Below are 72,089 nucleotides of genomic sequence, written 5' to 3'. Positions count from 1 at the left end.
TGAAAAAAAACGCGAAGAAAAAAGAGATTTAGAAAAAATCATATTGACGCATGTGAACCTTACTAACAGTGTAGAACAAAGGAAACCAAGTTTTTTCCATTACCCCCCAAAAATGGGACAAATTGTGTCCTGGGAGAGAGTGTCTTCTTCACGGGACAGATGATGAAAAAAGACAACAACTCTGGGAAAAATGGGAGGGGGGACAACACTAATATCCATAAAGGCAAATATGCTAACGTAGTCAGTTCTGGTGTGAGAGCTAGCTACCGGTTCCAGTGCCACTTGACTAGCAACTAACGTCAGTTGCCACCAGATTTGCAATTTTAGCCATTTCGATCTCTCTCTTTTTTAAACTGAAGTACGGAATCGTTGATAGCAAAATGTTATCAAGCCACTGGCCTAGTACTCTCTTGTCAGCAGCCAAATAGCGAAAAAAAACAATAGTTAAGACGTTAACTTAATCCATCTAGCAAGCTTCACAGCATGTTAACGTTACTCACCTTACTTTGTGTATTGTCCTGAGATGTCTGATAAAATTCGACGTGGTGCTCACAGTACCCGTGACTTTAACATTGCAGATTTTGCAGACAGTTCCTCTTTTCTGTTGTGTTGTTGTATAATCTTTGAAAGCAAACTGTACGATTTTCGGGACGAGTTTGGTGCCTTCCATCTCTCTGCCATGCTCTCTCCGTCCGCAGCAGGTGCGTCGCTTGTCGCTTTGTAGAGAGGGGTTGCCAGGTTTGCTGATATGCTACAGGTCACGAGCACTCACGCACAATAAAGCAATGTTCATCATCTAATAATTTATTTGTTGATTTTTAAAAAAAAAAAAATTAACAAGAATTTAATGACTTGGCAAGTCACATGACTCAAGTCTAAGTCAAGTCACAAGTCAGGAGAGGCAAGTCAAAGTCAAGTCAAGTCTTAAGTTCATGTTGATCAAGTAAGTCACAAGTCACAAATATGGCAACTCGAGTCCGACTCGAGTCAAGTCATCCACTCGAGTCCCCCCATCTCTGCTATTTACAGAGATTTGCAGATTTACAGAGAATATATATACAGTTGAGGCTGAGCAGGAGTCCCTGGTGGTGCTGCAAGATTATTGAAGCAGCAGTTTCCTGTTCTGATACGAATGACCATCAGGGCTGCTTGGAGGATTGATCCTCACATGGCAGCCGTTGATTGCTCCAGCAGCTTTTCGAAAAGCTCTGTGTCTTGCCAGCCCTGTAAACCCCTGAGTTACTGCCGCCAGGTCTTCTGTAGTCTTGGGGAGGTAGATGACCCTGTGGCGAATGGCCACCACCTCCTCAGTAACTCGATGGACGATGCGGTGAACAGTGGAGCGAGGCATCCCAAACACCCTTGCCACCACAACTGGAGGATGTCCCACTCGCCAGCCAGAAGAGACAGACCAAGGTCTCTATTGTGGCATCCCATCCGTCCGTGTGGATGGAGAAAGGAGGGTAAGAACAGGAGGATTAAACAAGAGCAACTGAATTTTAGATGATATGACAACTCTAGTGAATGTTAAAGCTTAGACCAATAATGCTTAATTTCTCCATCTATTGCACTTTGGCTTCTCAATATAGTTCTGATGTTTAATAACACATTTTAATAGGCTATTGAATTAAGTCAGGGTTATTTACAGGGTTTGTACACATTTAACTATTCAATTCAAGCACTTTTCAGATCTTGAAAACAGCATTAAAATTACAGCATACAGAAGTATCAAGACTCATGGTTAAATGACATATATGTCAGTCCATAGTTTATATGGCAAGCGTTTGTCACTAAACGGTATCGTTTATTAACGGGTAATGTATGAACATTGATATGGGTTAAAAAAGCCGGTTAATGTTACCTCCCCTCGGCGCTCTCCCAGCCGGAGATAAACGAGCCGCCGGTGTCGCAAAACCTCTTACTCCATTGTCGTCTGTCTGTTATGTTTCTGTTGTGTCATCTGTTAAATTTTTGTCTGTATGTGTGTTTTTCCCGGGTTAGGAGGGAAGAAGATATGACGTCATGACGCAATCAGGAAATGCTCCAAAGGCTAGACCGTCCCATTTACCGATGGTTGATGCGGCCGACGGAGGAGCCTCTGTGTCCTCCGTGGGCCGGGTCCTCCATGGGCCGTGTAGGAAGGGTCCTCTGAAGGATGCAGCCCCTGAATTGGGACACAGCCAAAGGCACTCACTCTCAGGTAACCAAGCAACATAGGGAGTAATCACTGAGCAGTGGGAGTGACACACAATCACGTAACATGCCAGTCATGTAACAGTATCAAGTTTGGTTGCGGCATCACGTTATCTTGTGTTTGATTCTTCGCGAGGAGTGAGATTTTTTTTGGATTTTTTTTTCATTAGTTTTTTTTTTAAATGCTTTATTTATAGTTGGCAAAATTACAATTCCAAGCATCGTAAAAACAGTTCAATACAAAATTCAAAAATGATTATTGCATTTCTTATCCATGATTAGCATTCCTTTTATTGCTAATGACCTTTGTAGTGTGTACTACCTTAATTTGATGTTGCATTCGTTGATAAAATGTCGGGGCACCACCTTCCTCAGCTAAGAAGGACTGCAGAAATTAACTGCCATAACGCTGATAAATACTAACGAATGGACTAACAGTAAACCAGTCTGATAACCTGAAGTGTAAATTCTGGATACAGGGATCGTAGATATTCAGTTCAAAAGGACACCGTCTAACCAGGACTTAAATTAAAATATCATTTATTAAGCAGAATTGTGGATAATGGGTACTGTACCATGAATAATAACACAGGAGATGGGAGGTGATATGACAGAACACACAAGAAACTTATGGCAACACAATGGTAAATAAATTGGCGATAGTGAGAGGCAGTTGAAAGGGAATAATGGGGACGCGAACGCAGAGTTAAGGGAAAGAACGATTAATGGAGAGAATTTGGACAAATTGACCTACTCTTGACCTCACGGACCAACTCTTATTCATACTCGCTTAGCGTGCCTACTTGGTTGCTGGCGTCCCGTTGTGCTCTGCTCCGAACTGACTCGAAGACGTTCCAGATGCTCGTCCGTGGCTTGATCTGCTTGGTAGTCTGGTGGAAGGCCCAGGCACCAAGGTGACGAGCTGATGCTGAACGGGGCTTCTCTGGAACTGGTTCTGCGGTGTCGGTTACAGATGAGGGACTGCTCCGGATGGTTGTGAACCGGACCAAGGATCAACAGCTGGCCGCAGGGTTTGGTTCGGTTGAGTCTGTGACGGACTATTTTAGACTGATAGGACAAATTAAGAGTCTCTTCGATGGCCAGTCGAAGAAGGCTACAAAATTAGTATTACTTGCCTAAATTTACTGATGTTAAAAACACAACGTTTGGCTAAAGAGAAAGTTAACTTGTTTCTAAAAAAACAAAAAAAACAACTTAAGACAAGACAAGACTAAAAACTAACTAAACTAAAGAAACTGAGTAACGCGCACTACACGCAGTTTTTTGCTCCGGGGCGTGTCGAAAGGGCAGGCCATCGAATCACGTGAGACGGTCTGTGACGCGAGATCGCCTCAAGGAGCTGAACTCATCAATGATTCATACGAGGGGCTCATCTGCTTCTCACTATGGTCAATCACATATAATTTCAATGACAAAATTTCAATGACATTTCAATATCGTTCACAGCATGCATTAGACACTTACTATGGTTGGGTGACAACATTAAATGGTAATCATGGTACAGTTTCATCTCAACATGTATAATGATTCAGTGTATAACTAATGCACAAATAAAGATACAGGAATAAAGAAGGCAGGCTATATTTGCTAAAAATGATTATCACGATTACGGTTACTTATGGATAAATGTGTCAAGTCAAGCATATTCAATCTGATGGTTAGGAAACTCTGGATGGCAGTATGGTTTTGTGGTGACAATGCAGACAAACTTTTATAAAACCGTTAAAATCACAACTTGGTCATACTTCAGGTCAGAGATACTGGAAAAACATCAATATTATGCGTACAACGAGTCCTGCAAGTTGAAAACATGAAAAGTTACGTTTAACCTAGAATCTGGTTATCTTGGAGTGTTGAGGAAAATCACACAAGCATACACAAGTTACTTCAATGGATGTCCGGTTTACGATCTATCAGCATTTGCTGATGTTTGTGGATGTTCCTCTGGAGCCTGGCGTTTTTCTCTCCAGACGGTTTTATTGTCTTGATCTCTCTTGGGGCTATCAGGAGAGAATTAGCATTGCCATGAGAAACATAGTGAGGAGAAGGTGAGGAGAAGGCCACCTTTGATGTTGAGGTGTCTGTGTCCCTGGCTTCCCTGAAAAGAAAACATGGAGGAGATGTCTCTTGTCCAGACATCTTGTCTCTTCGAAATCAGATTGCATTATAGGTAAACCAGATGGTCTATAATTCAATCAGTTGGTGGGTTTACACCTCCATTTCCCTTGAGTACCGCCAGAAAAGGAGGGAAAGAAGGGGTCAGTTAAAGGCCGGTTCTGCTACACCTTAGTTGTGGTATTATCGGTTGGTGGACCAATATATTTTTTGTTAAAAATACAAATTCCTTAGGAAGTGCTTTATGGAGTTTCGTAAAGTCTGATTTAGAGGGATTGAAATTATGTTTAAGGCAAAATTGTTGATAGCCCAAAAGATTGCCATTGATATCCATTAAGTCAACAACAGACCATATATTTCTCTCATTCCAATCCTGATAGTATAGTGATTTATTTCGGTGTAGGATGTATCTATTGTTCCATAGCATGGTAGTGTGGGGTGAAAAATTATGTACATATAACATTTTCCAATATAAGAGTATTTGTTTGTGGAACTCTGATAATGAGATGGGTAATTTATCAAAATTTAAGTCTGCCATGACAAGACATTTCAAACCACCGATTTTATTAAATAGATTATTGGGAACACAGTACCAAAATTAATTGCTATTTCTGATCCAAGATTTTAACCAATTTATTTTTAAAGTTCCATTGAGACAGTCAAAGTCAATAACTTTTAACCCACCATCTTTGAATTCTTTCACCATATTACTTTTTTTCATATAGTGTGGCCTGTTTCTCCATATAAAATTTAAGTTTATTTGGTTAATGGATTTGATCAGTTTACTTGGAATAGCATTTGAGTAGGCTGGGTAAATGCATCTTGATAGGCATTCCATCTTAGTTAAAAAGATTCGGCCTAGTATTGAAAGGTCTCTTTGGAGCCATGAATTTAATTTGGCTTTACTCTCTTTTATTTTTTTTTTTCTATATTCAAGAGTTGGTTTTGTTTTTGGTCCTTTGTGATGTAGACTCCAAGATACTTAATTTCTGATTTAATGGGGATATTATAGATTTCTTTTTGAGATGTCTCATGGATTGAGAATAATTCACATTTATTTTAATTTTTTCAATTGCTATTGGAATTTGGTCTTTATCTTGCAAAAACAGTGTTGTGTCATCAGCTAGTTGGCTGATGACAACCTCGGTGCCTAAGATGTTAAGTTTTTTAATATCATTACAATTTCATATGTAAATCGATAACATTTCTGTTACTAATATGAATAAATATGGTGAAATGGGACAACCTTGTGGAATCCCTACATTAATATTAAAACTGGGGGTGGTTCCACTGGGTAGAATGACACTGCTACTGACATTTTGATATAATCCACCAACTAAATTCCTGAATTTGACACCAAACCCTAATTGTTCAAGCACTCGGAATATAAATTCGTGCTCTACAGAGTCAAACGCTTTGTAGAAATCTAAAAAGAGGAGAAATCCATCTTGTTCAATATGATTTCTATATTCAATAATGTCTATAACCAACCTTATGTTATTGTGAATTGATCTACCTTTTAAGAACCCAGATTGTGTTTCTGCTATAAGATCTGAGATTCCTAGCTGAAGACGGGTGGTAAAGATGTAGGTAAGTAGTTTATAGTCGGAGTTTTTGAGAGTAATTGGCCTTCTGTTCTCAATGAGTCTGGGATCTTTGCCAGGCTTAGGAATAGATATGATAAGCCCATGCCTCATTGTAGGTGGAAGTGTGCAACTTTCGAATATTTTTTGGAAGACTTGAAGTAACAGTTTCTTAATATCTTCCCAGAAATGCCTATAGAAGTCTCCTGTGAGGCCGTCTGATCCAGGAGCCTTGTTAAGACAGAGGCGACCAGTTCAGTCATTGTTATTTGGCCATCACATACCTGTCTAAAATTTTGCTCAACCTTGGGAATATATTTCCTTATATCATTCAAAAAGGCATGACAGTCCTCATTAGAGAATTTAGAGCTGTATAGCTGCTTATAGAATTTAAGGATTTCTGAAGAAATTAGTTGGGGATCAGTAATTTCTACGTCATTTATTAACAAGGATTTAATGTCATTTTTCCCTTGTCTTCTTTTTTCTAGCCCACAGAAATAAGATGAGTTTTTTTCCCCTTCCTCTATCCACCTAGCACGGGATCTGACAAAGGCCCCTCGTGCTCTTTGAATATAAATTTCATCTAATTTAGGTTAAAGGTCAAGTATTTTCTGTTTATCGTCTTCAGTAGGATTGAGTTTGTGGCTGTATAAATTTAATTGTTTAATAATGTCTAGTTCCTTTTTCTTTTTCTTTTTAATTTGTTTACTGAGTGAAATGGTAATTTGACAAATTTTATATTTCAGAAATTCCCATTTTTTAACAGGAGTTGTTATATCCTCTGAATTTATAATTTCTTTAATTAGTATTTTAATCATTTGACAGTAATCATCATTTTTAATTAGACTGGAATTAAACTTCCAGTATTTGTTTGAACAGGTTCTTCTGTTGTTGGGTTTTACATACAAGTAGATAACACTGCGATCAGTTAGTGGAGCAGCAGAAATATCAGAGCTGAGATCATAACAGAGTAAGTGGTTAGCAATTAACCAGTGATCAATTCTAGATTTATAATTGGAATTGAAACATGAATTTAAATATTCCTGGGTTGAGGTGCTTCCAAACATCAGTTAGGCTTTGCTCATTGCAGAAATTGGTAAATATGTTGTTTGGGTGACTGGCCGTGAATCTGGTAGGGAACTTATAAAATTCATCATGGACAAGATTGAGATCACCACCTATAATAACATTATCCGTAGAGTAAGTTAATTTGATATTATCTAATTGTAGAGAAATTTGTTCCAGTAGGTTTTTATTTTCAGTGTTCCCATTGTATCCATATATGTTGACTAGAATGAGTATGAGATCATCAAGGGTTACTATAAGAAACAGCCAGTGACCATTGGCATCTGCCACCTGAGAGATAACTTGACCTCTAAAGTTTTTAAGTAAAATAACGACCCCTGCTGATCTTGAAGTGCCATGGCTGAAGTAAATACCATCTCCCCATTGCTTAGACCAGAAAGTAATATCGTCTATCTTTGAGTGTGTTTCTTGAAGAAAAATTATATTAACCCTTTTCCCTTTACAAAATAAAAAAAAGCTCTTTCTTTTAGTTATGTCTCTTAGACCCCTTGCATTAACGGATAATAGAGAAATGTCATTTTTTTAACTGTAACATTTAATACAGAACAAAAAAGAGATGAATTAACTGAACGTTCACTCTCTTTTTTTAACAAAACAGGAATAGGTTTTAGCAAAGGATACAAACCATTAAGTGGCAACCTGAGTGTTAAACTTTTTTTTATTTTCAAAACTCACATATTTTTGGGATTACAAGACTCGTGTGTTACCTGAATTAAGGTAAGACTCTTTGTCCATTAATGAAGGCATGTGGGCCTCGGAACATAGTCTTGAGTCCTGCTTTCCTTGCTTGCTCGATCTTAGGCCAAACAGCTTTTCGTGCCTCTCTGTCTTCTTTGGTGAGATCTTCAGCGAAGCGGATGTTGAGCTCCTTGCAGATAGAATGATTTTTGGTGGTACGCCAAAGTTCATCCCTGAGGTGCCTTGCAGTGAACTGCATGATGATCTGACGTGGACGGTTGGCGTTGTATGGGCCAAGACGATGCACAGAATCTATGATGAAATCCATGTTCTCCTTCTAGTGTGGCACAATTTTCCCGATGATGTCCTTGATGATCTGGCGTGTGTTTTCTTCTTTCTCCTCCTTCAGGCTGTTGAGTCTCAAGTTCCTTCTTCTTTTGTATCTTTCCAACTCTGAAGCTCTCTTTTCCAGCTCAGTGTTTTTCTCCTTGAGTTGTTTCATTTATTTTCCCAGTTCTTTGTTTTTTTTCTTGCATTCCTTTATTTCAGCTGAGTTGTATTCAACCAACTTTGTGATGCTGTTTATAGTGATTGTATTTTGTTTCAGATCCTCTTTAAACTCCTCCATCATGTTTTTGAGTGACCCGATTGCACTCAGGATGGCATCATTTGAGGCAGCTCCAGCATGTGGACCAACGGGCGTGTTCTCTTCCACTGTCTGTCTTTTCCGCGGGGCTGGTGGTTTAGCAGGTGATGTCGGAGAGTTTTTTGTGCCTTTGGTGTTTGTCTCCATGCTTGCTGAGCCGCAGTAGTCGTGTTGTAGGAGAGCACGGGCGTTAGGACTAGCTTTAGCTTTTGCGTTAGCCATGTAGTTTTTAGCTTGACGAGTGTAAGGGAAATTCTCCGTGTTACTTGTTGAGAGTTGCTAATTCTCTGAAGAATTACAGACTCAGTGTGATGAATCAGGTCTCTTTAATACATGCAGCAGGGAGGGAAGACTCATGCAGAGTGTTCTCTGCAGATCTCCACAATGTCTTGGCTTTTATACTTTTCAACAAAAGGACAGATGGTTATCACACACACACCTGGTAATCATAAACTTTCCTTCAAAGACAACGACCATTTGGGGGAGTTCACTCATCCTGTTTCTTTAGGGTTTATACTATACCATAAACTCCTCAGGTACAGTGAATTGTATCTTAACCTTCCCCCTCTATCCTGTGTCCCTCATTGGATGCCCTTTAATGTTCTTTCTCCTCTCAGTGACAGAGGGCCATAAAGAATTTACAATTCATAGACTGATTCCCAGGATTAGTAAGTCATCTAATTCCTACATTCCTCCCTTTTGACACAAAGTGTCAACAACATATTTAGGAATTACATCAAAGTATCAAATTTGAAAAATCATCAATACAGATCCCAATAAAAGCAAAACAATGTTACACAAACTTATCATCTGATTCACTATAAGGGTTTCTTGGTGCCCATTCTGATGTAGGGTGAAAATCTGGTTCATCATTATTACTTAGTTCAAAGGGTATTTTAACGTGCAGTGATGTTTTCTCTTCTTCAACTACCCCATTTATCCATTTATATATCAGGGCCTGCATACAAGTAAGCACACATGTACAAAAGCATACAAAAAACAATAAAAACAGGAATGAAAGCATGAATTGCCATGGTACCCCAGGGGCCAAAGTGATCAGTTTAAGATTTCAGCATCAAACCCCCAGGGTCTTTGGTCATTCTGTTCTGTTCTCTCTCAGCTATCCGGACAGCAGTTGGAGTGGTCAGCAGCACCTGGTATGGTCCTGTCCACCGGGGTTGATGCCAGTGTTTTCTCCTAAGATCCTTCACCAACACCCAGTCTTCAGGTTGGATGTTATGGAGCTGTACCGCTGTAGGCTGAGGAAGGGCAGCTTTCACCTTAAGAAACATAAGCTTCAAGACATGGTTAAGTTCACAACAGTATTTTAACATGTCATCATCCATTCCTGTCAGTGTCAACTTATTTTGTGGAAAAGGGGTGTTGGTCATTCGCATAGGACGCCCAGTAAGTATCTCATAAGGAGAGAGTCCAGTTGTCTTATGTGGGCGGCCTCTCATGAACATTAATGCAAGTGGTAAAACTTCAATCCATGAAAGATTAGTTTCAGCCCTTTCCACTGCCCCTCCACTAGCTGGGTGGTAGGCACAATGTGTTTTCAGATTTATTCGGAGGTTGTCTGAAAGGCTCTGAATTACATTGTCAACAAAATGAGATCCATTATCACTAGTTAACTTGGATGGAAGTCCCCATCTTGGGATTACTTCTCTCAACAATGCTTTTGCAACTGAGACAGCTGTGGCATGTTTACATGGGAAACACTCAATCCATTTTGAAAACATGTCAACAATGACAAGGCAAAATTTGTAACCCCTACATGGAGTAAGTTCAATGAAGTCCATCATTAAATGTTCAAAAGGACCCTCTGGTTTAGGATGGGCTGACAAGAGCATTGTTTCCCCTCTGCCTACATTGCTTGATGCACAAATTAAACATTTTTTGCAAAAATTTTCAACATGGTCAGGACCATGTATCAATTTTGCTAGGAAAGGGAATATGGATTTTGGGAGAACTGTGAGGCCGTTAGAGTTCACCCAGACTCCAGTTGGGAGTTCATTACACCCTTTTCGTCTCCAGAATGCTTCTTCTCCATTATCAGCTCCTGTTTGCAGCAAAGAGACATCATGTTGGACAGACAAAGGCATTTGCAAAATGGGGGGAGACAGGTGAGAGAGCAGCCGCTTTCGCAGCAGTATCTGCGACTGCATTACCCTGTGACACAGGGTCAATAGATCTTGTATGGGCTTGACATTTGCATACTGCTACTGAGGTTGGTAGAAGTAATGCAGACAAAAGGTTAATAATGAGACTTCTATGGGCAATTGGTTTGCCTGTAGAAGTAAAGAAACCACGGTTTTTCCACAAAGCATGGAAGTTGTGACAGACATTAAATGCATATTGGGAATCTGTGTAGACTGTGATGGCTTGTCCTTTTCCTAGAATGAAAGCACGGGTTAGTGCAAACAATTCTGCTGCCTGAGCAGATAGGTTATTAGGTTATTAGGTAATTTGGCACTTTCAATCACATTATGGTTCGTGCATTTAGCATACGAAACACAAGGGGAACCATTTGAGGGGTCCCTCATGGCAGAGCCGTCTACAAATAGAACACAATCAGGGTTAGACAGGGGTGTGTCAAACAGTGCTTCACGTGGATTTGACACAATGTCAACAACCTCTAAGCAAGAATGAGGTTCTCCATCTTCAGTTGTAGGAAGTAGAGTTGATGGGTTAAGGACAGTATAGCGTTTTAGAGTCACATGCGACATTGTTAGTAGAACATTTTGCCAGTGTAGTAGTCTTGCTGGTGTTAGGTGAGCAGTTTTTGCTTGAAGAATGAGGGAGTGAACAGCATGGGGAACATGCACAACAAGAGGACACATAGCAACAATGTCAGCTGTGGCCATAACTGCTTCAGTGGCGGCTGCTACAGCCCTTAGGCACGCTATCATAGCCCTTTCTGTTGTGGAAAGTCATTTTGAATAATAACCTATTGGACGCTGTCTGTCACCATGGGACTGTGTTAGGACTGCTGACATAAAACCATCACGTTCAGACACAAAGAGATTGTAAGGAATGGTAGGATTTGGGAGTCCTAAACAAGGTGAACTAGATAAGGCTTGCTTTAACTCAGTAAAAGCTGTTTCTGCATCAGAAGTCCAAGTCAAAGAGTCAGTCATAGTCAAATGTTTTCCCCCATGTGTGATGCCATACAGGGGTTGGGAGATCTCCGCAAAATCACGAATCCATGGACGGCAATAGCCTGCTAAACCCAAAAAAGACATCATCTGCTTTTTTGTTTGTGGTTTTGGAACATCCAAGATGGCCTAGATGCGGTCCGGACCTAATTTGCGACCCTCCGGAGTTATAATATGGCCAAGATAACGCACTGATTGCGCAACAAGCTGCAGCTTGTCCTTTGAAACTTTGTGACCGTTTTCTGCCAGGAAACAAAGCAATGCCACTGTGTCAGCTTGACAATTTTCCTGTGTAGAAGAACACACTAGAAGATCATCAACATACTGAATAAGTGCACTGCCACACACTGGTTGCCAAAGCGACAAAGTGGGGCTGGCCACATACCCTTGTGGCATCCGCGTCCAAGTGTAATGTTTACCATTGAAAGTGAAAGCAAACCAGAATTGTGAGTCAGGGTGTACAGGAATACTAAAATATGCATTTGCCAAATCAATAACTGTAAACCAACAGGAGTTTGCCGGGACCTGTGACATTAATGTCGCAACATTAGGTACAGTTGGAGCTGGATGTTGAACAGCTTCATTTACTGCCCTGTGGCCTTGGACTGGTCTCCAACTCCCATTTGGTTTCCCATCAGGATTAGTAAGTCATCTAATTCCTACACGAGTTGCTAAGAATTCGGGGGTTAGCATTACTTACTGAGGTTGAATGTCTTTAGCTTCAATAATTACATCAACCAGGAGCTGTTTTGTGAAGTTTGAGTCTATATTATGTGAGCGTTGAGTCCATAATTACATTTTTTGAGGTTTTGCTACTCGGAGCTGTTCACAGCGTGTCCCCACAGTCCGCCATCTTGCAGGAACCCCCCTTGCGAGGAGTGAGATGAGAAATGGGAATGCTGCAGTGCTGCAGCAAGTGAAGAAATTGTCGATAAAACAGGGAAAGTCAGCTCGCCAGTATGGCAGTTTTTTGGATTTTATAAGTCGGACCGTAGTCAGACCAATGTGGTCTGTAACTTATGCAAGTCGTCCCCACCAAGACCAGTAATACCACAAACTTGTTTAACCACCGTCTAACAACAACATCTGCAACCGCAACACCACCGCACAAGCAGCAGACCACTATGCAGAGGTACTCTACTTCAGTGCCTTATGACAAATCATCTAAAAGGCACAAAGACATAATGGAGATAGTGGCATATCGTATAACTAAAGACATGCTTCCGCTGAGCACTGTGGAGAAGCCAGATTATAAAAATCTCTTACACGTTTTTTTTTTTTTTTTAAACACACTTGCAATAAAAGTATAATTGAATAGTTCATGTATGTTTAGAGTAAGAAGAGTGACTAAAGTTATTCATATGTCCAGGCTGGTTTTATAGTTCAGTCATTCTTACTGTACTGTCTATCATGTTTGTTTTGTTTTTTTTGTGTGTTACAGATGTCAAGTCTACCTCAGTTTCTGCTATGTTTACAAAACACTGCACATATTTAAAACTTTTTATTCACCAGAAGGTGAATCGGCTTGTGAACTTCCTGGCACTAAACCGAAGAAAAAAAAGTTCCCAGGTTTCTCTCTGTTTACATTTTTACTCTTTTATTTACATTTATTATTTGAGTGTTTTCCATGGTTGTGTTGACATTTCCTTTCCTTTCTGCCTTGATAGCTGAGGGGATTCTAATCAGAATAAAAAGGGGATTCAATTTAAAATAAAAATGTTAAACTATACAGCGGCACGGTGGCGCAAGCAGGTAGTGCCCGTGCCTCACAGCAAAAAGGTTGCTGGTTCGATCCCCGGGCGGGGCCTTTCTGTGTGAAGTTTGCATGTTCTTCCCGTGCATGTGTGGGCTCTCCCCGGGTACTCTGGCTTCCTCCCACAGACCAAAAACATGCTCATGAGTCAGGTTGATTGGTGACTCTAAATTGCCCCTAGGTGTGATTGTGAGTATGAATGTCTGTCTTTGCATGTTGCCCTGCATTTGGCTGGTGACCGGTTCAGGGTATACCCCGCCTCTCGCCCGTTGAAGCTGGGATAGGCTCCTTGAATAAGTCTCCAAAAATCCTAGGTATTAGGGGAGAGGGTGTCCTAACTTTTTTCCTCAGTTAAAATATGCATTTATGGTGAGGTCTTTTGCTTAATTAAAATAGTAGCTGTGGTATACACTCATTATATCACAGTTAACAGCCAATCAGATTGGTGGATTTCACCTTTCCGTTTTATAATTATTCATAAGTATGCAGTGTCATAACCACATCTCTGACGTTCATAAGAAACCAAACCGTTTGAAAATCGGTAGAAAATTGAGCAAGTTCTCATCTCATCTCATTTCATCTCATCTTTAACCGCTTATCCAGGGTCAGGTCGTGGGGGCAACAGCTTCAGCGGGGGACTCCAAACTTTCCTTTCCCAGGCCACATTAACCAGCTCTGACTGGGGGATCCAGGGGCGTTCCCAGGCCAGTGTGGCGATATAATGGAGATATAATCTTTCCACCTAGTCCTGGGTCTTCCCTGTGGTCTCCTCCCAGCTGGACATGCCCGAACCACCTCAACTGGCTCCTTTCAATGCAAAGGAGCAGCGGCTCTACTCCGAGTCCCTCACGGATGACTGAGCTTCTCACCCTATCTCTAAGGGAGATGCCAGCCACCCTCCTGAGGAAACCCATTTCGGCCGCCTGTACCCACAATCTAGTTCTTTCGGTCATGATCCAGCCCTCATGACCATAGGTAAGAGTCGGAACGAAGATTGACCGGTAGATTGAGAGCTTCTGGCTCAGCCCTCCTTTCATCACAACGGTGCGGTCGAGTGAATGCAATACCGCCCTGCTGCTCCGATTCTCTGACCAATCTCACGTTCCATTGTCCACTCACTCGTGAACAAGACTCCGAGGTACTTGGACTCATTCCCTTCCTGGAGTAGGCAATCCATCGGTTTCCTGCTGAGAACCATGGCCTCAGATTTAGAGGTGCTGATCCTCATCCCAGCCGCTTCACACTCGGCTGCAAACCGATCCAGTCAGTGCCGGAGGTCACAGACCGATGATGCCAACAGGACCACATCATCTGCAAAAAGCAGCAATGAGACCCTCAGCACACCGAAGTAGACTTTATTAAAGCAAATTAAAGCAAACTTCACGGAAAATAGAAAGGAAATGGCGTTCTACCAATTTGGAAGAATTTCGGTCCGTCTGGCAAGACAGTCTTAAAATATACAGGAAAGCCCTCCGCAGTGCCAGGGCAGCCTATTACTCTGCACTAACAGAGGAAAATAAGAACAATCCCAGGTTTCTCTTCAGCACTGTAGCCAGGCTGACAGAGATCCATAATTCTGTTGAACCATGTATTCCTTTAGCTCTGAACAGTAATGACTTCATGAGCTTCTTTAATGATAAAATTCTAACTATTAGAGACAGAATTCATCGGCTCCTGCCTTCAACAGGTACTGTTTTGTCTTCAAACACAGAAAATGTAGAAACTGTTAATACTAATTTCAATAATTTCATCATCAAAATCATCAACCTGTATTTTAGATCCAATCCCGACCAAGCTGTTTAAAGAAGTATTACCTCTAATTGACTCTTCAGTATTAGACATGATCAATCTGTCTTTATCAACAGGCTACGTACCACAGTCTTTTAAAGTAGCTGTGATAAAACCGCTACTTAAAAAGCCTACTCTTGATCCAGGGGTTTTAGCCAACTATAGACCGATATCCAACCTTCCCTTTCTCTCAAAAACTCTTGAGAAAGCAGTAGCCAATCAGCTGTGCGACTTTCTAAACAATAATAGTTTATTTGAGGATTTCCAGTCAGGATTTAGAGTACATCATAGCACAGAGACAGCACTGGTTAAAGTTACAAATGACCTTCTAATTGCATCTGATAAAGGATTTGTCTCTGTACTAGTCTTATTGGATCTTAGTGCTGCATTTGACACCATTGACCATGGCATCCTATTGCAGACACTGGAACACTTCATTGGCATTAAGGGAACTGTGCTAAGCTGGTTTAAATCCTACTTGTCAGATCGCTCTCAGTTTGTACGCGTTAATGACGACTCCTCTGTGCTCACTAAAGTCAGCTATGGAGTTCCGCAGGGTTCTGTGCTTGGACCAATTCTATTCACCTTATATATGCTTCCTTTAGGTAAGATTATCAGGAAGCACTCAATAAATTTTCATTGCTATGCAGATGATATCCAGCTATATTTATCAATGAAACCGGAAGAAACCAGTCAGTTAACTAGACTACAAGCATGTCTTCATGACATAAAGACCTGGATGACTTGCAATTTCCTGATGCTAAACTCAGACAAAACTGAAGTTATAGTAGTAGGCCCTAAACATCTTAGAAAGTCACTTTCTGATGACATAGCAGTTATGGATGGCATTGCGCTGGCCTCCAGCACCACTGTAAAGAATTTGAGAGTTATCTTTGACCAAGACATGTCCTTTCACTCCCATGTAAAACAAATTTCAAGGACAGCCTTTTTTCACCTACGTAATATCGCAAAAATCAGGCATATTTTGTCTCAAAATGATGCAGGAAAACTAGTCCATGCATTCATAACTTCCAGGCTGGATTATTGCAATTCTTTACTATCAGGCTGCCCAAATTCATTGCTGAATATTCTTCAGTTGCTCCAGAACGCTGCAGCACGTGTTCTGACAAAAACGAGGAAGAGAGATCATATTTCTCCAATACTAGCCACTCTGCACTGGCTCCCTGTAAAGTTTAGAATAGAGTTTAAAATTCTCCTCCTTACTTACAAAGCCATAAATGGCCAGGCACCTTCTTATCTTAAAGAGCTCATAGTACCTTATTGCCCTACTCGAACACTGCGTTTCCAGAATGCAGGTCTACTTATGGTTCCTAAGGTCTCAAAAAGCAGAACAGGAGTCAGAGCATTTAGCTATCAAGCTCCTCTCCTGTGGAACCATCTTCCAGTCTTTGTCCGGGAGGCAGACACTGTCTCTACATTTAAGAGTAGGCTTAAAACTTTCCTTTTTGATAAAGCTTATAGTTAGGGCTGGCTCAGGCTTGTCCTGGACCAGCCCCTAGTTATGCTGCTATAGGATTAGACTGTCGGAGGACCTCCAAAGATACACCAAGCTCCTCTGTCCTTCTGTCCCTCTCCATCTGCATGCTTTCATGTCCTACCACGGCGTGTTACTAACTTAACTCCTTCCCCGGAGTCTCTGGGCTTTGTCGTCTTGCAGGTTACACCGTGGCTGAATCTGGATTGTGGATTGCAGCTGCGTCTCCTGCCTTGGCCCTGCCTGACATCCACTGCAACTGCTACTGCTATTATTACATCAACTGTCACTGTTACTGTGATTGCATGTCTGTCTCTCTGTCTCTCTCTGACTGCATTTCTGTCTGTCTGTCTCTGTCTGTCTGTCTCTCTCTCCCTCTCTTGCTCTCCCTCTCTCACCCAACCGGTCGAGGCAGATGGCCGCCCACCCAGAGTCTGGTTCTGCCCGAGTTTTTCCTTGCCACTGTCGCCAAGTGCTTGCTCATGGGGGAATTGTTGGTTTTCTGTAGATAAAAGAGCTTGGTCTGTACCAGCTCTATATGGAAAGTGTCCTGAGACAACTTCTGTTGTGATTTGGCGCTACACAAATAAAATTGAATTGAAATTGAATTGAACTTTAACAGGGAGGCTGAGTAGTGTGATACCCCTATAATTGGCACACACTCTCTGGTCCCCTTTTTTAAACAAGGGGACCACCACACCAATTTGCCACTCCTTAGGCACTGTCCCAGACTTCCACGCAATGTTGAAGAGACGTGTCATCCAAGACAGCCCCTCAACACCCAGAGCCTTCAGCATTTCTGGACGGATCTCATCAATCCCCGGGGCTTCACCACTGCAGAGTTGTTTAACTACCTCAGTGACTTCCACCAGGGTAACTGATGATGATCCCCCATCAGCTTCCAGCTCTGCTTCTATAATAGAGGGCCTATCATCTGATGCAAGAGTTCCTCAAAGTGCTCCTTCCAACGCCCAACTACCTCCTCCATTGAGGTCAACAGTGTCCCATCCTTACTGTACACAGCTTGGATGGTTCCCTGTTTCCCCCTCCTAAGGTTCCGGGTGGTTTTCCAGAAACACCTTGGTGCCGACCGAAAGTCCTTCTCCATGGCTGCTCCAAACTCCTCCCACACCCGCTGCCTTGCCTCCCCTACGGCGGAAGCTGCTGCCCATCGGGCCTGTCAATACCTTGCAACTGCCTCTGGAATCCTCCGAGATAACATATCCCGGAAGGACTCCTTCAGTCAGAAGGCTTCCCTGACCGCCGGTGTCCACCACAGTGTTCGAGAGTTACCGCCCCTTGAGGCACCCAAGACCTTTAGACCACAGCTCTCCACCGCAGCTTCAGCAATGGAAGCTTTGAACATTGCCCACTCAGGTTCGATGCTCCCAACCTCCACAGGGATGCCAGAAAAGCTCTGCCAGAGCTTTGCCTCTCTCAGACAGGGGCCTCCTCCAGATGTTCCCAGTTCACCCACGCCACATGCTTGGGTTTACAAGGTCTGTCTAAAGTCTTCCCCCACCCTTGGACCCAACTCACCACCAGATTGTGATAAGTTGATAGCTCCGCCCCTCTCCTTACCCGAGTGTCCAAAACATGCGGCCTCAGGTCAGATGATACGATAACAAAATCGATCATCGACCTTCCACCTTCGATCTAGGGCGCTCTGGAACCATATACATTTATGAACGTCCTTACGTTTGAACATGGTGTTCATTATGGACAGTCCATGACTAGCACAGAAGTCCAATAACAAACAACTGCTCGGGTTCAGATCAGGGGGGCCATTCCTCCCAATCACGCCTCTCCAGGTGTCTCCATCATTGCCCACATGTCATTGAGGTCCCCCAGAAGGACTATGGAGTCCCCTACCGGAGCCCCATGCAGGACTCCACTCAGGGTCTCCAAGAAGACTGAATACTCTGAACTGCTGTTCGGTGCATATGCACAAACAACAGTCAGAGTTTCCCCCCCATAACCCGAAGGTGTAAGGAGGCGACCCTCTCGTCCAATGGGGTAAACTCCAATGTAGTGGCACTCAGCCGGGGATTTGTGAGTCCGGACACAGAAACCTCTCCACCATGGTAAGGTGATGGTTCCCGGAGAGGCAAGGCAAATTGAGCAAGTTAGGGTTATTTAAATAGTACATGTACCATTACAACACAATGTTATGAGTGAATGAGCTGCCTGTGGCAAGATGGCTGCCAGCGCGGATGTTCGACTCCATTGGCCAGCAGTGCGGGTGAGTCATCTAGCCTTTACTATGTATATCTATGCGCGCTTCACTAAACACTTCCAGGATTTCTCGACACACACTCCAAAGCATTGGCAAGGTACGACCCATCACTAGGTGCAATTATTATTTGGTCAGATTGTGTTGTTTTGAACGCATACAGTTAATGGTGACTTAAGTTAAGTTACACAATACTGTGTTGTTTAGTATGATGTAGTTTTATCATTATTTCACGGAGTAATGTGTGTTTTCATGTATCATACATTAGCTGAAGCTCTGTGTTAGGTGATACATTTAGAGCAAAGCACTGTTTAATATGGATTTAAAAGCGGGCTCAGATGGTCATAGCTGCAGCAGGGTAAAGATGTACATGCTGTTTGTCCACGCTCTGCACTCTCTTGCCTCATATTGCATGCTAATATGATATTGTACTGATGTACCTCAGTCCAGCAATTTGTGAATAAAACTGTATCGATAGTAAACTGCTATCAAAACCCTGAGTATATTCTGCTCATTGGTGACATTGCTAATCGTGAGTAGCTGTTAGCATAATAGCCATTAGCTTTGCTTCCATACTGTCAGCCTGGCGTGGCATTAGGGGTGGGCCTGGCGGGCCTGGGCCCACCCACTTGCACAACTGGACCAGCCTAAATGACTTCGTAACATTTATTTTTAATGATAAAATCAGCATTTTAATAAAACCCATCCATCCATTTTCTATGCCGCTTATCCCTTTCAGGGTCGCGGGGGGCCGGAGCCTATCTTGGCTGTCAACGGGCGAGAGGCGGGGTCACCCTGGACTGGTCACCAGCTGATTGCAGGGCACATACACACAACCATTCACACTCACACCTAGGGGCAATTTAGAGTCACCAATCAACCTAATGAGCATGTTTTTGGTCTGTGGGAGGAAGCCGGAGTACCCGAAGAAAACCCACGCATGCACGGGAAGAACATGCAAACTTCACACAGAAAGGCCCGACCCGGGAATCGAACCTGCGACCTTCTTGCTGTGAGGCACGCGCACTACCTGCTGCGCCACCGTGCAGCCCTTAATAAAACCCTTGGAAAAAATAAAAATTCAACAATTATTCGGCTATTATCACGTGAGGTCTAGTCCTGTCACAGTGGGCCATCACTGGTCACCCCGGACATGCATGCACATCACAATCTGGTGGTTGTTCATGTTGCAGCAACCAGAGACAGGCAGACACCGGGACTTCATCCAATGGGATTTTATTACTGTAGTGTCAGCGTGCCACAGAATACTCCTCTCAGAAGTCGGCCTGCTCTGCACATGTCCTCTGCTGCCGGAGAAAATCAGTGTGTTTTTCTGCTACTCTACTGCGCAACAACAAGCATCACATCCGATTAAGAGGACAAGAGGACAAAAGGGCCAAAAGGACAAACTTCTTCTCCAATACTTTTTGTCCCTGGTACTTGCCACATGCTCACGAGCGCCACCTGGCAACGAGAACTGTGCAGAGCATTACCAAACCATTAAATACCAAAAATATTGAAACAAACACAAGGTCACGCTTAACAAATAACTATCTTAGAAATCAAATTTGTTGAACAGAATCAAATTATATGAAAGTGGGGTCCCTTATAACCCAAACAAATATGAACAAAAATATGTTGAACATTAACCAACCTGTCACACTCTCCCCCACTTTAAAAATGTTGTCCTGACATTTTAATTATACCTCATAGCCACAAACATGAATACATTGACAGTAATAACAAATTGAATGGGCATTTTAATAAACATAACAGTTAGGCCTTACCTTTGTTTATGAGTTACTCAGACTACCGTGCAATGCAATCATGAATACTCCTGATTTTATCAGTCTTTGTGCTTGCAGTGTTGGACGATACATTTTCCTGTCATACTGTCTCTTCCCTCTATCAGCTGATTTGGAAGCACTTCTGGAGTTGATGTCGTAGGCCTCAGCCATCCTCTGTCGCCACCTCTCCACATAATCCTGGTAAGAGTCTGGGCATTCTTGACATTAAAAAATAACAAATAGTGCCAAATAGCAAATCCGCTGGCAATCTGGGTGGCCTGCCAAAAAGTAGAAAGAATGGAGACGAGGCCTGTGATTTTGGGCCAAAAGAAACGGTCTCTTATCAGATTTGGTGTTCTTTCTGAGTCCAAGTGCCCCATTTACTTGTGCAGCTCATTCAAAATGAGTGGACGGTACACATCTGGGAGCACAAGCTGACTTTTTGTTTGAGTGTTCCGGTGCATGGTCCTATCTGCCCTGATCTTCTAGCCTGCCCCACTCCCTGACTAGAGCATTAAACTCAAGACCCTCATTCTTCAGTTCTTGTGCAGTGGGTCTTTTATTCCTCATTTTGTGGTCATACATTTTGCCTATCACAGGATCTTGTTGTTGAGCTGCTCTGATTTCATCCCTTGGTACTGGCTGAACAGTGTTGAGCAGATTCTCCATTTCTATCGGTTCTTGAAGAACGTTAAATGAAACTGAACTGAGGAGTCAACTTTGTTCCTTTTGTTGCACTAAAATGCCCTGTTCTGTCGCCCTGGCCGCTTCTTTACAGACTGACTGTGTGCACTGGCATTCCTGATAAGCCATCTGCGTCTGCATTTGCTTTGCCTGGCCTCTACTTTATGGAGAGTTTGTCCACCAGGTGGCTCAGGGACTGGCGATGACTGTCAGTCCATGTGACTGGTGTTGTTGAGGGCAACTGTCCTTGCTTCCCTTTCTTTGTTTTCCCCTTTTTGGACACTTGGGGCCTTTGTGAACAAGTGGAGGCCATGGGTGGGGCTGCCAATATTTCATACAAGGACTTCACTATACGAGAAAAGATTTTAATGTATGGCCTGTAGTAGGACAGGAAGCCTAAAATCTGCCTGACTTCCCCCACTGTGCTAGGATGTCTGTCTTTTAGGTCCATACTATGACCCTCTTGAAACACTATCCTTAAGACACTAACTTTGGGCTTAAACAGTTCACATTTCTTTGGTGTGAGCTTTACCCCATATTGCTGGTATCGGCAGAGGACTGTTTTTACATGGTCTACGTGGTCTTTGAAGGACTTACTGTTAACTAAATTATCACCTAGATAAGGCAGGCAAGTACCATCACGCAGACCCCACAGACACTCCTCCATGCTTCTTTGAAATTCAGCTGGCGCTGAACTTAGGCCGAAAGGGATCCTCACCCATTGGTATAGGCCCCATGAAGTGATGAAGGCAGTGAGAGGCTGACTTTCTTCATCTATGAAACCTTGGTGATACGCCTTGCCTTGTTCTAGTATCGAAAACCATGAGCTCCCACTGAGACTGTCCAACATGTCTTGTATCCTAGGGATAGGGTGTCTATCTGGTACTGACTTCCGATTAAGCTCACGGTAGTCGACACACAGTCTCAATTCGCCAGATTTCTTTCTCACACATACTATGGGTGATGAGTAGGATGACTTTGATTTTGTAACCCATCCCCTGTTAATCAAGTCCTGCAAATATTCCTTTACCTCCTGATGCAATGGCTTAGGCACACTGATATAAGTCTTTTGGACTGGTGTCTGGTCTCTCAGGGTGATGTGCATTTGGAGTGAAGGTATACTGCCCACATCATTCTCATACCGAGCAAAGGCTTTACATTCCTCCCTGAGCATATCTCTTACTAGGCCACAGACTCTAGCATCTGTGGTGGGACATGTTATGCCTGAACAGTCCGCATCTCTCTGTGTGACTTCGTCTGGGCTTACCTGTGTTTGTCCTTGTTTAACAGGTTGTAGGTTATGTGTTGTGGGTTATAGCTGCTGGGTACACAGCTTTAACACTCTCTGTGTGTCCCAGGCTAACACGTGGGCCCAGTGTGATATTGTGTCCTGTGGTGTTAATCACAGAGATGGAGACAGTAGCAGTTACCTCTTTCATGGTGAACAGTACTTCTTGAATGTGTAACCCCTCAGGTAAGCTTGTATTCATGTTGGGGCAGAACAACATCACAGTGTCTTTCTCATTTTGCGTGTGTGTGCGACATCTCACTGTGGTGACTTCACCTGAGTGTAGGACAACTTTAGTCTTGCCTGTTTTTACTGTGGTTGACTCACTGGTAGCTTGGTGATTGTGCATTAATTGAATAAAAGTTTTTGCTGCACCAGTGCCGATGTCAAAAGCACCACTTACAATTTCCATGGCACAGTCACTTGCTGTAACGTCCTGTTGTTGTTAAAGTTGTTCCTTGATCACCTCCTCTATGACGTTAAAGCCAATAATAGGGTCTTCTGCCACATTGGGATCACTGGAAACCAGTACTGGTACCAGTAGCCTAGCACCAGAGGCCTCTGACCCGCTAAGATTGAACTCAAAACGACTTTGTGCTTTTTAACACAAAATTGCCAGAACAAACCTGCTTAAAATCTATAAGCCAAACAGAGTGCTCAGGTCATTTGGTTGTAATATTCTTGCTGTACTGAGAGCAGTGGCCTCGCTGTAGCCCCGAAGTGTTAAGACATAAAATGTCTCAGAAATGTCTTTAGAATTTGCTGAGTTTTTAAGGCACCAATTCCAAACTTAAAATTAGTTTTCCTTATATTTAATATTTTTCATCCTACTACAAGAGCACTGTGCTTTAATTGATGATGGTGATCTTTTTTTCATGTTCAATTCTTACTTTCTAGAATATTAACAGTAAACAAAAACATATGTTTGGTGATTATTACCTCAAAAGTCTGCAAATCACTTTTTGCTGGTAAAGCTGGATTGCACTGAGCATAATGTAATAATTGAGACTGACTCAGATAAGCATATCAACATTTTGATCAGCTTCTCTACTCTGGATCATGGCAGCTGCACAGTCAGAACATTTTAGTGAATGAATATAACAGAAAGTAAGTGCTTGTGCATGTAGAAATCTGATCCTTGAGATGATTTCCTGAATTCAGAATAACCACTAGTGTTATCAAAAGTGTAAATGTAAAACATTTATTGTGTGTACAAAAAGTAGTTCAACAGTCATGAATGAAAATTCAATAGTCCTTTATTAGGAGGACTATTGAATTGAATTGAATTGAATTGAATTGTCAAGAATGAAAAATGACATTTGGCATGCTTTCCCCCAACACGAATAACACCAGGTCTCCATTTCAGTGATTAAAAACTTGGGTGTTTACAGTTCTCAACAGAACTATCACTAAGTCACAGTCCATCTCTGCTGTAGCAGAAGTAGTCAGACCCAAGTCATCTAACAGTCTCTCCAGGATCATAGTAGTTGTATTTATTTATTTTTGGTTAATACAACCAAAAGTGATTGAATTTGCAGCATCTTGTCTAAAAACCTCTCCGAAGTTCATTCACTTTGGCCTTATTTTGATTTATACTTTATTTTTATACTCCTGTGATCAGCCGTAAACTGTTTTATTATAAAAACAAACTTCAGAAAACAATTCTGTTATTGAGATTGAATCTTATTTGACTGCCTTGAAAAAAGATTCTATATTAAATTTACTTCTCCATTAAAATTACATTTGCATTGGAAGATTGAGCAGTTTTTGTGAAAAAGTCAGAAATTTGGAACAGAATTGCAAGCTTCTGAAAATATTGCAGAGATTGGATTAATATGCATTATTTCTTGTGTCTGAATCGAAAGACTGAGAATTCCTGGAAGGACTGAATTACCATTGTATATCATAGCCTTACAATGTTTTTTTCCACAGGGCAATCAAAGTTAGATCAGTATTAATTTAACAGTGACAGTTCATTTAATACTGCTAGACTTCAAATTGGTCATTTATCAATTACGAGACACTTTATGCCATAAACAAACTCAGAAAATGACCACATGAAGACTTTAAACTCTCAGCAGAACACTACAGCAGTAATGTTCACCATTGTTTTATCAGAATCTGGAAAATTAAGGCCAAGAATCAGCTTCTGTTTAGATCATGAACACCCAACCTTAATCACCCCAGAAATCCTGAGCACAAAATAATATGTAAACAAATTGATTACACAGACAAAAACTCTATTGAAAAAAACTAAACAAAACAAACAAAAACTAACTATGTAACACACAGCATTCACATATATAAGAAAATTTAGTTTCCCAATATGGCACACAAATTGTGTAAGTAACCCTTGTACAATGTACTGCAATCCAAAATAATGCCAGAGAATACAGAGACAGAGATTATATAGTGTTGCTTTCACTGTTTACCTTGTTTGTACTTAAAAGGGGACAATGTTATGTCAGTTTAATGTGAGGTTCAGAAAAACAGTCCCAAGGCTTTTCTTTTAAGCAAATTATTTCAGCACCCCAACTGGTGAACAAAATCCCAACAACACATCCAACAGTTATAACTCATGCTTTGCATGCTTCAAGGGGAAACAAGCCAGTAGAAACTGGGCCAGTCTGTCCCATCACAATCCCAGCAGAGAAAATCTTGTAACTGTCATTACAACAGAGCTACCAACATTATAACATAAGCATGAGTAAACAAGTTTTGTGGCTGATCTGTGATGTATGTGGGCCAGCTCCTATCACACAGCTGTCACAGAGTCAACTGGTTGTCATTACTGGCAGAGATTCCAGTCTGCACTGTTGTTCCATACAGTTCAGTGCTAATTACATGACACGATCCCCAGCTGAATTTAGTTTCGGTTAAATTTCTCTCCCAGTCTGTATGCATGCACTTTGTGGTCTGCAGCTCCATGTGGAGCTTCTGCTCATTGTTTCAGCTCAAATAGATTGAGGTGTTGGTGGACTGAATCACAGCTGAAACATGAGTGAACACTGAACTCACAGGCAACACAATGCAAGACGGAAGACTGCAATGGGCTGCTCATAATAATAATAATCATACAAAAAAAACAAAAACTGATAGGCTTTAAGAACAAGTTACCATACCCCTTCACTGTTAAAGATTGTACTTAAGTTCTATTTATTACAGGAATTTAGATTTTGGTGTGAACTTAAAAGTTTTAATTCCAATATAGTTTTCAGAAGAGTCTGATTAACTGGTCACTACTACTGGCTCACACTTCGTGCCCCTAATGGTACCAGGCAAAAAAAATGTCAACAAAGAGCCAAGGCAGAACAACAGACCTTGTAGCAGTTTTCAGTATTTGAAAAAAACTGCTAATATCACCACTCAGAAATCAAAAGCTGTCAGTCAAAATGTGGGTCCTGCTTCAAGGAGCCCCTACAGGTAATAGGAACTGTGAAATACAGTAATACCTCCTACTCTCCAAACCTTTTCAGCAAGTTTCAGTGTCTTTAGTTCAGCTCTGCCAAGACTGAAATCAGATGCACAATCTTATTTTAAGTCCATCACTTGCCACTGAGTTGCAGACCAGCAGTGGATTTGCTAGCAAACTTTTGATAAGGAAATCAGTGTTCCAACATAATTGCACAAGAATGCATAATTTCAACAAGGTTTTGACTAGTAAAAATGTGCAAGGAAAATGCAATGGGGCAAAATCTATGTATGTAACCACAGAAATTAATATTATAGAAAGGCAGAAATTAAGTTTTTATTTCATCTTTCTGATATCTAAGTCAGAAAGGTCTGCATTATGGATGAACATGTTTCATAATTGAATTAAGAGTGGCTCATCATTTGTTCAATATATATCTTTATAGCCATACACAGCAGAGGTCCTTAATCTTGAGAACTCAAATAACAGACTCTTTTAGTTGATTTCTGCAGTACATAAAGGATGAAACCAAAATGTCTACCACAGAATGAATGACAGTCACTGGAATGAATCATAGACATGTAAAGTACTATTGGTAGGGCTGGGAAACCCCCAGTTTGACTGAATATTTGGATCCAACATCTTTCTGTGATCCACAGGCGTTGGCATTGCTAGTAATTAGGGAAATGATTCATACTGTTCCAGAAATGTCTATTTGTCCAAACATTTTTGTATTGTCGTAAACAATGAAAACACTAAATGACGAGACAAGGGACAGGATCATATTGGAGTGACTAGAGAAAAAAAAATATTATAGGGAAATCATAGCAGTCAACAGAATGTGAAGGCTTCACATGATGGCACACTCTCTGGATGACACCTTTGCCTGCAGAATAGAGAAAAATATTAAGAGTATCATATTTGAAAAGCAAATAAAATAAAATAAAATAAAATAAAATAAAATAAAATAAAACAAAAATCTTTGACATACTTTGACTCGCTCTAAACACTGCGTGATATTGTGAGACAAGGCAAGGAAGACTATTAAAAATACTGTGCTGGTGAATGACTGTTACTGTTATAAAAATGCCCCCCTCTAAGCTATTTTGCTCTTTGCGCCCCTGACATTCTCTGAACACCCACTGGGGGGCGGTATCACCCCGTTGAGAAACCCTGTGATACAGCAACCAGCTCATACTTTAGTGATAAATCTTAATTTTTGAAATGGTTTGCCTCTCATTTCCATGGTTGTCTCCCCCTAAAATAGCACACCTAACTGACGGAGGCCAGTAGGGAGTTGAGAGAAAATCCAAAATCTGTAAAGTTTGTATGGAAACACAGTTGATCTTTATAGATTACACTGATACTAAATTGACCAAAAGGCTGTTGACATATGATGCCTTTTATCTACAGTAATGTGTTTCTATGGATGTGTTAGGAGTTACTAATATGTCATATCTCTTAAAGGGAGTTTGGTATGATATTTTCTCTTGACAGTGCAGGAAGCTTCCATTTAGTTCAAATACTGTTCATACACTTTTTAATGTGTATTTAACCAGAGAACTAGGTAACTACTAAAGTATGATATGGTTGTTTGACTGCTGTTAGTAATTGGTTTGATTAATGGTCTACAGTCCAATATTACGAGTGTTCGTATTGATTACTGACGGTAGCGGATTGGGCTAATGATCAGCTAATTGTACTCAGTTTCTGTATACTTTTCACACATGGTAATTTGGCAAGAAAAAAACTATGCTCACTGTTTGTGCGACATCCTCCTCTTCCTCTCCATTCTCTTCCTCTACCTGAGTCTTTGTTACACTCCTTCTGGCCATCTCCTGCAGGACAGTCAGGTCAAATGATTCAGGCAGGACACAGACACAACAAAGAAAAACAAAAAAACCCCAATATATTTCAAAGCTGCCAATCTACTTCTTCACACTGTAGTCCAGAAAGTGGCAGTAATGCACCTATAAGCAGGTATGGCAACCATCAATAAAACTCAAACAACAATTACAATAAGTGCATATCACTACCCAATCTGAGTATCTGACAACTGGCAACAAATTATGTTTGAATATTCCCTTAAAAAAACACATAGGATCACCATCCTAGAGGCTATGTTGTCCGGGGGTTAATGCCCCTGGTAGGGTCTCCCAAGGCAAACAGGTTCTAGCTGACGGGTCAGACTAAGAGCGGTTTGAAGGCCCCTATGACAGAGAATCAAACAAGGAAGCGTATGTCGCCCGGATTGACGTCACCGGGGTGCCACCCTGGAGCCAGGCCTGCGGTTGGGGCTTGCAGGCCACGAAGCCCAAAGGAGCGACGTGGCCCCGCCTGCCCGTAGGCCCACCACCCGCAGGAAAGATCAGAAGGGGCTGGTGCATTGTGTTATGGGTGGCAGTTGTGGGCCCCAACGACCCAAACCCTGGATGACAACTCTGGCTATGGGGACATGGAATGTCACCTTGCTGGGGGGGGGGGGGGGGGGGGGCTATACTTAGTGCGGGAGGTTGAGCGGTACCGGCTAGAGATAGTCGGGCTCACCCCCACGCACAGTCTGGGCTCTGGAACCCAACTCCTTGAGAGAGGCTGGACTCTCTTCTACTCTGGAGTTGCCTGCGGCAAGCTGGTGTGGGCTTGCTTATAGCCCCCCAGCTCAGCCGCCATGTGTTTGAGTTCTCCCTGCTCAGCGAGAGGGTCGCTTCCCTGTGCCTTCAGGTCGGGGATAGGTCTCTCACTGTTGTTTTGGCCTATGGGCCGAACAGCAGTGTAAAGTAACCGGCCTTCTTGGAGTCCCTGGGAGGGGTACTGGAAAGTGCTCCAACCGGGGACTCCATTGTTCTGCTGGGGGACTTCAATGCTCACGTGGGTAGTGACAGTGATACCTGGAGGGGTGTGATTGGTAGGAAAAGCCTCCCCGATCTGAACCCGAGTGATGTTCTGTTATTGGATTTCTGTGCTAGTCACAGCTTGTCCATAACGAACACCATGTTCGAGCATAAGGTGCACGTGACACCAGGACACCCTAGGCCGGAGATCAATGATCGACTTCGTAGTCGTATCATCTGACCTTTGGCAGCGTGTCTTGGACACTCGGGTAAAGAGAGGGGCAGTGATTCGGACCTGTTCCCGGTGCATGTTGGACTCCGGCAGGGCTGCTCTTTGTCACCGGTTCTGTTCATTATTTTTATGGACAGAATTTCTAGGTGCAGCCAGGGGCCGGAGGGGGTTTGGTTCAGGAGCCGGCAGATTTCGTCTCTGCTTTTTGTGGATGACGTTGTCTTGTTGGCTTCCTCGAGCCAGGACCTTCAGCATGCACTGGGGCGGTTCGCAGCCAAGTGTGAAGCAGCTGGGATGAGAGTCAGCACCTCAGCCCTCCGAGGCTATGGTTCTCAACCAGAAGAAGGTGGCTTGCTCCCTCCAGGTTGGGGGAGAGTTCCTGCCTCAAGTGCAGGAGTTTAAGTACCTTGGGATCCTGTTCACAAGCGAGGGAAGGATGGAGTGTGAGACTGACAGGCGGATCGGTGCAGCGGCAACAGTAATGCGGTCGCTGTATCAGTCTGTCGTGGTGAAGAAGGAGCTGAGCCGAAAGGCGAAGCTCTCGATTTACCGGTCAATCTACGTTCCTACCCTCACCTATGGTCATAAACTTTGGGTCATGACCGAAAGAACGAGGTCCCGGATACAAGCGGCTGAAATGAGTTTCCTCCGCAGGGTGGCAGGGTGCTCCCTTAGAGATAGGGTGAGGAGCTCTGTCACCTGGGAGGAGCTCAGAGTAGAGTAGCTGCTCCTCCACATCGAGAGGAGTCAGCTGAGGTGGCTCGGGCATCTTTATCGGATGCCCCCTGGACGCCTCCCTAGGGAGGTGTTCCAGGCATGCCCCACCGGGAGGAGGCCCGGGGGAAGACCCAGGACACGCTGGAGTGACTATGTCGCTTGGTTGGCCTGGGAACGCCTTGGGATCCCCCTGGAAGAGCTAGAGGAAGTGTCCGGGGAGAGGGAAGTTTGGGCGTCCCTACTCAGACTGCTGCCCCCACGATCTGACCCCAGATGAAGCGGGAGAAGATGGATGGATGGATGGATCAAACCATTATCAATATCCAAATATCTATTTTCAATACAATCCTATATCCTATACAATACAATCAATACAACAACAGACATACTATTTTGTCTTTTAAAAGATCTACACACCTACACATTACAAAATGAACAAATCCTCTGTGGGGAGTTGAATTATGTGCTAATTTCAGCTTGACCTACATTTAATTTTCAATCACTGAAAGTGAAGTGAGTGCAGTTGCCAAGGTCCACGCATCCTGGAAGACTTGTTTCCCAGGCAAACGGAGAAACTAAAACACCCAAACCTTCTTGGTTTGTCTATCCACTGTTCTAGCAATCATCACTAACTCTGGATTGGTTGAAATAAACTCTTAAACTCTCTCACTGAATCAGAAGAGGAGTGAGAGAGAGGGCGGACATGAGAGAAGCAGCAGGGGAACTGGCACATGGAGCCAGAATATTTGATGTTTTCACAGCTAACTCAGTGAACACCTTCACAGGATATTATGACAGGAGAGACTTAAACAAAAAAGTAATTACTGGATAAGAAAACTGCTTTTGTGACCCCTGTCCACCATGCAGCGCTATCAATGCAGACACGGCAGCCGGATTTGAATATTAATTTTCACATTTGAATGTATTGATTTTTTTTTTTACAATTTGAATGTAGAATATTTGTTGACAGCCATACTATACACATGTGCTATCCAGATTGGGCAGCTACTCGGATTGGGTAGTGGCAGTGGCCTCACCAAGCATAACACATGGGAACAACATGTAACACATAACATCCAGTGTTTCCCACAGGTCAAGGATCTATTTGTGGTGGTGTGGTCGGGGGGGGGGGGGGGGGGGGGGGGGGGGGGGGGGGGCATTGAGGCATGTTTAGCCACTCAGGGTCAAAACCACTGACCCTGTGTTTTGCTGTTGTCTTCTCTATAGGGCAAAAAACATTCTTTAGAAAATATTTTTCTATACTCATCTGTGTAAAGGAGTGAACATCCAAGTTAATTACTAATGAGCAGAGATTAAGATTACGGCAGCAGCTCTGATGCCTGTCGGCTAACATACACTAACAGTTAATGTCTCTGCACATGTCTCAGCTTCCAGGTATGATACAGACACAGGCTGATATAACATAATGAGTTAGAGTTGTTCGGACCACTTTTGGGCTTATTTGACCACTTTGTACTGGCACGTCTTACCCTCGTCGTTCGAGCCAGGCCTCTTCCACCACGACTTTTTCTTCCGCGTCTTATTAATTTAGAGGCGGCGTTAAGGGGCCTTCACATGATAAGAAATTTGCTCTTCGCTCACCGCCAGGTAGGGCGCAGAGGCGCTGAGCGGAGGCGGTGGAGCTCAGGTATACGTCATCAACAAGTGCGAGCAATTCACCGTTGCTAGGCAACGCAAGTACTTCCTTTCACTCCGGAAAGCTAATCGTTGTTTGTAAATTATTACACACAATGTATCTGAGTTTGTCGCAAAAGAAGGCCCTTGCAGTAGCATAGTAGCAGTAGTAGTAGTAGTAGTCGCTATTCCAGGCAGACGCAGAAGTCACTGTGTCTGCCTGGAATAGCGAACGTACACAAACAGCTAAGCTAACGTTCAATTCAATTCAATTCAATTTTATTTGTATAGCGCCAAATCACAACAGAAGTTGTCTCAGGACACTTTCCATATAGAGCTGGTACAGACCAAGCTCTTTTATCTACAAAGAAACCAACAGTTCCCCCATGAGCAAGCACTTGGCGACAGTGGCGAGGAAAAACTTCCTTTTAACAGGCAGAAACCTCGAGCAGAACCAGACTCTGGGTGGGCGGCCATCTGCCTCGACCGGTTGGGTGAGAGAGGAAGAGCAAGAGAGGGAGAGTGAGTGAGACAGACAGACAGACAGACAGACAGACAGACAGACAGACAGACAGACAGACAGACAGACAGACAGAAATGCAAACAGACAAACGTTAGCATTGTATTTAGCTTAACGGTAATTCGTAAACGCTGCTGGAGCTGTTATCTTATTGGTTGCGCTTTGAAAGGTCAGCGGCAAATGAGGTCAAAATTCAAGTAATTTGAACTTTGAGCGCAGCGGTAAGCGGCAGATCCGAGCGGTGCGCCACGCCGAGGCTAGCGGTGCCGCTTAGTCAGGCGCCAGCGCTCTCTCCATAGGGAAAAAATGGGGCAGCCGGCGCAAAGCGTTTTTACCGCTGATCATGTGTAGGGGCCTTACAATGCATACCGCCACCCAGTGCGCCAGAATTGTAACGACACGCGACATTCTCAAAGCAAACAGTCCGGAGGCGAGGTCGAGTCAAAAGCCGAAAAATGTATTTGTGGCGGCTAAAATTTATTCGTGGCGGGCCGCCACAAATAAATGAACGTGTGGGAAACACTGACATCTATACGTCTACTCACCAGATCAAGAACATGTAAATGAAGAGAAAGCAGATCTAATTAGTCAAGCATGGATGTCTTTACCTCCCCTTCAGCATTGATCAAAGTGGTAACGATATGATTTCCTGTGCCCCAAGAAGTCTGGCTCTTCCACAACAAGTCAGATGGTGGACTGTGGGCCATGCCAGCATTTGCAGACCACACCTGTATACACACAGTGTCGGTAAATATATCATATTTCTATACTCTTGAATATGTTCATAGATATCGATTTTATTCTGTATCTTTTTATTGTTTTTTCCTGTCTCTTATTCTTGCTGTCTGCAACAACTTAATTTCCCCAGCATAGAATCAATAAAGTCTTATCATATATAGTCAAAGAAACTGTTCATTGGTGTAGTTTTACAGACCTTTAACAAACTCTTCATGTCAAATTGCAATCAATAATATATAGTCAGTCATTTTTCTACTTTACACTGTGACTTTCATACTACATATTCCACACTAAAATGACAAAACACAAAAAGTGAATTTGCTTTTATGTATATTTATTGACCCCGCAGTCAGCAGAGTAAGTCTAACCCAGGATTTCCACCTGGCTTGAACGGGTAAGTTGCACTTAGACTGTGACACGTCGTCCATCAAAAATAGACTTGTCAGAGCGTACATATGCTTCTGACACGGTGGAAATGCACTCTGACTAGAATTGCAGTGATCAGCTCTGTCATACGCGTCACAGGTAGAACGCGGACGTTACATGCCTGGTGGAAATTGGGGGTCACTATAACAAATGAATTTGTGTTTTCTTTGATCACTGTTCACCTCCCTAACTCAGCCTAACCTCACCCCCCCACCCCCCGTCAGTCCTGTCAAGTCTGTGAAACTGACATTAGCTCAGATGCCAAAATCAAGACAGTGTCAACATTATCATTTAAATCATTTATCTTTAGCTTCAACACTGTCAGAAGTGGTACCTCCCAGCACTACTTCTTAAGTTATCCTGTGTGAGGTTGTGGTTGGGAAGACATTCCTGCTGAATCTCAAATGTTCGCTTTTCAAAAGGTTCCCTTCACATCCACAGAGGTGGCAGCAGAAATTTTAAAAACACGAGGACACCATCACTTGCATGAAATGTGACAAAATATTAGGGCTGCAACTAACAATTACTTTTATTGTCAATTAATCTTTTATTTCCTCGATTAATTGTTTGGTCCATAAAATGTCAGAAAATGGTGAACAATGTCAGTAAGTGTTTTCCAAAACCCTAGATGGAGTCCTTAAATGTCTTGTTTTGTCCACAGCCAAAAGATAATACATTTACTGCCATAGAAGAGTAAATAATATAAAAAAATATCCACATTTAAGAACCTGAAATGAGAATTCTGACCTTTTTTCCTTTAAATTACTCAAACTGATTAATTACTTACCTAGTCATGATTAATTTAATAGTTTATAGCTAAACAATTAATCGTTGCAGCTCTCGAAAATATTTTACTGTGTGTGTTTTGGATGAACTGAACCTTTAAGCCTGGATATAAAATTATACAAGTGAAGAATAATAAAATCCTTTTCATGAAACTTTTGGAAAAAACACAAGGCACAAAACAGAACGCACACATTATCTTCTACTTTAATATCTCTCACCGTCACTGACTGTCTAGCCTTAAGGACAAACTTTGGGGAGAACCTGTAGATGACCTCATCCCCGTTGTCAACCTGTCTCTTCAACCTCCAGTTGCCCAAAGGCTGGTCCTACAAAACACAAGGAAAAAGTACAGAATCTTAACCGTTAACCACAAACCTATACATTCACACATTTTTGATGAATGTATTGCAGACCTCAGTAGGCTGAGGTTTTTTGTCTACCTTACATGATCAGCATTTACTGTAGTCTTGTAGAATATTTACAAAATTAATAAAGCGATAAATAATTTGAGTAAAAATGTGCTATACATAATATGTGATGCTACTAATAACCAACTGCTTTTGTCTGCATAGACTAGACTAAATATGGAACAGTTTTGTATTTCTTGTCTTAGTCCAGTCTTACACACCAGCTCAGAATCATTTGTCAGTGTGACTGCATTTCCATCCATGTCAGTGGGTGATATGGTTACTGCTCCTGTGGCCTCTTCTGATACCAGCAGTTGCTCCTCCACTCTTCCCACCTCTGGGACATCCTTAGCCTCGACTCTCTTCCTCTTGGAGGAGCGGGAGGAGGAAGATCCTGTTATCCTAGAAACAGTGACTCGAGGCGATGGGCTGGGGGACAGCTTCAGTCTGAAAAAGGCACAACAGCATCAACTAAACTCTCACTAATTCACATTTCAACTCCAAAAAATAACACCACTCTGGCACGATCAAACTTCAAATCTGGGACTGACTTCTCTGTCACACCATGTATCCTAGGCCTGTTAGTGTGTAAGTTGTAAATGGGCTGTACTTATATAGTCCTGTTCTACTCTGATGACCACTTTTACAACACAAGTCTGCATTCACCCATTCACACACACAAACATACACATATATACACACACACACACACACACACACACACACACACACACACACACACACACACACACACACACACACACACACACACACACACACACACACATCTGTATGATGGTGGCTTGGCCACCTTCTCATTACAAGCCTTAACCATTCATACAAACTTACACACCAATGGCACAGCATTTGGGGGTTCAGTATCTTCCCCATGGATACTTTGACAAGTAGACTAGGGATTGCGCCACCAACCATCTGATAAGCCGCTGTCTGTGTATTGTACCTGTGCTCCTCTCCCTCCAGCAGTTTCCTGTATGCATTGATCTCCATATCTAGGGCAAGCTTCACATCTAACAGCTCCTGATATTCATTGAGCTGTGCATTCATCCTCTCTCTCAGTTCATTCATCTCTTGTTCTTTTCCTTCGATAGCGTGGCGGTGCTTGTCCCGCTCTGTTGACAGAATTTCCTCCAGCTCTCTGATACGATCCTCTGAGGCAGCCAACTACAAATACAAATACAAACACACACACACACACACACACACACACACACACACACACACACACACACACACACACACACACACACACACATATCCAACGAGCATAACCATGAATTAGCTAATTAGCAATACAAAAGGCAAAAGTACCTACAAGATTTACAAGTATAGGTGCTCATTAAGCAGTACCTGCTTCTGCAGGGCATTCAGCTGATATCCAAGGCTCTCTATTCTTGTACAGGACTCCAGCAGCTCCTCCCTGGCTGTGCTTATTGCCTTGTCATTAATCTCCGAGGACACCTTGGCATTATCCAACTAGAGGGAGACAGATTTTGTGAGAAAGTTCTTCATGCATTTTCGAGCAGTGTGCAGCAGACTCTCCGCTCAAGGACAGCCAACTTCCCCGGGGAAAAAAATGGGACACTGGCAAAGTCTTTTTTTCCCTTGGAAGACCATGGGCTCTATTTTCAATTCCGCCGCAAGCACAGTGCAAAGCCAGGTCCGCTTGCTGCAAGAAAATACCACTGCGTGGGGTGCGCGCCCTACGACGCACCAGCGACAGAATCAAAAATAGAGCCCTATGTGTTAGAGTCAGAGTCCGAAGACAAAAAAAAAAAATATTTGTCTCTCACCTTGGCCTGGAAGGTTTGCTCCAGTTCTTCCTTATAAAGAGAGACTTGCTCATCGTGTTGTCTCCTTAGGTCCTGGTGGGATCAGACAAACCTGATTGATGCTAATTGTCAAACAAAAATTGAAAATGTCTGTGCATATCAAACACTTCATTTTCATACTGCCTTAAGAAATTTTCAGTTGGATTCTGTCATCAGATATGCATAATTCTGGCAAAAAGAGACCAGTTTGGAAGTTCTTAAATTTAACTGAATATATTTAAGACTTTTACGGACCTGCAGACACTTTGCCAATTATCACATTCACAGTGAGTAAAAGTATTTCAAAGGCCGAACCAAACATGATAATAACTTGTGGTAATGTGCAAGTATAAGAAGATGGTCATAGATACATTTCTAATACTGTAACATGGGGAAGCACACTTAAAGGTTTAAAATTTCCACATGAAGAGGGAAATCAGAGCTCTCCATAAGCACCGACTGCCAGCCTGGCTGGCTACTTTGTTATATTAAATTTTGATTCTAATCAAATAGTTTTAATTGATAAGTTGCAATTGGCTATGCCCTAACTATGACCATTAGGGCACTTCTGAACAATACAAGCATGATAACAGAGAAACATGCCTATCTGTCTGTGTCAGTCTGGCACCTACATACTCTAAAGGTTTGTGTGTGTTTGACATATTTTAGCAAATTTATTAATGACAAAACACATCACAAATTGGACTGATTGCACAAACAGGGGATATCCTCATTAGATTGGCTACTTCAGAAATACCAGTGGCAGCAACTTGACGACAGCATTAAGAAGTCCACTGAAAGTGCTGTGGTTTCCGTATACGCCACACTGACTTTCATGGAGTTATTATATGTAAATAACAATCTCTAAGGCCTTGACCACATGTATACGGATATTTTTCAAAACCAACATTTTTCTCTGCATTTGGGCCTCTCATTCACATGTAAATGGAATTTAAGGTCAATAAAGATTTTTCTTTTGCGCACATGTAAAATGAAGAGTTTGGGAAATGATGATTCCACAAATTTGTGCATGCCCATTGTCGCTTTGTGTCATGAGCATACTGGTTAATTTACATTTGGTTAACACTGCTAGGCAATGTGCCAGAAAGGTGTTACATAACTACAAACAAATAATTAGCTACAAATGTTTGTGTTTTTAAGTTGCTAACATCAAAGGGAAAAAAATCTCACGACGCATGCAGAATGTTCTCTGTTATTTCATGCATCATTCTACTCTTAATCGCCACTTACAGGCACGGAATGCTTGCCTGAACATTTGGAATCATTTTTGCATTCTCGTGTATACAGAGATGTTTTGCAACAAATAATGGCCCTTGCTTTTGCATCTGTGATTAACTGTTGCTCTTGTCAAGCAATAACAATATATTGCAATTTCATATTAAATGGTAAATGGACTGTATTTGTGTAGCGCTTTTTGTAGTCTGAAGACCACATACGGTAGCTAAGGTACCTGCTGATTATGAGCATTATACATTCATACACCGATGGCACAACATCGGGGGTGGTTTAGGGGTTCCGTATCTTACTCAAGGATACTTCGGCATGTGGACTGCCGAGGCCAGGAATTGAACCACCGACCTTCCTATAGGTGGACGACCGCTCTACCTCCTGAGCCCCTTATTAAACACATAGTGGCATTCTTTTTCTTTCATCTATCCATCTTGTTTTTATTGCCCAGCCCTACCCCAGAAGATGTGACAGCCGCTGTATATTTATCCCTGAACATACCTGTAAAGCTTGCGCCAGTTTGAACTCATAGTCCTGTCTGACCCCAGAGTCCACCTCCACTATTCTCTGCTCCTGTCGACGCCGAGACTCACGTACCTCCTGAACACAAGAAGAAAGATGGGAGTGCAACTGGGAGAAATTCTGAATGCTACAGAAATTTAACACATTTGGTATGAAAACAATTGCTCTGCTTTGGATGCAGAATCCTGATTCCAAAAAAGTTGGGATGCTATGTAAAACCTAAATGAAACAAAATGCAACTGAATACAGTAAAAAGACAAGATTTTAATGTTCAAAGTGATACATTGTTTTTTGTACATGCATTCAACCCGAAATGTGATATTCAACATGTTCCAAAAAAATTGGGATAAGGGCAACATAAGACTGGAAAAGCTGTGGAATAAAACACCTGTTTGCAACATTACACAGATAATTTGGGGGTGGCAGGTTAACAGATAGGTTAATTGCTATCAGCATCATGGTTGGGTATGAAAGGGGTATCCTTTAAAGGTTCAGTTATTCACAAGCAAAGACAGAAGGAGGTTCATGACTTTGTGAAAAACTGTGTGGGCAAATAGTCTGACAGCTTGAACAGTTTTTTCAAGACCCAATAGGAATTCAGTCACCATCTACAATTCATATGATCACCAAAAATTAGTTTGAGAGAATCAGGAGAACGAAAACCAAAACTGTGACCTTCAATCCCTCAGGTGGCACCTACATTAAAAACCAAGATGAAAAGGATATTACTACATGGGTTACACACCACTGTCTGTTCAACACAGTTCTAAACCAGAAACAACACCCCACACACTGCTCCAGTGCTGCTAAATAAGCCAGATAGACACTTGCTATAGAGCAGTGTTTCCCATCCTTTTTTGAGCCACGGCACATATTTTACATTAGAAAAATCACACGGAATACCACCAAACAAAAAAAAAAGTATATATAATGAAATATAATGAAAATCTAGTCTCAATTTACTTACTCAGTGTGAAACTTGGGCCTGTTCAGTTGAATACAAAGCTGATATTCTTGCAGGAATTGAAGAAAGACACACACGAAGATCTTCCTCAATAGCTCTGAGTCTCTCTTTTTTCGTCTTCATAGCAGTCATGCTTGAAAAGCCCAGCTCGCAGAGATAGGTTGTGGAGAAAGGGAGCAGAGCTGAAATAGCTTAGTTTGCCAAAATGGGGAACTCCTTGGAGGCAGTCAGCCAAAAACTGTTCAAAAGGTAGATCAGCAAAGCTCAGCTTTAGACCACGATTTTGTCTCAGTTCAGTTATTTCTTTCTGCTCCTGCAAAGTCATGTCCTTTCCAACTGCAGTTGAGCTATATGGGTTCCTAACCCAGTTAAGGCAATCAGTGGAAAGTGAAGGGAAATAACATGACAATTTCTGCTGAAGACTTTGCAGATGTTTACCTATTGCCTCACATAGTGCAGCACTGTTGACACCATGCCATTTCTGGGTGTGTGGGAACATGTCAAGGCTGGCACTTTCCACATGTTTCCAGAGCTGCACCTTTTAACGAAATCCCTGTATTTTGTTTTCAGAATCAGAATCATTTCGGCCTTGCATTTGTGTGTTCAGGTCATTCAGATGTTGGAATACATCTGCCAGATATGCTAGTCTTGCACACCAGCTCATATACAAGGGCTAAAACTTTACCACGAGACAGCCACCAGACCTCCGTGTGGAGCAATAATTGAAAAAATTGTCTGTGTTCTTCTTTTGAAGGGATGGGTGTTTTGTCTGGAGATGGCGTTTAAGCTTACTTGGATCGATGGTACTGTTGGACAACTGGTAAGTTGGCTCGGTTGGTTCCCCAGTAAAAGTAAATCTAAAAGCAAGATAACTTTCATTGTTTTGTCTTGAGCTGTATTGTCTTGAGCTCACCTTTTGCTTTCTTCTGACCACTACTTATGCTAGGGCCTTCATCTGGGTTGGAATTTTCTCCAGGACCCAGGTCAGATTGAGGGCTTTTTTTTTTCAAATATTTATCCATCGCTATTTTATGCGCTGTCTCACTCGAAGCATGACTATGTACTTCCGTATTCAACGTGATACGTCCAGCTGCTGGACATATTGCGCTGATACACTGCCCTCTGTGGAAGAGCATTAAATTGTTCTGCCTGTCACTTCATGCTGCTCACTTAGAGTACCAATCAGGCAAAACTGGATCATCTTCCCCGGCACACCTGATGATTTCTCATAACACACTGATGTGCCACAGCACAGCGGTTGGGAATCACTGCTGTAGAGCACAGTTATACTCAACTATCAAGTAATAGAGTACTAAATACCAAAAAACAAATGAAATGACTTCCCAAACAATCAGAAAAGAAATGCAGTTTCCACAGAAGTTTCCCCTCATTCAGTCCCCTATGTGCTGAAAGTCTGACCCTGTGGCGTAATACAGTGCAATGCACAGTTGGCCTTATTGGCTTATGGTGGGCATATGGAAGTTCTAAAGAAAATACAGTACCAAATGCAGTGCCACCTTTTTCAGGGGGAATAACTATGCTTTGTTGCTGTCCTCGTCTACAGCAGTACATTTCTTTGCTTCCATGCCGGTACTACTTCACTATATCTCCATACTGGGGGCACGGCAACCACCGTTTACTGCTGGTCACATAAAGACTATGCATAAAAACCTCATTTTAGTGCAAGGCCACTTTGACCTTTATACAAATTTATTGGGCCATTATGGCTCAAGCCAATGGTGCATTATATTCTTCTCTCCCTCTCCATCCGTATACATTAATGTCCTACTAAGGCATGTTACTAACTTAAAGTCTGTGTGCTTTCTTGTCTCTCGCAGGTTCCCATGGATAGTGGTTGAACCTGGATTGTGGATTAAAGCTACGTCTCCTGCTGTGGCCCTGCCTGACATCCACTGCAACTGTTACTATTATTTGTCATACTTCCCTTATTACCAGATTCGTAGTTTGTTACTATGTACATGTATGTACATATGTATGTACATATGTGTCACTAATACATACATGTAGCACATACATACATATCATATATGCATATCCTATGCTATGTATAATACATATAAACATCCTATACTATTTTATTATTAGTTAAATGTCATTGTTAGTGTCTCTGCAGTAACAGGTTAAAAAGGGGTGTCACCATGCCCTCATCCCCAACCAGTCAAGGCAGATGGCTGCCTACCCAGTGCTTGGTTGTTCTTCTTTCTGCTTGTTAAAAGGAAGTTTTTCCTCACCACTGCTTGCTCATGGGGGAATTGCTGGGTCTTTGTAGACAAAGAGTATGGTCTATATCAGCTCTACACAGCAAGTGTCCAGAGACACTTGTGATTTAGTGTATAAATAAAACTGAATTGAACTGCAATTGCAATAAGTGATATGTTATGAGGACAAAACGGTACCAAAGCAACAAATGGGAGTTAGTGTACTGGAAAACAGTACTGAGTTTATTGAAAATGTTACCTGAATGTGACTTTTCCACCAAATGCTGTTTTGGTGAAACTGAACAAATTGCAACATCAATGCAAATATTAGCATTGGAGTCCAAGATCAAGTAACAAAAGCACTACTCATGAAACATTCAACACTAAGAACAGATGCTACATTTCAAAATATTAGCCGTTTCTTGGTGAATTAATGTTACAAAAAAGGGAAGCGAAAAAAGGGCAATGAGAATGCTAAGCTTTCAAATTTCATCACGAGTCACTACACTATCAAGTATATCATATTTAGTCATTTAAAAATACACACAAAAAGTGCAACCATTACCTGTACACTGCCGTTAGGAACTGAGTACAATTAGATGATAATGAGCCAGGTCAGCCACAGTCAGTTATCAATATAAACACACATTATTAGACTGTAAACCATTAATCAAACCAAGAACTAACAGTCAATGAATTTCTGACAACCTTATTTCTTAAAGTGACTTTGGTGTAAAATTTTTCCCTGGACAGCACAGAGAGGTTCTGTTTAAGTACTGTATGTATATTTTTTAATGTTTGGTCACCACCGCAGAAACACTAGGTCAGTGCTCATGCTTTACAAAGGCAATGAGACTTGCTTGAGGTTCTAGAAGATATTTCCACTCCAAGAGGCTTCTTCAGTTCTGACTGACTGGTGGGGAGTCCCAAGCATTTATTCTCTTGCAGGATCACTGACACACCCAGGCATCATGTGAGCCATTAGGGTCACATGAGTCATGGGTATTAAGCTGCCTGGGGAAGGATCTCAGGACTACATTGTAAGTGGCTGATAAGTGGTGTCATAGACCACCTCCTCTGTTCAGTGATGATCACTGCAGTGGTGCAACGCAGTGGTAAATATACCGCAACATCAAATTCAGAATGAGTGTACATTTACAAAAGGCAAAAAGTTTAGTGGTTTGAACATTAAATATCTTGTCTCTGCATACATGCAACTGTTATTAAACCTGTCACAGTTTTAGACTGTTTTTCAACTGTCGACCTTCACCAAGTAATCAGAATCAGAATGAACAATCAAATGAACAATCAAACTGTTTCTTTATTAAAATCTAAAAATAATTCATTCATACATTTATTAATATGCCATACCATATGTCTGTGTTATGCTCTTTAACAAAGACAAAGTATTTCAGCATGAAAGCATTTGTTTTTAATGTGTAACAGCGTCCTGTATCATAACTACATCTCTGATGTTTGTAACAAACCAAACCGTGTGAAAATCGGGTAAAAATTAGAGGAGTTGAGATGATTATAGTAGCTGGACATACACCTTCCTCCGTAGAAATAAGTGCACTGGGGACGCATAGGAGACCCATCCAAGATGGCGGCCGCGCTGAACGTCAGCTCCAATAGGAAGCGGCAGTCAATGAGGCGTCTACGTAGGGCTGGGCCGATAGAACGATAGCGATATGTCTCGCGATAGACACATCATCAATATCAATATAAAATGCGTTCGATAAAGCATTCAATAATTTTTTTTTCTTCGTCAGAAGAAACCTGAAGTTGCGAAGCGAGGTTGGTTGCGTGAACAAAGGCACTCGCTCTCAGGTAACTGAGCAACGTAGGGCGTAATCGCTAATCAGTGAGAGAGACACGCTAACACGCCAATTATGTAACATTATCAAGTTCGGTTGCGCCATCTCATTGTCACGTGTTTATTGCTCCGCGAGGAGTGAGATGAGAAATAGAAAGTGAGCGCTGCAGCAAGCGAAGAAATCATCGATAAAACAGGGAAAGTCAGCTCGCCAGTACAGAGTTTTTTGTTTTTTTAAGTCGGACTGTAGTCAGACCAATGTGGTCTGTAACTTATGCAAGACTGTCGTCCCCACCAAGACCGGTAACATCGCAAATTTATTAAACCACCTTAGCCGCGCTCACTCTTTGGAGCGCAGCCGTATTCGGCAACGTCCGCCAACCGCAGCACCACCGCACAAGCAGCTGACCACCATGCAGAGGTATCTGCTTCAGTGCCTGATGACAAATCATCTAAAAGGCACGAAGACGTAACGGAGGCAGCGGCATATCATATTGCTAAAGACATGCTTCACTGAGCATTGTGGAGAAGCCAGGTTATAAACATCTCTTACACATACTTTTTTTTTTTCCTTAAACACACTTGCAATAAAAATATAATTGAATAGTTCATGTATGTTTAGAGTAAGAAGAGTGACTAAAGTTGTTCATATGTCTAGGCTGGTTTTATAGTTCAGTCAGTGTTACTGTTCTGTCTATCATGTTTGTTTGTTTGTTTGTATGTTACAGATGTCAAGTCTACCTCAGTTTCTGCTATGTTTTCAAAACACTGCACATATTTGAAAACATTTTTTTCACCAGAAGGTGAATCAGCTTGTGAACTTCCTGCACTAAACCTGCAGAAAAAAAAGTTCTCAGGTTTCTCTCTGTTTACATTTTTACACTTTTTTTTTACATTTATTATTTGAGTGTTTTCCATGGTATAATAATAATAATTATCGATATCGACCAATATAAAACACTTATATCGCAACAGAGTTTTCAGCCATATCGCCCAGCCCTAGACCGTAGTCAGACCAATGTGGTCTGTAACTTATGCAAGACTGTCGTCTCCACCAAGACCGGTAATACCACAAACTTGTTTAACCACCTTAGCCACGCTCACTCTTTGGAGCGCAGCCGTGTTCGCCAACGTCCGCCAACTGCAGCACCACCGTACAACCAGCAGACCACCACGCAGAGGTATCTGCTTCAGTGCCTGATGACAAATCATCTAAAAGGCACAAAGACGTAATGGAGGCAGCGGCATATCATATAGCTAAAGACATGCTTCACTGAGCACTGAGGAGAAGCCAGGTTATAAACATCTCTTACACGTAGTTTTTTGGGGGGGGGTTTAAACACACTTGCAATAAAAATATAATTGAATAGTTCATGTATGTTTAGAGTAAGAAGAGTGACTAAAGTTGGTCATATGTCTAGGCTGGTTTTATAGTTCAGTCAAGTCTATCTCAGTTTCTCCTATGTTTCCAAAACACTGCACATATCTGAAAACATTTTATTCAGCAGAAGGTGAATCAGCTTGTGATCTTCCTGCACTAAACCTGCAGGAAAAAAGTTCTCAGGTTTCTCTCTGTTTACATTTTTACACTTTTTTTACATTTATTATTTGAGTGTTTTCCATGGTTGTGTTGACATTTCCCTTTCTGACTTGATAGCTGAGGGGATTATAATCAGAGAAAGGTTCAATTTAAAATAAAAATGTTTAAATTGAATGTATTTTTCTCCTGGTCATTATTTTAAATAGGTCATAAAAAATATCAATAATTATCGATACCGACCGATATAAAACACTTATATCGCAATAGAGTTTTCAGACATATCGCCCAGCCCTACGTCTACGTATATTATGTCTATGGGTTATTGCATGAAGAGCTCTCCCTCCGTTCGAGAAACCTCAATGTGTCAACAACCAGGACCTTCGTGACTGATCTCAAACTAACACAGAGTCATAGGAGGAGACATTAGCAGCGTTTTTTCGGGCTGGAATATAACTTTTGACCACAAAAAAGCCAAGGTAAAACACACTTTATAATTTAGTGAAGTTTTTTTTCTGCTACTCTTTGACTGCTAGCTTGCCGAGTTTTCGTCGCACAGTGAGGAGGCAGACATCTTCCTGATCATCAGACTCTGCTTTCATAAGATACCAGGCATTTGTGGTCTGCGTGAAGTGGTGAAGTCAGCAGATGCAGTGCCATTGAATTGCGCTATTTTCGTGCTTTCGTTGCATGCACATATAATTACACATATTGCACATATTTCGTGGGGTATGAATTATGTTTCGTTTGGGTGCCAATGCTTGGTAGAGGCTTTTAACTGAGTTTCTCCCCGCCATTCTGGTATACTACAAGTTAGGACTGGTTCTTCTTCACGTGAGCATTGACCGTCTGAACTGCGCGCATGTCATGCTGCCCTGCAAAGTGATTTTTAATTAGCCACGGTAATACCGTATACCAGTAGCAGAACAAATCAGTGCCGGGCCGGGAGCGGGGCACATGACCGGGCCCTTTAAACCCAATAAAGCTCTTCAAAAAAAAAAAAAGAAAAGAAAAAAAAAAAAAAAAGAAAATATATACAAACATTCAAGGCATAGAAAAGTTATACAAATGTACATTCATTCTGCCTTAGATTGAGCAACACAAACCATAAGGCCTAAATCTGAATATGATATATATATTCATATGTATGTACATACATTAAACAAAAACAAAACAAAACAAAACACATATCAAACGCAATACAGGGGCCATCTCATAATAACTTAAATGTTTCCAATAGAGAGAATAGCTTAAGGGCTTTCTTTTCTTTGACAACTCAGTGACTTACTCCAGAGTTTAAACTCATTCCTCCAGTGGGTTACACATGGTTTGGTTTTATAATATCTACATTTATGAATAAAAAATAGCAGCAGAGTGTTGAGAACAAAGTCAAAAAAAAAAAAGAGAAACTGTTTTCACTGTTAAAGGTAACTCAATTTCCTTGGACTGTAGCCAGCTCTGCATCTCACTCCAAAAAGATTTCACTGACTCACAATAAAAGAAAAGATGTTCCAAATTTTTGATTTCCTCCTCACAGAAAACACAATTCATATCAAAATTAAATCTTAATCTTAGATATTCGTTAGTTAGGTAAATTTGATTTAAAATTTAAAAAGTTGATCTCTGAAACACAAATCTTTCTTATTTTTTTAATTTTTTCTGCTCCAAATTCCTTGAGAATATACATTCTTTTAAATGGGTTAGGGTAAAACTCTTTTAGCAGAATATCACTAATCGTTTTGTTGGTACACTTGGAGTCATAAAAATCCACTTCTCCAATGCAGAGCTGTCTCAGTTCAGGTGAGATCTTAGAGTACTTAATGTCTTCCCTGACCATGGACCTCAGAGAAATTGGTCTGGCTTTTACAATCCTTTCATAATGTTTAACATGACATTGAAGATGATATTTAGCACAAAAATCCTCATGTTGTAAAGTGTTTCCAGAATCATCCAAAAAATGAGCAATAGCCCAGACACCCTTGGATCTCCATTCCTCAATATAAACAGATTTTCTTCTTAGCAATATGTACCTATTATTCCAAACTGGTGTATTATGTGGTGTAAAATTATGACTGTAGATTAACTTCCAATAAAGGAGGGCTTGCTGATGGAAAGCAGAAAGTTTAACTGGTAATGAGCTACATTCAAAGTCACATTGCAGAAGAAAGTCTATTCCACCCATTTTTTTGAAAATCATATTTGGGACAGTAAACCAAAAAGAGTCTCTATTTGTAAGGAAAGATTTCAACCATTTCAATTTCAAAACACCGTTCATAATATCAAAATCAATCACATTCAACCCTCCATCTTCATAACTTTTGACCATATCCGTCTTTCTTATATATTGACATCTATTTCTCCATATGAACTTAAAATTTACAGTATTTATCTTTTTAATTATTCTTGCTGAGATGGGTAAGGAGAAGGCTGGGTAAATGAGTCTGGACAAACTGTCCATTTTCGGCAATAAAACTCTCCCAAAAATTGAGATATCTCTCTGCAGCCACCTAGAATTGACTTACATTTCTCCACGTTGTTGCAAATATTCATATTTTCAATTGTTGTTTTTTCCTTAGAAATAACTATCCCTAAATATTTGACCTCCTTTTTAATTTCAATGTTATATAAGGATTGCAGATGGCAATCATGTAATGTTAAGATTACACATTTATTTAAATTCAACTGTAAGCCAGAAGCTCTTGAGAATTGGTTGATAGACTGCAGTGCTAAGGGAATTTGATCTTTATTTTTAAGAAATAGCGTTGTGTCATCTGCCAGTTGACTTACTATAATTTGTTTGTCCACCACCTTTAACCCTTCAATATGACTGTTTTTGATTAGAATGGATAACATTTCTGCAACCATTATGAACAATAATGGTGAGCTACCACAGCCGTGTCGAATGCCCCTCTTAATCTCAAATCTAGGACAGGTGCCATGTCCTAAAGCTACCGAACTGTTGAACATTAGACAGCATTCCCATCACATCTATAAATTAACTTCCAAAACCAAAATGATACAAAGTTTTTAAAATAAAAGGATGTTCAACTGAATCAAAAGCTTTATCGAAATCTAGAAATAAAATAAACCCCCTTTCTTGAACCCACTGACTGTAATCAAGCAAATCCAATACAAGTCTAATGTTATTGTGAATTAACCTTCCTTTTAGAAAGCCAGATTGTGTTTCACTGATTATAGAAGAATTATCATCTCTCAATCTAGCAGCAATAGCCCCTGAGAAAATCTTATAGTCTGTATTAAGCAGAGTAATTGGCCTTAGGTTGTCTAATATCCTTTTGCCTTTTCCTGGTTTAGGAATCAGGGTGATTAACCCCTGTTTCATGGTTGACGTCAACTCTTTTTTTCTCTATACATTCCTTTATCGCTTTGAATAGTAGACTTCTTACCTCCTTCCAATAGAATTGATAAAAATTTGTTAATTGAATAATTGAGTCTAATTCCTCAATAGTAAGGTCAGATTCACATAGAACTTTAAACGAGTCATTGATACAGGGGATAGCGTTCCTAATCATATCAAACAGGATTTCAGTATCTACTAAAGAATAATTGGAGGAATATAATTCAGAATAAAATGAGAAAACCTCTCTTTCTACCCTTCTGGGATCTTTATTTTCTGCCCCATTAATCATTAGACTTGTAATTGAATTTCTTTGCTGTCTGCTTTTCTCCAAATTGCTCAAGTATGAGGAATTTTTTTCACCCGCTTCAATCCACTTCGCCCTTGATCTTATGAAGGCGCCCTGAGCTTTTTCAAGATAAAGTTCATCTAATTTGGCTTGTAACTCCATTAATTTAATCTTCTCTTGTGAGCTTGGGTATGGTTTATTACAGCACATACTTATTTCTTGGAGTAAATTACTTTCATATTCTCTTTTTTTCCTGTTAAGTTCTTTGCAAAACTTAATAGTAAATTGTCTGATTTTAAATTTAGTATATTCCCACTTACCTATGTTATTTTTGATCGATTCATTATCTTCAGTTTCCTTTATCAATTCTCTGATCTTATTACAGTATTCCTCATTCTTTAGCAGTCTGGCATTAAATTTCCAATACCCTTTATTCCTTGCTTCCTTCAGTGTGAGTTCTAAAAATAAAGTTATGAAACAATGATCAGTCAAGGGTGCTTTAGAGATTGTAGTACGAGAGACATAACTTAAAGTGTTATCGCTCACCAAACAATAATCAATTCTGGACTTGTTTGCTCCATTGGGCTTAAACCATGAATAACTCTTAACATCTGGGTTTACATTTCTCCAGACATCAGTTAGGTTGTTATCGGTCATGAACCTTTTAACTGTGTCATTACATTGTGGTTTAGCCAGTCTTAGAGGTGACCTATCCAGCCATTCATCCAGAGTCTCCTCCTACTAGAAGACAGTTAGTGGGGTACTGCATTTTAAGATCCAATATCACATTTGTTATATTTTCTAAAAGTTTTATATTTTGTCCCTCATTATTATACCCATAAATATTTGTTATAATCATAAATAGACTTTCAACTTTCAATACCACCGTCAACCAGTGACCATCTCCATCAGCTCTATGAGTTACAACTTCTCCATCGGTTCTCTGATCGGTTAGAGCCATGACTAAATAGAATCCGGTCTCCCCATTGATTAGTCCAAAATGTATGAGTCTCTTGCAACAATAGACACTGAGTTCTTTGCCCTTTACAGAATAAGAAAAGTGCTTTCCTTTTCAGAATGTCCTTCAGGCCCCTAACATTCAACGAACCAAACGAAATGTTAACATTATCCCTGAACACTAAAACATAAGAAAAGGTGAACTACAAGTTTAACACTTGTTTACTCCATTCACTCAGATAGTGAAAGAACCTAATTTGAATAAAGTTTTAACTCCCTTTACAGAATTTTCCACTGTATCACAGTCATATCCAATGATTTTACTTGCCATCACCAATTGGGCGTCAATGTATGCATGCATCAATGTATCCGTGGGGACCCCGAAAGAAAGCCAGTTTTCCAGCGCGCCTTGCCTGTTCAATTTGCAGCCATAAACATCTCCTCTCCTCCCAGTCCTCCCGTGGCAACACTTCTGCAAAACGGATGCCTTTATCCTTGCAGACCTGCGAGTTCTTCATCCGACGCCAGATCTCTTCTTTCATCCATCTCTTGGCAAACAGAAAGATGACATTTCTGGTCTTATTGTCCATTTTTTTCCCCACTCTATGGACGATGTCAACTGTATCCACCACCTTTGACTCCAAATCTGGTGCAATTTTCTGGAGGATTTCTGTGACTCTCATCTTTTTTCTCTTCCAGACCTTTAATCCGGAGACACCATCTCATCCTGTATCTCTCTTGTTCTCTCACTCTGTCTTTGAGTTCGCTGTTATCTTTGTGAAGCTGGACACATTGCTCCTTCAGGTCTTGAACTTCCTTTCGCGAAGCTAGCGATCATGGCGCTACTTTGTTTGGTCTGCTCCTTCAAATCAGCTAGCTGCACATCCGCTCGTTTTTCCAGGCCCAGAAATGCTTGTAATATGGCGTTGTTGGAAACTTCAGCATTCTCACCATTAACTGCTGACTTGGCCTTTTTCCCCGCTGGATTCTTGACTGGTGTAGTTGGTACCGAATCGTCACTACGGTCCCTCTTGTTTAGCAGCGAGGTGTCCATAGCATAATCATGCTCCGTAGCTTGAACATTGTCAACTGTCGGCGAGGTTTTCTTTTCCTTGGGTTCTATAATGAGCTTGGCCGGTTTAATATGCTTCTGTGTTGTCATTTCGACACTTCAGAGTGGACTTTCAACACTTCAGATAAAAAACTTTGGGACTGATATAGCTGCGTTTTGAAAAATGGGGCTGTTCAATCCGCCATCTTGCCGTCCCCCCAATAAAGCTCATGATAACATCGCTTTACAACATACACATGCCCGGAACAGCGGGGCATACAAGCACACGTACTACATTTTTGACACAAGGCTCAAAGCCTTCAGTAAGGCCACGGCCACATAGCACGCAGAGTGTGAGCGTGGCGTTACGGCATGATTTTCATTTCGGCGTCCATACAAACAGGTTACAGTGTCCACACTGCCGACATGAGCAGCATGAGAGTTGCACAAGTCCTGCGTGGCTGCTGCGGCGCATCAACTAGATATTCCAAGGCTCGCCGCAGTCAAATCAGCGATTACAATGTCTGCATCTGCATATGTGATACACATGACGAGAAAATACACAATATGAGTGGGACAGAAGATCGCCATCATCACTACTCCTTTCCCTCTCTCCCACTCTCTCCTCCTGTAGCTCAGTCCCTGTTCCAGAGCATGTAAAGTAAAATTACGTCATAATTTTTTGTTGTCGATAATTATCAAATGCAAACTCCATGTAAATAGATGGAGCCGGCAGTTGCTGCGCCGCTGCAGACGCGCAGATGAGACGCAGGATATGTGAACAGGAACACGCAAGAGACGCAGCAGCTCAGCAACGCCATGCGCAAGCTCTAGGCATGCTGTGTATGAACTGCCACTCATGTTTAGCTTAGTCCGTAAAAATGCTCCACCTAGCTTGCACTCTGTTGACAAATGACTAATGATGACGTGGTGGACGGTTGATGACGATTTTACCCAAAATACACTTGGAGACAATATCGGCGATCCACTTGTAAATTTGTATGTAATGAAGTTAAATGTGAGAGTGAAAATAAAGCCAGTCATGCAGCACGTCATTTTATTCATATTTTACACATAACTACATCACTAAAGTCAGTCTTGTAAAGTTTTTACCAACCATGACTCATCCTGACTGGGTCAACATATGTAAGCCCACACATATCGCACCTTTAAAATATCATAGGGAAAAGGCCCGGTGCTCCCTGCTTGGAACAGAGATCTCTCTTTTCCGCCCCACCCCGGGCCCCTGGAAGCTCCGCCCCTGCCGTATACTCCGGGAAAATGTGGGGAAAGTTTGACGATATCAAAATTTGGATACCGCCCAACTCTAGTGCAAATAGAAGAGGAAAAAAATACACACACACACACACACACACACACACACACACACACACACACACTCTTGGCTGTGTAACAATGTCCCGCCCACAGTCCTCACTGATTGGCCACATGGCACAAGTGAGTCAGTGACAGCCAATCAACACTGAAGCCTCTACATGCAGTGCCACAGACAAGGAGAAGCAGACGACTGCTCCGGTGATCCAGCAGAGACAAGGCAACAGAGTCAGTCGAAGTTGCAATAAAAACCCTCTATGATGAAGTTTAAAAAATACCACAACCTTAAGATTAATTTCAGCGATAACATGCAAGCCCAGAGTTGACATTTCACCGACCTACTTGTCTAATCACATCAAGCATAGACTTGGCTCTGGAGATGAATCTGTTCACAACTTCAACATTTCATGATGACCCACTGCTACATTATAATTGCCGCAACCGCTTTATAGCTGGGGCCAGATGCACAATAATAATATAGGCCCTTTCGGTTACCATTGCTTTGTGGGAATAATAAATGCCCTCACGTGTCTCAGCCCATAGGGCGGCTCCTGGTTTATAAACTTAACTACTGGTGTTAAAGGATCGTCTTTTTGCCTGTCACTCGTACAGTCCAGGGATATGAGTCAGGCAGAGAGCACACGTTGAGAAGATTATTCTCAGTGTGTTTTATTTTCAATCAATAAATTTACCGTCACGTCTACAACTCATGTGTGTAATGAAGCCTTTATTGTTTGCATTTACAGTTGCTAAGTGCATTATTCTTATTTATGTAATACAACATATCTGAGATTCAGAATATGCCTTTGTTTCTCTAAATATATATATATATAAATAAATAAATATAATAATAAACAAGGGACTATAAGTGAAAAACTCTGGGAACCCCTGAAAGTTTAATCTTTATTTACTCATTATGCTGATTTAAGTAAAAAAATTAATCTGAAAAGTAACTACTAACCCTATCAAATAAATGAAATGAGCCAAGGTTCCTGCCACCCACTTTATTGGTTTGCTCTTAATCATTACAGGAAAGGGAAGAGAATCATTAATCATCACTTTTTCTTTTAAAAATAATTAAACTTAAAGGCATTTCCATTAAGATTTTTTGTTTGTGTTATTTTACAAAAAGTTAAGGTCTTTTTTTCAGTGTGCACTAAACAAAAACAGTATACTGTATTCATTCTAATCCCAGGTGTGTTACTCTAAATTTTGACACCAAAATTTTCATTTTTGTTGCAAACGAATATCGGTTCTACCAGAACTCTCGACCAACATTTGGAGATTTCAATAATTTCATCATCAAAATCATCAACCTGTATTCTAGACCCCATCCCAACTAAGCTGCTTAATGAAGTTTTACCTTTAATTCACTCTTGTTTATTAGACATGATCAATCTGTTATCAACAGACTAATACCACAGTCCTTTAAAGTAGCTGTAATAAAACCTCTACTTAAAAATCCTACTCTTGATCAAGGGGTTTTAGCCAACTATAGACCAATAGTCTATATCCATCCAACCTTCCCTTTCTCTCAAAAATTCTTGAGAAAGCAGTTGTTAATCAGCTGTCCGACTTTCTACACAACAACAGTGTATTTGAGGATTTCCAGTCAGGATTTAGAGTGCATCATAGCACAGAGACAGCACCAGTTAAAGTTACAAAGGACCTTCTAATTGTATCAGATAAAGGACTTGTCTCTGTACTAGTCTTATTAGATCTTAGTGCTGCATTTGACACGATTGACCATGGTATCGTATTGCAGAGACAGGTACACTTCATTGACATTAAGGGAACTGTGCTAAGCTTGTTTAAATCCTACTTAAACAAAACTAGTCCATGCATTCGTAACTTCCAGGTTGGATTATTGCAATTCCTTACTATCAGGCTGCCCAAATTTGTTGTTGAGTATTCTCCAGTTGCTCCAGAATGCTGCAGCACGTGTTCTGACAAAAATGAGGAAGAGAGATCATATTTCTCCAAAATTAGCCACTCTGCACTGGCTCCCTGTAAAGTTTAGAATATAATTTAAAATCCTCCTCCTTACTTACAAAGCCATAAATGGTCAGGCACCATCTTATGTTAAAGAGCTCATAGTACCTTATTACCCCACTAGAACACTGTGTTCCCAGAATGCATGCTTACTTATGGTTCCGAACGTCTCCAAAAGCAGAACAGAAGCCAGAACATTTTGCTATCAAGCTCCTTTCCTGTGGAACCATCTTCCAGCTATGATTATGGCAGAGAACGATAATTGGGACTTGAAGGATAAATGACAGGTTTCAACAGAAAAAAAATTAAAGTATAATGAAACTATAGTTAATGAATAGCAGTATCTAATGTTTTTTAACTTTTGACCAGTGTTTTCATTTTGGCATAGACTTCAATCTTAGCTCCAGGTAAATAATTCGCAGAAGTTTAAATTCTTATTGAAGTCAGTTATTCATTGTATTAGGGGTGGACTGTGTGTACAGTATATCTATCATGGCATGTTTTCACCAGCACTACACATCTGGTTGTGGTTTGCTATTTTGTCCAGTGAGGAAAAAAACTGAATCTATCTAAATTCAAATGTAACAACTGATTCGTTATCAATGCCATTTGTGAAGTTAAATAAGCAGTTTCCTTTAGGATTTGGTAACTCCAGAGGGGAATTTGTCATTTATTAATTAATTCTAAAAGTAACTGCTAGATTAGTTGATAATGAAAACAATGATTTGTAGTAGTAACGTGCATAACATTGCCCATCACACAACACAAACATTCCTTACCTCTTCAAACATGCTCTTCCTAAACTCCAGCTCTTCACTCAGTGACTGACAGCGGTTCTCCAAGTCTACACGCATCAGTGTCTCTGCCTCCAATTGGCGCTTAGCAACAGCATGGCTATCCTCTGCCTATACAACAACACGCCGTTATTAACATCAGCACAAGGACAAGTCAACAAAAAATTAACTCGGGATTTGTGTTATCTGTTTAAAAATGTTAGAAAGTTAAAGGGCAGGCGGTAGCCTCTCTCCTCTACTGTGTACTTTCATGTACATGAACATGTGATATTTCAGTTTTTTATTTTTAATAAATTAGCAAAAAGTTCTAAAAAAAAAACCTTTTCACTTTGTCATTATGGGGTATTATGTGTAGGTTGATGAGACAAAAAAGGAATTTAATCCATTTTGGAAAAAGGCTATAACATAACAAAATGTGGGGAAAGTGAAGGAGTGTGAATACTTTCTGAATGCACTGTATATTCTCAAAAATGCTATTGTGATTTTACTACTACTTTTTTTCTTGATTGTGTACATGTTGTATAACTAAGTTTGCTAATAACCAAAGTGTAATGTATGATAAAAGTGCTCAGATCGTTATTCTCAGACAACATTATGAAAATAATCCTTGCAACAACATACCTATATATTAAAGTGTAAGAGCCTTTTAACAGAAGCATCTGCTACATAACTCACCAAACTCCATTTACAGAAACAGTAATTTTATCAATGTAAAATACACTTCAAACTTGAGAGAAACTAAATAAAAATTGTCTTTCCACTTTTCCAACAATCACTACCAACTCTGGTAAGGTTGAATTAAACCCTTAATTCACTGAGTTAGATGTGAAGATATTGGCAGAGGAGTGAAAGGAAGGGCAGACATCAGAGAAGCAGCTGTGGAGAAACTATGTTAAGCCAGAATAGGGCTGGGCGAAATGGCTGAAAACTGTATCACGATATAAGCGTTTTATATCGGTCGATATCGATAATTATTGATATTTTTTATGACCTACTTAAAATAAGGACCAGTAGATTTTTATTGCAAGTGTGTTTAAGAAAAAAAAAAAGTGCGTGTAAGAGATGTTTATAACCTGGCTATAAGTGTGAGCGCGGCTAAGGTGGTAAAACAAGTTTGTGGTATTACCGGTCTTGGTGGGGACAACGGTCTTGCATAATATACAGACCGCATTGGTTGTATGATCGGCTACGGACGACTACGGTCCAAAATCCAAAAAACTGCCATACTGGTGAGCTGACTTTCCCTGTTTTATCAACAATTTCATCGCTCGCTGCAGTGCTCACTTTCTATTTCTCATCTTACTCGTCGTGAAGAATCAAACACGAGATATCGTGATGGCCAAACCAAACTTGATACTGTTACATGATTGGCGTGTTAGCGTGTCACTCCCACTGCTCAGTGATTACTCCCTATGTTGCTCGGTTACCTGAGAGCGAGTGCCTTTGTTCATGCAACCAACCTTGTTTCACAACTTCTGGTTTCTACCGACGAGGGAAAAAAATTATCGGATGTTTTATCGAACGCATTTTTTATCGATATTGATTACGTGTCTATGACGAGACATACTGCTATCGTTTTATCGCCCAGCCCTAAGCCAGAATATTTTCACATCTAACTCTGGAATTATTTTTAACAAACATTATGACCGGAGAGATTTAAATACTTAAAAGAATTATCAGATAATGGAATCACTGATTCCATATTCTGTTCAGGCGTTGCTGGTACAAGCCTTCTGTAACAACTAAGGAATATCAAGATATAGCAATAAGATCAATGATCACTTAAATTTAAACAGCAAAGCTCTCATTCACTTGAGAATTAAGGCTGTCTTTCTTCAAGGCTGTTCTGAGATGGGGCACATTTCACCATACTGTTGAATGTGTAATTACAATAAGCAATCAGTGCGTTGCATGTTTTCAGAAAGTAAAATGTAGGCCTTGACTAAAAATATTCTACATACATTTCAATACACTTTTAATATTAAAAGAAAAATATGTTTATTTATTCCATCCATTTATCAAAGTTCTTGGGAAACAGGAAATTTCCCAGGATTAAGGCCTATTATTGACATTACTCAGAAAAGAAAATGAGATGCTACAAAGCAGACTAATCAAAGTTGCTGTGGTCTGTGTTGTCGCGATGTGTAGTTACATTTCTTAGGAGGTGCATGTCAGGCTAAGACATAGGGTAAATGGCTAACCATATGAACGCCATACCTTTGGCACAGATTTAACACAGAAGTAAATCAGCCTTAAGGGCCAACATTTGGGCTGATAAAGATGCTCTAAGGAGTTGGTTATTAGATTTTAAGCCTCTATGTTGAAACACTATCTTTAAACCACACTCAGACTTGAGACTATTCATCCCTCTCTAGTTTCTTTCTTCACACCTTTTTCTGAGTAGAAAACCTTGCAGTACACACCTTAGCCAGCAGGCTATTGACATCAGCCAGTTCAGAAGTCAGAGCAGCATTCTGGCTTAGAGCTGTAGAAAGAGCTGCTTCACTCTTGTTCAGTTGGCCTTCCAAACCACTGGCCCTGGACACCGCTGCAGCAAGATCGCTGTCTTTCTTCTTAGCACTGGAACACAAGGACAGAGGTTGGAGAAGGTAATCATTGCTTCAAACTGGCCATTGACCCTGTCCTTCCAAGTGACACTGATTCCAAATGCTTACCAGGTCACCATATCTGATCTCAAACAACATGCCATGTGTGACAGGGCTTTTAATTAATATTTTAAATTTGAATATATAATCAAATTAAAGAAAAACCGCAGACACTTGATCGGGAAAATGAATGTTCAATTACGGGGACAAAAAAAGCAGAATCGCCATGCTGTATACTCTGAATGCACTGCTTGATGGACAGGAGTCACAAAACCTAAATTTCTATTTTAAATTTAAAAATCTGTTCAAATCCGACATATCTTAATCTCTCCTGTCATAATGTGTGATGAAAATCATTCCTGATTTAGATGTGAAAATATTTACAGTTTATCTTATCTGATGTCCGTCCTATCTCTTGATCTTTTCCCGATTAAGGGTTTATTTCTACCAATACAGAGTTGGTGATGATTGTTGGAATATTGAAAGATAACCAACAAGGTTTTAGTCAGTTGTATTTTGTTTGTTTTGAGTTTGAATGAAGTGTATTTTACAATGACAAAATTACTGTTTCTGTAAATGGAGTCTAGCTACATAGTGACTGTTTCATGTTAAACAAAAAGGATCTCTTCAACATATTTGTAGGGATCCTTTCCATAATGTCAGACACTTACAATAACAACCTGATCCAGTCAGTGGCAAAAACAAGCACTTTTAGTGGAAGTACACTGACACACAACAAGGGATTACATTGCGGCCCATTTAGCGACCACAGCTCCCAATTTCAAAAACTGTTGTCCACATTGGTCACTTAGACACAAAATAAGGTCCATAAACATGTAATATTTGACTAGAATCCGCAAACACCTGGTCAGACTAATTCACAGATAATTTTTGACACCATGTCACTTTCACAGATGAAAATGTAATGTGGGTAAATCTGATGCAAGCGTAGGTAATCTGTAATCTGTAGGTATGTAGATCTTTATGACATCTTTATGTTGAAGTAAATATACCTATGCATGAGGTATGTCTCTCATTGTATTGTTTTTTCTGTCTTATGGGCATAATGTGCAAAAATTGATATTCAAATGGTCTGAACCAATTAGGCCGTAAGGTGAACCACGAAAAGTCTTTCAGAAATTGAATTCCGTTCTGACGTCTGCGAACTACACAATCTTTAGTTCATAAAAAGAAGGAGTCATGTTATGCTTACAGCACAAAGTTCGTCGCACAAAATCCTGCCCATTCTTTATTACAAGGCATTTTATACAGAACTAGCATCTTCACGGCGTAATAAGATTTTAGTCCACGAGAGGTGCCACGGTCGACACATGATCGTTCTAGACCCATAGAGAAGCCTAATTTGATCAACACCAAGCCAAGATGGCGGCGTCCAGAGTTTCATCTAGTAGTACGGAAGAAGAGGAAAACTCACCAGAAAGTGGTAGAAAAACGAAATCTTCGGGACATAAACGGTGCTATATGCACATAGCTTCAGTGAAACATGAAAAAAGTCAGGATTTCACAATCGCACAGTGGAATACTTACAGGAACAGCCTACGACAGTGGCTCGAGTTGAGGGGTGAGTGCCAAAACGTAGCTGAGAACTCCAAACATTGCCTTGATTTGGAGTCTGAAAGCATTCCCGAGGACGCTGCCTTCCATCCTACATGTTATCGAAGGTTTATTGACAAGAATGCAATTGCAAAAGTGGAAAGGCGTCTGGCGCATGAGAGAGAGAGGAGATGATACGGAAAGCTCCTTAAGAAGCGAGGCCATCCCATCAACATCGAGCAGAACAACTCCGAGTCCAACAAGTCCAACAAAGAGACTAAGATCCAGGTCAGGCCTGCCCATCTCGAGCTCTGGCCCCATCCTTCCTGCCCTGTGCATTATGTGCAAGAAGAAGGAAAAATACAGTCAAAGCAGGAAGCTTTGTCAAAAGCAGAAACCTTAACAGCAGGTAAGCAAAAATAAAAAATGCAGCCCATCCCCCTCCCCTACACACACACACACACACACACACACACACACACACACACACACACTCAAAGACACAGTAGTTGAATGACTAGCCTCACTGCTCCTGAACATGTAGCATGTTATAACCGAACTAAACTATACTACAAACTACACTGCACACAATTATATCTTTTACTTTTGCATTTGGGTAGTATGTATGTTTGTATGGATGGATGTCATAGGGTAGTATGTACTGTATGTTTATGTGGATGTCATATGTCTGTGTGCCTTGATGTTACTTGATGCTACTGGATGACTTCATTTCCTTCGGGATAAATAAAATCTATCTATCTATCTATCTATCTATCTATCTATCTATCTATCTATCTATCTATCTATCTATCCATTCTACAAGGCAAGTTGCAGAAAGCTGCTGAGTTAAAGGACGACCACATCATTCTTATTCACATCAAAGACAAAGACTGTGGCTCTGGAGATGCAGTACCACAAGAGTTGTTACCTACAGTACACCAGGTTTTTGAGTGAGCCTGCCAGACCAGAGAAAGAACAGTAAGTCATTTATTTTCTTTACATAAATAAACATAGAGTACAATGTATTTTATGTCTTTTGTATGTGAACACAATCAATCATAATATTTTTATTTTCTTCCAACTTATTATTTCTTTCTTTAGGAATGAACCAACGTTTGATGTCAGCTATAAGATTTTCTGTGAGAGGATCATCCGTCAAAGGCTGCTTATCAACCAGGAGGTGCTGAGAATGGGACAGCTGAGGAAGACCTTCATTGAACTGGTGAAGTCAAGTGAAGGTCTTGATGCTTCAAACTACAGGTAATTTCAAGGCAATTTATTATTATTTGTCACATGCAAGGCCAATTTAACATGAAACGTGTGTGACTACTCAGCTTGCTGTCCGTACAGACATATACTATTTGGCAACAAGGAAAAGAAACAGCTGACAATGTGGTTTGGGATGTGTGCTTTTCTTGGCCGTCTTTGGTGTGAAATCTGTTACAGCCTGTAATGTTTTGTATCCCCTCTACCACTCCGTGTTGTTTTGTGAAAATGGCTATACCAACCACAACCATCATGAAGCCCACCTTTTGCCTATGTTTTTGATGGTACTCTGGTGTAATTGTTGGTGTTTTGTTTTGTTGTGTTGTGTTGCAGAAAGGATACATTGAAGAGGAGACTGTGCCGTGATTTTCCCCCAGCTTGTGTTTCACACCCCCACCAAGCGTAACGTCTCTGAACTGGTTTTTGCTGAGACTCTGTCAACAGAAACACTCTTGGACATGCTACCGTATCCATCAGGTGCTGAAACTACACAGTCTAGTGAGATGAGTCAGCTGGACAGCGAGACTGAGAAAATGAAAACAAAGTTCCAAACAACATCAGAGGGCACAAGGACACTGTATACAGCAGCACTACTGTTAAAAAGACTGCTAAGTGACACTCCTGGCATGTCGTGCCCATGGCCTCCCACTGCAGGAGATTTAAATGTCACTGAAGCGCAAACTGTTGTTCCCCTTGAACTCTACAACTTAGTTAGCTGGATTATAGGTGCCACTGAGGAGCCAACACTGGAACATTTTGTCGACATTGCTGATGACTTGCATTTAAAAGTGTTGTTGATTTGTCAGGACATTGTGTACCTTGCTTCCAAGGGCCATAAGCAGACACCTAAGTCCTTGTGTTTAAGTTTAACTGTTCGTCATTTAACAGGTTCATCACGCATTGTGTCACTGCTTAACAAACTGGGACATTGTGCATCATGGGACACAGTGTTGAGTCTAGACACTAGCCTTGCCCAACTGACACTAATAGAGGGCAGTGACAAAGTGCCAAAGGGATTCTCAAAGAGGGCACCCACAACACTAGTGTGGGATAACATTGACTTTGGCGAGGAGACTCTATCAGGCCGTGGAACTACTCATCATACAAACGGAATTATGCTCCAGAGTTGTGCCAACGAGACTATGTCCACAGCCACCCGACAGCCACTGAGAAAAGGAGTTTCCTCATTCAAAGCTCGCCCCCAGATCCCTATAGAGCCATACCATCAGTCCAAAAGGCAAGGCCCACACAACTTGTGTCAACCAATGGAGGCAGAGACATGCAGAATGGACACCCACTCTGCTGCACAAGCTGAATTGGTGTATGTTTTCGTGAGGTCCACATATGCGGATGGAGGTGCAATCCCAAGCTGGACAGGGTTCCATACACTGCTCCAAGGTGAAAACACTCTGCAAAAGTCAGCATTGTATTATCTTCCAGTCATTGAGGCCTCACCAACAGAGATGTCAACAGTCAACACGATCCTGAAGCGAAGTGTCCAGATTGCTGACCAGCTAGAACTGGATCACATAGTTTTAGTGTTTGACCAAGCTATATATGCCAAAGCACAGCTAATCCGCTGGAAGAATGATGACTTTACACAGCGTTTAGTGATTAGACTCTGTGAATTCCATACATGCATGTCCTACCTGAGTGTTTTAGGTAAAAGATTTGGAGATGCAGGGCTTCAAGATATTCTCATCGCATCTGAAGTTGTTGCCCCAGGATCCATCAATGGGGTGATCAATGGTCATCACTACAATCGCAGCATGAGGGCTCACAAACTTCTGTACGAGAGTCTGCAGCATATCAGATTTATCACCTTCCTGGACTCCTTGCCACCACAAGAGAGAGCTGAGTACATGGATGTCATGACTGAGATGAAACGTGCTGTTCCAGACCAGCTGATGGATGTTCTGAGCACAGATCAGAGGTTTAGTAGCATGTGTTCGAAATACACTGACTTTGTGAAGAGGAAAAGCTCAGAAAATCCAACTTCTGGAGTTCCTACATTGATATGATGCAGCTACTCCTACTGTTTGTGCGTGCAACACGTGAGTCAAACTGACAGCTTCACCGGCTAAGACTGCCATGGTTTTTTGCCTATGATCGTGTCAATTATACTCGGTACCTACCTCCATACTGGCTGGAAATGGTGAATTTGCCAATTACACATCCCTCTTGCCACAGAGAGATTAGTGTGAAAGGCCAGTGGACTGTCCAGCGACAAAGTGCTCATGGATTTGCCTCCATTGCCTGTGACCAGGCTAATGAGCAAACCTGCAACAGAGATGCTAAGACGAAAGGTGGCTGGACAGGCACAACACAGAATCGATCTGCCATGTTTCGCTGGATATTGTCACAACATGAAAGGGCTGCTATAGCAAGACAATGTGAGTCCCTGGCAGGAATATCTCCTGAAGTACGCACACGAAAAGACCTTGACAGAACACGGATTGATGCTGATGAAAAGGCTGTCTGCAGAATCATTTCCACCATTGATTCCATGCTGAACCCTAAGAGAGCATCGTGTGTGTTAGCTCTGGAAGAGTAGCAGCAGAAGACGTCACAAAAGATTTGCTTGGAGCATCAGAAAAGGGTGAGCATGCTGTGAAGGAGTTTATGGAACAGAGATTGTTGTCTAATTCAGTTGACGTATTTTCACCCATAAAGTCACAAAAACTGAAGACCTTCAGTGACATGTGTAAGGCAAAAAAGAAATCTGAAGCAGGCAAGGAGGTGATTTTGCGTGCCGACAAGAAGCTGTTTTCCAGGCTCCTCATCCTAGGTCAAAGCAGAAAGATAGAAATGAGGGAAATTCTGTCTTACTCCTTGGGGACTGTTTCTTATCCTTTAGCCAGTGCTGATGGTTCACTTGCTAAAACAAACAAATCAGCTCTAATGGATTTATTAGAGAGCAAAGGAGGAGACTGCTTAGTTGACAGTGTTCCAGCAGATGGTGCCATTCTTTTTGATGGCATGGCAGTCATTCAAACTATTCGATCCTGACCAGGTACATTTGGAGAGCTTGCAGAGACCATACTGCAGTACATAGTCCAACTTGCTTTGCAGCACAAGTGTACACGCATTGACTTTGTTACTGACCAATACCCACAGATAAGCATCAAAAACTTAGGACAGTCAAGCAGAGCTGATGGAGGATCACAGCGCATGCAAATCTATGGCCCGGATCAGAGGACCCCAACCCAGTGGAAAAAGTTTCTCTCTGAAGGAACAAATAAAGAAGCACTTGAATTCTTGTATGTTGCATGGACAAATGCAGACCTTAGAGGAGTGGGCAAAGACCTCAGCTTGTACATAACACATCGAGATCAATGTCACTGTGTGACTGTAATGGAGGATGTACAGTCTGTGCTGTTGAAGACCTGCAATGTGATCATGAAGAATGTGACACAAGGGTGTTTTTACATGCACAACATGCTGCACAGGTGCATACATCTGTCATCATTAAGAGCCCTGACACTGATGTGGCAGTCATTGCTGTAAGTCTGCAGACAAATTTACCATGCAGCTTATATTTTTTCACAGGGACGGGCAACAGGACACGCATCATTGACATTACCAAGGTGTCATCAGCTCTCGGACCCAGTGTGTGTTCATCCTTGATTGGGATACATACGTTCACTGGGTGTGACTCCACAAATCCCTTTTATGGTAAAGGCAAAAGAAAGACATTTTCTGTGGCATGTGTGAAAGATGAGTACCTTAAGGCTTTTAAAAATCTGGGTTCTGACTTTAACTTGGACCACTCAACTTTTGCACTACTTTGCAAATATGTACATGCCACCTGTATGATCAGCCAGCTGCTGAAAATGTCAATGGAGGCCAGGTACAAGGCTTTCTGTATGGCATCATCGGCCTTGCCAGAATTATCTATTCCCCCTACAGGTGATGCCCTCCATCAGCACTGCAAAAGGGCAAATTATCAGGCTGCAATCATGAGGTCTTGTGTCAAGCAAAAGATAGGCGCTCCATCACCCGCTGGATACGGTTGGCATCTGGAAGATGTAAACCTACAAGTCACATGGATGACAAGAAATCCAGCCCATGACAGTGTTTTGCATGTGATACACTGCAGTTGCAAAGAGAGTGCCTGTGAGACAGGCAGATGTCCATGCGTCTCTGCAGGACTCTGTTCAATTCAATTCAATTCAATTTTATTTGTATAGCGCCAAATCACAACAGAAGTTGTCTCAGGACACTTTCCATATAGAGCTGGTACAGACCAAGCTCTTTTATCTACAAAGAAACCAACAATTCCTCTGTTGCACAGACTTATGCAGGTGTTGCAACTGTTCAAACACAAAGGAAATCGAGGAGAGGGAAGATGACAACTGTCCTGACACTGACAGTGAGGACTAGCATGTAGGCAACTGTCTGAGAATTGTAGGCTATTGCACTGATTACACTGGTAACATTACCATTCATTTTCGTATGTTGTTGTATATATTGTAAATATGTATATATGTTTTCCATGCAGATTATTTTATGGTTGATCAGTGTTGTATTTAGTTATGAGCGAATAAATGAAGGAATGAATAAATGAATGGTCCTTGTCATTGATCTACAATTTTTGCCTTTTATTGATCAAAACGACATGAACATTAAAATTTCACCTTATTGTCTATTTGCCTCATTGTTCTTCTTGAAGGCAGTTATGTATAAAGCACTGTTTAGTATCCATTTGGCCCACTTTAGAAGACTTTTGGTAGAATTCCACTATATCAGTAACGTTGAATGAAACTAGGGACATCGCCATGTTTCCGGGCTGTTGTCATAATGGAGCTACGCGATTGGTCTAGCGCGATCACGTAACGACTCGCGCCACCACTTGCGAACCAAAATCTTACTACGCTCTGAAGAAGCTAGCTCAACATGAAATGCCTCGCCATAAATAATCGGCAGGTTTATTTGCGACAAACTTTTAGTTGTATACTTAACAGAAGTCGTTCTTTTTTGTGAGCTAAAGATTGTGTAGTTCGCAGACGTCGGAGCGAGATGAAACGATAACAGGGTTCACCTTACGGCCTAAATGTGTGATTTTTCTTAGACAGAATAATTGAACGTAATATTTTGGCCAATGATGACAGCCCAAATATGTAATATTAGATGTACAGCATCATATTACCAGCGTGTGGCTTCTTCAAGCTCAGCCTGAGCCTTGCCCAGGTCTATCTGGAGCCTGGCTCTCTCTCTAGCAGTTTCATCCAAAACCCGTCGAGCATCAGCTAACTCCGCCTCATAAAGAGCCTTCAGGCCTGTCACCTAAAGAGAAGCATATACAACTTCATTAGTATATGGCTTGGATAGGTGGGGGGAAAAAACAAAAGTTAAAATTAACTGATTGACTGTTGTGGGGTGAATTTGCAAGCAGTCTTCTTAGTTATGACATCCTGGAAACAATGTGAAATAAAGAGGATGCTAGCCAAGTTGATGACAATCATAGACGACTCTTCTCACCCCCTGCATAACACGATGGAGGCACAGACCCACTTTTTGCACTACTCCATTATTTAGGTCATCATACAGTACAATTACCAGTTATGCTTGATATTGCAATTCAGTAGACTTTAGAAAATGCGAATGGTTTGGCACATAGCGCACCACAGTATGGCTGCACTCAGACAGGTGACAGCACTCTATGGAAAATCATTCACATCCACACATTACCTTGAAAGTGACTTAATGTTTTGTTAAAAATGTAGGAAATGCAGCAAATTTGAACTTGGCTAAACTTTTGCTACAACACAATGCACACTGCTGGTAGATTATTTTGTAATGCGAACACCATATTTCTTCTGTACTTACAACAACTAGCACAATGATTGATGATAACTTTCAAGGGTTGTACAATCCAGTCTCATAGTGCTTTAAACAGCTGTGCATCTGTTTAACCCAAGAGAGTTTTTACCACTACCCACCAGGCATACAACCAAAACAAACTTAAGGGCAGTAGGAAACAGCGCAAACTAAAATGACATTAGGTTTTCATCTGACGTTTCTGAAATATGCTGAAATGCTTCAAGTTATTATAGTACGTCAAGTGAAGTACACACAACTCTAAATTCATACTCATAGATTGGCCCGAACAATCCCCCCAGGAAATGCAGTAGCATATATGTGTTATTAAAGTCTACAAAGTCGCCAAGCGGATGTAGTTAACTGCTGTTGATTACACGTTTTAATGGCCAACTGCCACCCGTTACTAATTATAAGTAACGTGGGTTAGTCATCGTTAATCATTAGTATTTTTTCAAAATCAATGTAATCAAGTTCCTCTCAACATGTGGACAGGGTGTTTAGCTTGATTCACGGTAGCTAAGACTTAGGTTAAGTGATCCGATGTTGACTTGCGGATGGGTGCAAACAGTTCAAGCTGGTGTTGACTGACCTCTCTAGTAGTCACCTCCTCTTTCTCAGACACTTTGACCATGAGCCGGTCGTTCTCCAGTTCCAATGCACGGACACGGTCGATATATACGGCCAGTCTATCGTTCAGGTGCTGTAAATCTTGTTTTTCTTGTAAGCGAGAAATCCGGGTTGGGGAGAGAGGTGTAACGTTAGAGGCCACCGACCGGCCAGCTTCACGGCTTGGGGTAGCTGTCGCCATAACGGTTCTTTCTGCAATCCTCACTTCGAATAGGAAAAAAAACGTATTTGCTATATTCGTTAAGTGACGAAATGGGATGCTTTCTTAATTAACGAAACGATGTTAATGAATGAGCTGTTACTCAGCGTAAGCAATGTCTCCGATAGTTTCAGTGATGTGAGTCCAAGATGGCCGACACCGCTATCAGAACCGCGCCAAAACCAGAGGACCCTTCCTGTTTCGCAAAGGATTATGGGACAATGGGAAAGAAAGAAAGAAAGAAAGAAAGAAAGAAAGAAAGAAAGAAAGAAAGAAAGAAAGAAAGAAAGAAAGAAAGAAAGGCGGTCGTTTCTCCTCGAATTTTTTTTTTATTTATAAAACTACACTAACTTAAGTTTCACCAAGATGTATGTCCTACATGAAATTTTGCAGTTAAATCTTTGTACACTCAATTATGAATGGAGAAGAGAAGTAGTAGTTCAGGACACCTGTCATTGTAATTTATTCAAATAATTTCTAATTACTTTTCAATTAATGCACTTCAGAACATATGTCAGTAAGTGAATGCACTTACTGACATAACGACACATTTGTGCCTTTGCATCACTGTTCAAAGGCACTTTGAAAAGTTCAACAGCAAATTAATGCATCACTTCATAAGAGCACTTTGGTATTTAACTATAAAAGTAACTGTACGTCCAAGTGTTATGCATGGATCTGGATTTTTTAGTATAGTATTTATATATTTTAAGTATTAAGCAATTCCTCATTACCCTCCCAAAATATTTAGCTGTAGGCTAACAATAACTTACGAAAAGGGGTGTTTCTACTCAACTTACTGTGATAATTGTGTTGATGCTACATTATTCAGTGCTGGCCCTCCCAATTACCTTGTGACGCAAGTGAATTTGTGAGATCATGAAAGCAAAATCCATCACGTCAGGTTTCAAGGTATTCGCATGTGGCCGAACCATAGTGGTTTGGACTAATTGGTATCCTCTGAGATAAGTGATTTAGGTGTGCTGACAGCAACACTGTTCGTGCAGAAACATTGGTGACTCCTAAAGCAGCTGTGACTGGATGAGAGATGGCAGGAGGAAGGTGACAGCTGAGGAAGCGAGTTAGGAGAGATGGAAATAGGTTGCGGGAGTTACGTAGAGTAGGATGAGGTTAGGAGAAAAATATACAAAAAGAAACAAAAAGCTTAATTGGATGATAGTGATTGCAATGGGAGAACAGCTTTAGAAGAGATGAGGAGAAAGGATTTGAAGGTAATTGCTAAACTTGTGCAAGAGGGGCTTCTTTCAGAAATTGGAATCCAATAAGATAAGACTTTACTTATCACATACTTGTTACGAAGCAAGAATAAAAGGGAGAGGACTGATCAGCACCCCTATTTCTCATATTAATGGTTATGAGTAAAGCATTTTGTTTAATGTAAATTAAGCATGTACTTGCATTTACACCCAAGGGATTTCTCCTCGTGTTTTTGACCAGATTAAAATGATGAGAATGTACTATTTTGTCTTTTTTTGTCTTTGTCTTTTGTTTTTTCTTAAATTTTTTTCCTGGTGAGCATAACACAGAATGGTTTTGATTTCACTATGCATGACTACATTGACAAGTAATTAGATAGCAAATAGCAAGTAATTTGGTGCCCCCTCTGGATATTTGTTCGAATGCATACACTGGTTCACAGCTCAGATTGTCTTAAGGAGGAGACCAGACAGTGTAATGGAATCTTAATTGAGAACCCGAAAATATCATAGAAAAAGGAGATGTCAGGAAATTGCTAGTGCTCGTCAGACCACTCCTGGGAAAGATGCCATTTGTTATAAAATGTTGGCACAATTTTGTACTAAAAAGCACCAAGTCGTTTGTTGTCTTTCTGAGAGTTTATTCTGAAGCCTGCTGTCTCGAGTGTGAGATGACAAGAAAGAGCCCAGAGCAGGACAAGTTGTTAGATTATATACAATACATTATCTTTGTAGACAGGATGACTATCATCAGAACAATGTCGCCACAACAGGCACATCATAATGTGTTGCACATTGCACACACCTAATCACATGACATGGTTATTCATTTGGCTTTAAGACAGTAAATGCTTATGATTGAGTAAAGAGAAGATGAATAATAAGAATCTCAATTACACATACGGTAAATAGACATAGGCAAACTTTGTCATAAACAGCAGGTGTATACCAAGCGAAATTTTTATTGCAGCAGGCTCAGCACAGGGTTGAAAACAGTTAAAAAGTATGTATAGATGTACAATGTGTGTGTGTGTGTGTGTGTGTGTGTGTGTGTGTGTGTGTGTGTGTGTGTGTGTGTGTGTGTGTGTGTGTGTATGTATAAATGAAGAGTGTGTAGTGAAAATATGTACAATTATCTTACGAGAATGTTAGACGTGATCTGAGGTTTTTTAGGCACTGGGATGATGGTGGCTGCCTTGAAGCATGATAGGACTTCGGCTTGATGCAATGAGGTATTAAAAATATCAGTTAGAATATAAGCCAGCTGATCTGCACATTCTCTGAGCACCCGCTCAGGTATATTGTCAGGGCCCGGGGCCTTCCATGAATTGACTATCCTCAGAGACCTCCACACATCAGCTGTGTTAAGACAGAGTGCCTCTTCATCCTCCTGGGGAACAGCTTTCACCGCAGGAGTGCTGTTTAGTGCATCAAACCTCCCAAAGAAGATGTTGAGATCATTGAGGAGGTCAGCATCATCATCGCACGCAGGAGGGGCTGTCTTGTAGTTTGTGATAGCCCATATGCCTTGCCACATATTCCTGGTGTGGAGGCGTCATGGAAAAAATCATGGATTTTTTGGCTGTGGGCACAATTTGCTAATCTGATGGCACAGTTCAGGTTGGCTCTCGCTGTTCTCAGTGCCTCTGTGTCACCTGACTTGAAGGCTGAGTTCCATGCCTTTAGCATATTTCGTACATCCACAGTCACCCAGGGTTTTTGGTTGGCCTGGCTGATGATGTTCTTCATGGTTAATACAAAAAAAAATAATACACTGGGCACAGTGCTAAGACTGTTTAACAGAGTTTGGGATACTAGCCAGCTCCTGATCAGGATAGTCATCCCAACAGCTGTCAGAGAGTTTAACGGCAGCATCATGAAATGTAGCACTGTGCTGATGCTTTTTCCCAATTCTACATCATAAACCCACTTCTGTTTTGCACTACTGTTATCAATGCTAATACATGCTCACATTATCCATTTCATCTTGTGCAATATCATTACATGTTGTGTAATCTCTAACTTGTTGTATACTTTTTCCCAGCTGTGCAATAACATTATTTATTATCCATATTGGCAACAGTATTTTTATATGCTGTATATTTTGTGCATACAGTCTCGTGAAATTCAATGTCCTTTCTATGAAACTGTATTTCTCAAGTGCAATACAACATATGACATTAGTATTTTTTCTCATAAAAATATTGGCAAAAGTACTTTTTTGGGCAGTAGGATTTTTATGGCATTTGGTATTTTTATAATCTGTACATACACTATGCACAAAAAGTTAGCGATATTTGGTTTTTGGGTGAAATTTATGGAAAATGTAAAAAGTTCATGCTACAGTGATATTATATCATAAAAGTAGGACATTTGAGTAGAAGCATGCAATGGTGATTTCCTCATCTCAAACGTCAATGTCTCAATAACTCATGGCACGAGTAAAGAGGAACTGGTGCTGGTCGACTCCTGCCCACCACCACCACCACTGCTGGTCCTCCATGGAGGAAGGACTGACCATGGATAGTTTGAACAGTGGGAAAAAATTTCACATATGCATGGTTTGTACAGTTTCCCCCTCAACTCTGCATGTTGTGTGTTAAAATGTGACGAATAAAGGAATTTTTCTTAACTCATCATGTGCCCTTGAGCATCAATTACAGCTTGACAATGATGTCTGATGCTGTTCACAAGTCGACTTATTGTCTGCTGAGGCATCCCATTCTTCTTGAAGGGTGGCCCTCAGGTCATTGAGGTTCTGGGGTACAGAGTTACGAGCCCCTACACAGCTACTCAGCTGTTCCAATAGGTTTTGATTTCTGGTCTGGAGAAGAAACAGGCCACTCCATTCGAGTTACCACAGTCTCCAACAGCCTTTCTCTAATGATGCAACCTCGATGAGCTGGAGTATTGTCGTACATGAAGATAAAATTAGGCCTGTGTTGTTCACGCAAGGGCACAATAACTGAATTAATGATGTTACTCAGGTACTATGGGCTTGTCACTGTACCATTCACAAGTGTAAGGCAGTTCTGTATTGACTAGCCTTCCTCTTGTGTACCTCCGCATCTTAAATCAGCTGTAAAATACACTAAAAACAATCATCTATCATCCAATTTGTTTCTCATCTCTTGGTTACCTTGTTAGGCTTCCTTATCCATGAAAATATTGGTTTTAATATTTTTGGTGTGGGCCTCTGGGCCTTGTTTGTCAGTATACCCCTCGATTTCAATTTTAAAAAATGGTAAAATGAACCTCAAGAGAATCATATAAATAAATAAAAGGTTGTTGTGTTACCTGCCTATTACTGAGGGGATTTAGAACACATTTCTTAATTACATTTGTTTTATTTATTTTTTCATTTTAATATTGTTAACTATAGTAACATCTATGGTGTTACGGGTCAATTTCGACCCGTACCTATTTACTTCAAGAAAAAGTCAAAAAAGTCTTTTTTTTTCAGCAATAGAACTTTAGTATTAACACAAAATGAAAAGCAGAACAGCTGTCTGACCAAGGCTGCAGCATCTGGGTCTTTCCCTTCACTCAATGTGTGGCTTGACATGGGAATTTCCCAGTTCCTCAAGAAACATTCTCTGCTTGTTTTTTGTGGAGTTCCATCCTTGGTGGATGTGGGTCCACAACACAAATACATTACATGCCAACACATCAAGGATGTTGTAAAACACAACTATTGGCCATTTCCTGGGGCCCGTTGCACAAAACTAGGATTAAGTCATCCAGGATAAGTGAGTGAGCTGAGATCAACCAATCCAAAACAAGAGCGTCCAGGCTTAATCGGTTGCACAAAGACCAAGCCAGGATGAGCAGACACGGATTCATCAAGCCAGGTGAAACCTATCCTGGATAAGTATGTGCACGCGGCTTCCTCAAATAGACCCCGCCATCAATCACAGATTCACCGATTCACTATGGCAACTAGAGCGGCGTACTTTTCCCCATCGGAGGCAGAAATCCTCATGGAGGCTTACGAGGAGGTGAAGGACCAAATTAAAAAGGAAGGCAACACCGCCACAGTTATAAAACAACGAGAGAAAGCGTGGCAAAGTATTGTAGACTGCCTGAATGCATAAGTAGTGCACAAATACCCAATCACTGCTCCGCTGAAACCATCACAATTACAATCCAAATAGTTAATTAACATCTCCGAAAATGTAGTTGTACTCTGATTATGAATCAGTTGAAACTGTAAGTGAAACTGTCTGCAGATGTGAGTGAAATTGTGTAAATGTAACTCCATCATTTATCCCTTTGGGATAAATAAAGTTGATCTTATCTCATGTATGTTGTTAAATATATTGTTACATATATTGTTGTTTTATATATATACACACATACACACATACACACATACATACATACATACACTCACACTCACTCACACACACACACACACACACACACACACACACACACACACACACACACACACACACACACACACACACACACACACAGCTGTGTCAAGAATGTTACTCTATGAGGTTGTGATGATGAGATTTTGTGGTCGACAGTGGTCGGCTGGTCAGGGACCAATATGTGTTAAATTATTTTAGTTAACATGCATGCTTTAAATTTCAGTTAAATATGTCCTGCACTGGCATGCTGTGAATTTCAGATATATATGGCTTGCATTGGCAGAGGAATTTGTGT

The 72,089-nt window shown here is 41.1% G+C and overlaps 1 protein-coding gene across 1 annotated transcript; it reads right to left on the bottom strand.

The window, feature by feature from the left end:
• Positions 1-23,688: 23,688 nt before the first annotated feature.
• lmnb2 (lamin B2) lies at positions 23,689-66,365 on the bottom strand. Its single transcript, XM_070960990.1, has 13 exons — positions 65,962-66,365; positions 64,699-64,835; positions 56,547-56,703; positions 54,109-54,234; positions 37,791-37,889; positions 36,024-36,095; positions 35,581-35,706; positions 35,174-35,394; positions 34,434-34,659; positions 34,024-34,131; positions 32,464-32,583; positions 27,681-27,758; positions 23,689-26,806 (listed from the first exon to the last, which is right to left on the bottom strand). The coding sequence occupies exons 1-13, from the start codon at positions 66,178-66,180 to the stop codon at positions 26,771-26,773; spliced, it is 1,725 nt and encodes a 574-aa protein (XP_070817091.1). The 5' UTR covers positions 66,181-66,365; the 3' UTR covers positions 23,689-26,770.
• Positions 66,366-72,089: the final 5,724 nt, after the last annotated feature.

The sequence above is a fragment of the Chaetodon trifascialis genome, chromosome 4 (assembly GCF_039877785.1).
Source record: "Chaetodon trifascialis isolate fChaTrf1 chromosome 4, fChaTrf1.hap1, whole genome shotgun sequence".
Classification (NCBI taxonomy): Eukaryota; Metazoa; Chordata; class Actinopteri; order Chaetodontiformes; family Chaetodontidae; genus Chaetodon; species Chaetodon trifascialis.
Note: the sequence above shows the minus strand (reverse complement) of the source record. Positions and strands in the feature narration are given on the sequence as shown.

Coding starts and splice junctions, on each gene's coding strand:
- lmnb2 (XM_070960990.1), bottom strand. CDS start 66,180: ATGGCGACAGCTACCCCAAGCCGTGAAGCTGGCCGGTCGGTGGCCTCT. Junction 64,836..65,961: donor AGGAGGTGACTACTAGAGAG/GTCAGTCAACAC, acceptor GCTTCTCTTTAG/GTGACAGGCCTGAAGGCTCT. Junction 27,759..32,463: donor TGATCAATGCTGAAGGGGAG/GTAAAGACATCC, acceptor ACTGTCCTGCAG/GAGATGGCCAGAAGGAGTGT.